The sequence below is a fragment of the Triticum urartu genome, chromosome 2 (genome assembly GCF_003073215.2).
Source record: "Triticum urartu cultivar G1812 chromosome 2, Tu2.1, whole genome shotgun sequence".
Classification (NCBI taxonomy): domain Eukaryota; kingdom Viridiplantae; phylum Streptophyta; class Magnoliopsida; order Poales; family Poaceae; genus Triticum; species Triticum urartu.
In genome coordinates this window covers 641308451-641380539 of record NC_053023.1, presented here as the reverse complement: position 1 = coordinate 641380539, position 72089 = coordinate 641308451, and positions in this window count along the sequence as shown.

Genomic DNA, 72089 nt, shown 5'->3' with positions numbered 1-72089 from the left:
GCGGCAAGTTTTATATCTTCAAGCTGGCTAAATATAAGTTGAATATTTGAAGACCAATATTTTTGTCAAGTCAGAGCATTGAAAGCCGACTCAAGTGGATTATCTCTTACAATATTTCTCAACAAGAGACCAATGTCAGCAAATTGACTCTGAAGCTGGCATGTTGACCCGGATTTTTCAAAGAAAGTATCTGGATTTTTTGCATTGGCAAAATTTGAACATATCTGCTAAAGAGATTTGCTATGAGATTATGGATACATATCAAGAACGAGATGACAAAGACTTAAGGATGATCAAGTGCCGGCTTATAAAGAATATTTAACCCGGAGCACAACCTCTCAAAGTCGTTCTTGAGTTGTTTTGCAGGATCAAGTTTAACATGGATAAATCCAAATTAAACTGGGGCTAATGTCGGGGATATACCCCGCGGTATGACCCGGCCGGAAGTATGACCCGGCCGGACTTGGCGCTTCACCGATGACCCGCTGGAGGACTGGCGATTCACGGGTCTGGCGGCTCACGGATGGCCCTAACGGCGGGTTAGATAGAAGAATAGGCCCAAGGCCTAGAAGGCTGGCTCATATTATGGTGGGCCGGCTTAAGAGGAAAGGGATGACGAATATTTCCTTTACGAGGAAGCAAGACCCGGACTTGTAATCAACTTGTAAGAGAAGATAGATTAGTCCTAGTCCTACTAGGACTCCACATGTAACCCACCCCTCTAACTTATATAAGGAGGGGTAGGGCTCCCCAAAGGGGGGAGAAAAAACAATCTCTAGGGCTAGACACAAAGAGCCGGCTTACTGGCGACTCTCTTGTGATCATAATGAGACCTAGCCTCAAACAGCATGTAGGGTTATTACTGGACGATGTTTCCCGGGGCCCGAAGCTGTCTAAATCCTCATCTTGTGTGATGATCCGCCTTGCGTCTCTCGATTCCGACCAACCCCTTCAAGCTACCGCATAGATGCGTTGGCCTCGCGACTAAGTCCTCACACTAAGGACATCTGCCGTGACAATTCCACGACACCATCCGTTCCATATTTCCATAGTTAAGTATCCTATCTTATGATTTCGACGCAGGAACTACGTCAGGCCGTAAAGGAGATAAACAACCCTCCTCCACAACCCGAGGATCCAGAATGGTCCCTCGACCCGGCCTCCCAAGAGGATCCGGACATATCTGTGGAGCTGATCGATGGGGTATTTTACCAATTGAGCAATGACAACGCCTTGGTTGCCATTATGGCCGATTATCCTGGACTACTCCCAGCCTCACAGGTAACTGAGACCGAAGTCCCAATACTTCAAAAATGATCCGTCCGTGCTTATTTTGATCACCTTATACCAATGGTGTTTTGCAGGGGAGTATCTCGAGGCGGAATGCCGAGCCTGCGGCGACTAGCCAACAAGGGACCGCGAGGGCAGGCAGGCTAAAAAGACACGCAGTCCGGATTGAGACACCGGCGCAGTAGTAAGGCGCGCTGTCTTATTCCAAGGTATTATTCTTACGAGGCATACTAACGCCCGTGCTCTTTTTAGGAAAAAGAGCGCTCGCCGGACTATATCCGGAGAGGTTGCCAATCGCGCATCCACCAGCCAGGCTCCAAAGTCAGGTCCAGAAGCAGAGGCGAACACGAGGCGTGCGTCGGACGCTCCTCCAACAAAACATGCGGACAGACTGTCCGCCACCAATTCCGAGGTGGAGAGTGCCATAAACCACAGGCGCCGCCAGACAGTTCATTGCGGCGCTTGTTTCTCCCAAGAGGCATTGGATGCCTTCAACTCGGGAGATGCGTACCTCCGTGCCGCTCAAAATGGTCTAACGAGGGCCATGGAGCAGTATGTAAAAGACATACGGGTGAGAAAATTTGATGATTATATATACATCAGTAGCCCCCGAGACTTGAAATAGTTAGAATAACTGATTTAAGGATCATTTGTTATGCAGGTTCTTACAGAAAAGAATACCCAACTGTCCCGGGAGATGGAAGAGTGCAAAGCCCAACTTCAGGCCACACTAGCCGCAACAGGGGAGCCCAAGAAGACCCCCTCTGGTATTATATGCCTCAATTGATAAGTATCATGTAGAGTGCGGCGTGTATGCAAGTCTGACAATAAAATTGCAGATGGCGCCGGATTAGATCCGGATAAGCAGCAACTCCTACGCCAGCTAAAGGCTGGTGAGAGCGTGCTTACAAAGGTGAGGCAGGAGAAGAATGATCTCCAAGATGCCAACAACCAGCTGGGCGTGGAACTAAAGGATGTTCGCGCCCAACTGTCGGACTCCGTTAAGGAGAATCGGCGGCTTCGACGCGGCATATTTAGTAAGTGCTTGAACGAACTTTGAAAAAGAGTTTGGCGAGGAAGTCGACTAACACAGTTATGTCTGTAGGTATGCTAACATGTCGTCCTGCAGAGGAAATGCCCGGTTCTACAGGTGACCTTCTTCCCGAGCTCTCCCAACTGCACGAACGAGTTCGGCAGGTGATGCAAGGCGTCGCCCAGGCCTTGTGGCCATCCGTCTGCATGCCCGAAGGCCTTGGAGAGCTTGCAGAGAAGCTGAAGGGAGCACGGCGGCTCTTCCGATTATGGAAGATATCGGCCTGCCATCAAGGCGCCAGGGAGGCCTGGGCCATGGTGAAGACGCGGTACACGAAGGCTGACCCAAACCACATGGCCGAGGTCGGACCTATGGGGCCTGATGGGAAGGAGATCCCTGTGAGCTTAGTGTACGGCCAAGTAGAATTGCCGCAAAATATTCCCAATAGGACTGTAAACTAGACAGCCTGTTGGATGGTATTGAAGAGGAATTTACCCAGTCAAATTGACTATGTAATTTAAGATGACATGTAAAATGCCTTCTAGCCGGATTGTAGATCGTTTGTCATGGCGGACCTTTTCGCTTCAGCCTTGGGACCCGATAGTCCGGATTGTGTCCGAATACCCTCTCGGTTATGTAAGAACCGGGGCATGCATGGAGACCAGGCGTAGGGGTCATTAGTGCTTGAACAGACAAGTGCCCAACTAGTTATGTTATATTACATGGTTAGTAAGAAACATCTTCCAGGGAGAATAGTTCCGTTAGGGGTTCCTTTCCCTGAGAGGCATGCCCTAAAGTGCATGTCCGGACTGCGAAAAAAGCAGAAAAACATCTGGGGGTGGATAAATAAACAAGTGAGAAATCATCTTTAGTTCACTAACCGGATACTCCCTCACTACTAGGAAAAGGGCTATAGATAGGATTGATACTAATGGCGCACCATGGAAGCAGTGCGCCACTACTATATACTAATGGCGCACCGGTTGGTGATGCGCCATTAGTGTGGAAGACACTAATGGCGCACCAGAAACAGGGTGAGCCACTAGTATTAATTTTTTTTCCATTTTTCCATACAAACTAATGGCGCATCAGGTCGAAGTGCGCCATTACTTGTTCTAACTAGTAATGGCGCACCAGGCAGACAGTGCGCCATTACTGTAAAAAAAATTATTCTTTTTTTTGCAAAACTACTAATGGCGCACCGTTTCACAGTGCGCCATTACTAGTTTAAACTAGTAATGGTGCACTATTACCCGGTGCGCCATTAGTATATATATTTATTTTTTTACCTTTTTGCAAAACTACTAATGGCGCACCACCTGCAGGTGCGCCATTAGTAACCAGGGTTACTAATGGCGCATTTGCTGGTGGTGCGCCATTAGTAACCTAGGACCCCGACAAGATATTTTGGACAGCCCCACACCTACCCACTCACTTTCCCCACTTCATTCCCTCCACCTCCTTCTCCAAGATTTTGGCTACCTCCTCCTCCTCACCTCATTTCCACCATAGATTCATCAAAATTAAGTGGTGAAATTACCTTTTTTTTTGAAAGGTAAGTAAGGGGAAAGCTATCTTCATGATGTAGATCTACTTTTTTTCTCCCTAGCTCGCTCCAACAACGTGCACATGCACTTTTTGTGGCCTAGCTAGATCTATGTATGTTTGTGGTGTTGCATGTGTTTGTGGTGTTGCATATATGTTTGTGTTTGAAGATACCGGTATTTGAAATGCGATAGTTGCCAATATTTTGCCGGAATGTTTTGATTCATTTCCGTTTCGGCGAGAATTTTGGCACTATGCATTCTTTTTGGTCCTATTTTTAGGGAAGGTCATGCCAATTTTTTTCTTGGTTCTAAAATATCGTTTTGCTCTACCCCGCAAGCGACCATGGTCTGCTAGATGACAGAAGGCATCGTGAATAGGTTTTTGAGCTCCGTGAAGGCCGAGATGCTTCAAAAGAACGAGACGGAGATAAGATGTCCGTGTCGAAGATGCAAGCTGAAGAGCCTTATTGCGGACCCGGATTCCGGGCAGGTGCGGGACCACCTGCTCTTGCGTGGTTTCATGGATGGCTATCGGTGGCAAGGTGATGAAGATGACTATGAAGTCGTCCATGGGGGCCGGGCAAGAAATGAGGAAGGGCAACAAGACAAGTACCACCGCGGCGAGGGCGCGCGAGAGGACGAAGAATCTCCAGGACATGATCACGACGGTGATGCTGTACACAGTCATCATGTAGAAGATGTCGTACATGATGATGAGGAAGATCAAGACGAAGGGCATGATCATGAAGATGAAGATGCCGGAGTAGACGACGATGGAGGCTGGGTGCAGGACCCTCATATTCAAGAGCTGCTTCTCAAGCAGACGGATAACGCAAGAGCTGCCGCCCGAGAGAAAGCCAAGATGGATCAACTGGAGATAGACGCGGTTACTCCATTGTATGAAGGATGCAGGCCCGAGGATACCCGACTGAAAGTAACGCTCATGGCTCTAGAGATGAAGGTAAAGCACAAAATGACCGACGCATGCTTCGACGAGAACATGTCATTCTGGCACGAACGTCTTCCCAAGGGGAACAAGTGCCCGACCAGTTTCGAGTAGGCGAAGAAAATCGTGTGTCCTCTGGATTTACCGCACGTGAAATACCATGCGTGCATGAACAATTGTATCATTTATCGGGATGAGCACGCGGAGTCTACCATATGTCCGGTGTGCGGCGTCACTCGATACAAGTAGAGGAAGAAAGCTCCTCGAAAAACGGTGTGGTACTTTCCGATCACTCCTCGTCTGCAGCGGTATTTCGCGGACCCTAAGGTAGCAAACCTCCTGCGTTGGCACGCGAATAGGGAGGAGAAGAAGCGGGAAGATGACGGAAATGATCCGGAGATAAATAAAAAAGACAAGATGCTGAGTAACCCTAAGGATGCGAGCCAGTGGCAAGCGTTGAACTTCGAATACCCAGAATTCATACTGATGGCGCACCACACAAGACACTAATGTGGTGCTGTTGTCTATATTCTGTCCAATAATATATTTTGTAACCTGTGCAAAAATCAGAAAAGCAAAAAAAAATAAAACCTAATATTCATACTAATGGCGCACCACACAAGACACTAATGGCGCACTGTGATCATCACACTAATGGCGCATTAACTGCTGGTGCGCCATTATAATGCCAAAGCACATGGGTACATATGGCCCCATGGGAGGCATTCTAATGGCGCACTGCAGGCTATACTAATGGCGCACTACGTGGTGCGCCATTAGAATACCAGATACTAATGGCGCACCAGTGGTGCGCCATTAGAATTTAATTCTAATGGCGTGATGCCAGGGGCGCACCGGTAGTGCGCCATTAGAAGGCAAATTCGGTGCGCCACTAGCATGCCTTTTCCCAGTAGTGCCTTAAGAACGCTAGCTTTCTGCTTCACCCTGTCTAAGGTACACATCCGGCTGACCCGGCAGTAACAATCGCAGAGGTGCTCCCCTTATGCCCTAGCCGAATTAACGGGAACGTAGGGCATAAATACAAGAGCCAGGCAACCCAGCTTGGCCAAAAATTAAGTCATATCGATGCATATAATGGTGAATAAGAGGTACATGCGGAAGTATGACACATGTGTTGGGCATGAAGCCCGTATAAATAAGCTTCTGTTAAAGAAGCCCCCAGGTATAAGGAACGCGGATAGCGCATCCGTTGTGTGCAAACAAGACACACATGGGCCCCTAAAGGCTGTGAGAAAAAAGAAAGGGAGAAAAATCTAGGACAGATAGTGTATAAAAAATGGACGGAGGAAGGAGACGAACTCAGAGTCCGGCGCTAGGCGTAGAATCTTTGGAGTCGGGCTACGTTCCATGGGTTCGGCTCAAGTCGATTATCCGATGCATCCCGCAGATGGTATGGTCCACCAGTCAAGACTTGGTCAATAATGAAGGGACCTTCCCATTTGGGCTTCAGTTTGTCCTTTTTCTTATCTAGCAGGCGTAGAAGTAACTCTCCAACATTGTAAGTTTTGGCCCGTACTTCTCTGCTCTGGTATCTTCGAGCCTGCTGTTGATAGAATGCGGAACAGGCTTTTGCCACGTCACGCTCCTCCTCCAAGGCGTCCAAACTGTCCTGCCGATCGAGCTCAGCTTCTCTTTCTTCATACATGCGCATTCGAGGTGAGTCATGAATTATGTCGCAGGGTAGAACCGCCTCTGTGCCGTATACCATGAAGAATGGTGTGTATCCGGTGGTGCGATTCGGCGTGGTCCGCAGCCCCCAGAGTACGGAGTCGAGCTCCTCTACCCAGTGCGTGTTAGATTCCTTGAGGGACCGCACTAATCTGGGTTTGATGCCGCTCATGATAAGACCATTTGCTCGCTCGACCTGACCGTTAGTTTGAGGGTGATAGACTGAAGCGTAATCGAGCTTGATGCCCATATTTTTGCACCAGAGTTTTACCTCATCGGCCGTAAAGTTCATGCCGTTATCAGTGATGATGCTGTGGGGGATGCCGTAACGGTGTACGACCCGGGATATGAAGTCTATCACCGGTCCGGATTCGGCCGTCTTAATAGGCTTGGCTTCTATCCATTTGGTGAACTTGTCCACCATGACCAGCAAGTATTTTTTCTTATGGGTTCCTCCTTTAAGGGGTCCAACCATGTCAAGCCCCCAGACCGCGAAGGGCCAGGTGATGGGGATAGTATGGAGGGCGGTGGGTGGCATATGGCTTTCGTTTGCAAAAAGCTGGCAACCAACGCATCGTTGGACTAAGTCCTGAGCGTCCGCCCGGGCCGTCGGCCAATAAAAGCCTGTACGGAAGGCCTTGCTTACAAGGGCCTGAGCTGTAGCATGGTGACCACCGAGTCTGGCATGAATTTCAGCCAGAAGATTCCGCCCTTCCTCTTTGGAGATGCACCTTTGAAGGACTCCGGTGGTGCTTTTCTTATAAAGCTCTCCCTCATGGACTTTATAGGCTTTAGATCGCCGCACTATGCAGCGTGCCTCGTTTTGGTCCTCGGGAAGTTCCTGCCTAGTAAGGTAGGCTAGGAATGGTTCTGTCCATGGGGCGATGATGGCCATTATTTCGTGGGCTGAAGATGTTATTTCGTTGGCAGATCCTCCAATTATGTCAGAGTGTTCGGTGTCGTGTAGTGCGGTTGGGTCCGGGCTGTTACTGCCGAGTTCCCCTTCCCATACTACGGATGGCTTGAACAGCCTCTCCAAGAAGATGTTGGGGGGGGGGACTGCATCTCGTTTTGTGACAATGCGTGCCAAGACATCTGCCGCCTGGTTGTTTTCCCGGGCTGTATGATGAAATTCGAGCGCCTCGAACCCAGCTGACATTTTTAGGACGGTGTTGCGGTAAGCAGCCATTTTGGATCCTTGGCATGAAAGTCTCCATTTATTTGGGATATCGCGAGGTTCGAATCCCCGCGCACCTCTAGGAGTTGAATGCCCATGGATACTGCCATCCGGAGACCATGTAGAAGGGCCTCATATTCGGCTGCGTTTTTGGAGTCCGTATACATTATCTGGAGTACGTATTGAACTGTATCTCCTGTCGGGGATGTCAGAACGACGCCAGCCCCCAGACCAGCCAACATTTTGGAGCTGTCGAAGTGCATGATCCAATTGGAATATGTGCCATACTCTTTAGGGAGTTCGCCTTCCGTCCATTCGGCAACGAAGTTGGCCAAGACTTGTGACTTGATAGCTCGCCGTGGCTTGTAAGTTATGTCGAACAGGAGGAGCTCAATGGCCCATTTGCCAATCCGGCCCGTTGCGTCGCGGTTGTTTATAATATCGTTAAGTGGTACTTCCGAGGCTACCGTGATGGAACACTCTTGAAAGTAGTGTCGTGGCTTCCGAGATTCCATAAATACCGCGTACGCTATCTTTTGATAATGCGGGTACCATGACTTGCATGGAGTAAGGAAAGTGGACACATAGTACACCGGCTTTTGAAGGGGGAATTTGTGTCCGTCCGTTTCTTGTTCGAGGACGAGCACTGCGCTTACAACTTGATGAGTTGCCGCAATGTATAATAGCATAGGTTCGCCAGTGTTTGGCGCGACCAGGACTGGGTTTGTTGCCAATATGGCTTTTATTTCGTCGAGTCCGGCCGTGGCGGCATCTGTCCACTCGAAGTGTTCGGTGCGTCGGAGGAGGCGATAAAGGGGTAATGCCTTTTCTCCCAAGCGGGAGATAAAGCGGCTTAGAGCGGCCACACATCCGGTCAATTTTTGTATTTGTTTGAGGTCCTTTGGGATATCCAATTGTGACAGAGCTCGGATCTTGGCTAGGTTTGCTTCAGTTCCTCTACCGGATACAATGAAGCCCAAGGGCTTTCCGGCTGGTACGCCGAAAACGCATTTTTCCGGGTTGAGCTTGATGTCATATGTTCGAAGGTTATCGAATGTGAGCCTCAAGTCGTCTAATAGAGATTCGACATGCTTGGTTTTGACGACCACGTCATCTACGTATGCCTCCACTGTTTTGCCGATCTGGTTTGCCAGACATGTCTGAATCATGCGCTGATATGTTGCGCCGGCGTTTTTGAGCCCGAAGGGCATTGTGTTCAAGCAGAATGGGCTGTATGGGGTGATGAATGCCGTTGCGGCTTGGTCTGGCTCTGCCATCTTAATTTGATGGTATCCGGAGTACGCATCGAGGAAACACAATGAATCGTGTCCTGTGGTCGCGTCGATAATTTGATAGATACGGGGGAGGGGGAAGGGATCCTTTGGGCAAGCCTTGTTAAGGTCCTTAAAATCGACACACAAGCGCCAGGATTTGTCCTTGTTTGGTACCATCACCAGGTTTGCTAGCCAGTCCGGATGTTTTATATATCTGATGAATCCGCCCTCCAATAGCTTGGCTAGCTCCTCTCCCATGGCTTGTCTCTTAGGTTCGGAGAAACGCTGAAGAGCCTGCTTGACTGGCTTGAATCCTTTTAGGATATTTAGGCTGTGCTCGGCCAGCATGCATGGGATTCCTGGCATGTCTGAAGGGTGCCAGGCAAAAATGTCCCAGTTCTCACGTAGGAACTCTCGTAGTGTGGCGTCTACATCAGGTTTTAATTGTGCCATGATGGAAGCTATTTTTGTAGGGTCCGTTGGATGGACTTGGAATTTGACTATTCCGTCCACCGGTTTAAAGGAGGTGGACTTGGATCTTTTGTCGAGTATCACATCGTCCCTATTCACCATGGAGCGCAGCGCAGTCAGTTCCTCGGCCGCTAGGGCTTCGGATAATGCCTCGAGGGCCAGTGCGGCTGTCTTATTTTCGGCGCGGAGTGCTATGTCCGGATCACTAGCAAGAGTGATGATTCTGTTGGGCCCGGGCATTTTGAGTTTCATGTACCCGCAACGGGGTATAGCTTGGAAGATTGTAAACGCCTCCCGCCCTAATAGAGCGTGGTATCCGCTACTGAACGGGGCCCCTTGGAACGTGACTTCGTCGGACCTGTAATTATTCGGCGTGCCGAACACCACATCTAGTGTGATTTTTCCTGTACAGCGCGCTTCCCGACTGGGGATTATTCCTCTAAAGGTTGTACTGCTTCGCTCAATGTGGTTCCGGTATATTTCCATTTTTCGAAGGGTTTCCTCATAAATGAGGTTCAATCCGCTGCCACCGTCCATGAGTACTTTGGTGAGTCGAAAGCCGTCCACTATTGGACTGAGGACCAATGCGGCTGGTGCTCGGGCTGTTCGGAATTTAGGTTCATCACTGGCATTAAAAGTGATGGCAGTGTTACTCCATGGGTTTATTGTTGCCACGTGGTAGACTTCGGCAAGGCTATGGAGTGTTCGTTTTCGCATATTATTTGATGTGAAAGTCTCAAAGACTGTTAGTACCATACTGGTATCCCTGGGCTCGCGCTCCGTGACTTCTGGTTTAGAAGATCTTCGCCACTTTTGGCCACCTGCCGGAGTATCCAACATGCTCTAAGGCTATGAGTTGGTGTGGCGCCCTCTGTACTGTGAATTTTACAGGGTCCATTGAGCCATCCCTCCAGTATGGTTCCATGCCCTGTAGAGGGTTTTTGCTTTTTGGTGTTTAACCCGGGTGTCTGGCGATAATGCACCCTTTTATTTCGGACTGGGTTTGTATTCGGGGCCGGATTGTCCCAAAAATTTATTTCGGTTTTCCAAGCGCTTTCCATCGCACAGTACTTTCATACTATGGACACCATGTCGGCGAAGCGTGTAATTTCACGGCGACTTATGGCATTGAGGATACCCTTATCTGGGATAGATCGCATATGTTTGGGTGGGTGGGTGGAATTGAATCCGAAACCTCGCCCAATCTGAGACTCGGAGGCCAAGGAGTTCCCGAACTCGAAAGTTTGGATTCTTGGATGTTGTCCAATGAATCTGGCCCGCTGCCTGACTTTAGGTTCAGGTCTTGAGTGACGTCCTCCCCTCCGCGGATATCCGGCTTGGAGGGATCGGGAATCTGGACATAACTAGTCCTTAGGATAGATGAAGGGTCGCCGCATTGTTCCTCCACTACTGCAACGTGATGGGTGACCTGGGGAGAGTTGATCTCTCTCAGATCGGGTTTAGGCCCAATATGATCGTAGTCTGTAGCGACTCCCAGGGCGGCGATGTGATCCAAGAGCTCGTTTAAGGAAGAGAGCTCCATTGGATCTAACTGCTCGGGGAGTTCCGAGTTGGTGTGGAGATTGCTTTCGATGACCCGAGAAGTCATCGTCGGCGCAGCGGCCGAACAGGCGGTCATAAGAAAACCACCTAGTCGGAGAGTTTGGCCGATAGCCAAAGCTCCTTTAGCAACGGTGCCGTCTTTAAAGACAGGATGAGGCATCCTTCCTGACGGCGACGACACAGCGGAACCCTCAATGAAAGCACCAATGTCGGTGTCAAAACCGGCGGATCTCGGGTAGGGGGTCCCGAACTATGCGTCTAGGCGGATGGTAACAGGAGACAAGGGACACGATGTTTTTACCCAGGTTCGGGCCCTCTCGATGGAGGTAAAACCCTACTCCTACTTGATTAATATTGATGATATGGGTAGTACAAGAGTAGATCTACCACGAGATCAGAGAGGCTAAACCCTAGAAGCTAGCCTATGGTATGATTGTTGTTCATCCTACAGAACTAAACCCTCCGGTTTATATAGAAACCGGAGAGGGCTAGGGTTACACCGAGTCGGTTACAATGGGAGGAGATCTACATATCCGTATTGCCAAGCTTGCCTTCCACGCCACGGAAAGTCCCATCCGTACACGGGACGAAGTCTTCAATCTTGTATCTTCATAGTCCAAGAGTCTGGCCAAAGGTTATAGTCCGGCTACCCGGACACCCCCTAATCCAGGACTCCCTCAGCGGCCGTCGGGCTAAACCCTTTCGACCACCCGGTCGACCTCAACGAGCAGCGACTTCCTGACCTGGTCTCCTTCTCCACCTATATCTCCGAGGAGCTGAGCCGTCTCCGCGCGATGGTGGGGGCTGAGCTGGACAAGGAGGGGTTGCGGGCTGCCATCGCCCTTGCCGTGCGAATCCTTTCAGGGCTCCGTCCCCGGAATTCATTTGTGCCATTGGACGCCGTCTTTGATCTGGCTCCCGTCGACCGGGAGCGGGCTCTGCGGGTGGTTGTACCCTGCATCACCAACGTTGTGCGCCTTGAGAAGCAGAGGGACTTCAGTGATATTTAGGCGCCCTCTGCATGGGCATGTCCATGTCTAGGCGCAACATGACCGTTGGATCAAACTCAGATGGTGCAGATCAGTCACTGTAGCACAAAGCATGTGGGTGTGTTTGGTTGCATTCTCATCTCAATATAGTTGTTTCCTCTTCGTGTATTTTTGTTAACCTACTAGTGTGGACTCATGCATCCTTCATGCACTCTGCCAAACACCCAAAAGTGGGTCGAGAAGGGAACTTTTGCTCCCATCCCGTGCACACTTCATACACCCTGCCTAACACTATTCGTGCTTCATATGGTTCATGTTTCATGGAGTACTATAGCACCGTACTCTCCGTGCGCTGTAGACCTACTTCTGTTAACATTGATCTCACCGTTCATTCTCGACCGGACAGTCGAAAAAGCGGTAGTATGTTACATATAGGAGTAGTTGACATGCGCACAACATCATTTGTTATCGTCATATCTTACTACACTAGCAACAAGATTGTGTAGTATTGACGTATGAACCACTGCACATGCCTAGTAGTAGGAGCACTGTGTATGTTCAAGTGGCTGCCGTGTTTCGCACTCCTCCGTTGTAAGAGTGGAAACGCTTGTTGTAATCATTTTTTTCTTGAGAAAAACAGTGGACATGCTCTACCATGCGGATCCTCCTCCAGCCATGCACTAAATTACTCACTTTCACTGACGTGTGGGATAGCCAGCACCTGGGTCTACCAGCCATGCACTAAATTACTCCATAGTAGAGTGACGGTAGACTACCCTGATTGAAGTGCCGCAATAATGCCCAATGAGCCGTCAAATCACAAAACCCCCTCCTTTCCAGCAGTAAGTTGGACGGACGAAGCAACCATCATTTCACGCTTCTCTCTCAGCTTCCTCTCTTGAAGAAAACCCCCACTCGCTTCACTTCTCCCTGATCTCGTTCCTCCTTTCACTCTTCTCTCTCAGCTTCCTCTCTTGGATGGACCCCGGAGCACCGGCCGATGTGATGTCTGTGGCTCTGGCCAAAACCGTCGAGGCTCATGGTACGAAGAAGCGCAAGCACCCCGCCGAGACTACCGCAGACAAGCTCAAAGCCATCGCCTTGTCCAAGCCCCCCTCTCCGGGATCCCTCATTAAGCAAGTCCAGGTAATGTCTCTTGTTGACGATCTTTTTCTCGATCTTGATCGTGTTTTTTCATCTAACACGTAGTACTAGTACTGGTAGTACAACTTTCTGGGTGATCTTGCATGTGATTTTAGTGTGCCAAATGACGGTTCTAAATTCCTCTTTTGACCAAAACATGCGAGAGGTTGACACTGATTTCTTATAGATTACTTTCAACTACTCCCTCTGTCCCAAATTTCTTGTCTTAGATTTGTCTAGATACGGATGTATATAATACTAAAATGTGACTTGATACATCCGTATCTAGACAAATCTAAGACAATAATTTTGGGACGGAGGGAGTACTTTATGAACATCAATGCTACCTTTGAAGAGGGTATATTTGCCTCAGTAACTTGTGTTATGGATATTGCAAGTAATCCCTCTGCTCTCGTGCCTTTGAAGACATGTTCTAGACTTCTAGTGTCTTTGTTCACTCATTTGTGTGCGTATATGTAGTCATATATGGAGTATAATATCGAAAATTATCTTATATTTCTGAACGGAGGTAGTAATAAAATATTGTTTCTGTTTGAATTAGAACCAGGTCCGCGGTGGAGATGAAGTTCTCAAAGTCATGCCGTGTGAATTGGAAGACCTGATGATGAGTTGTACTGCTGAACTATCTAGCTGTTGTGCCCTTGTCGCCACGTGTCCTGAACTATTTTTTTTCCTGTAGGTTTGTTGTCAGGCGTGTTCTCGAGGCTGTACTTGACCACAAAAATTTCCTGGCTGTGCCTTCCATTATGAAGGGTGTGGTTCTTGTAAAGCTTCCCAACAAATCTGATGCGGCCTGTCTTCATCATCATGTTTATGAGTGGAAAGACCACTCTGTTAGGTTTTCCAAGGTGGACAAGATGGTGATGGTGCATGTAGACATCTCTCACGAAGTCCATGGCCTAGTCAGTTATGCGGGGTTCATCCCGTAGGTCGGTGGCGATAAATAGTCTGCAGAGTTTAGTTAGTGCAACTTTGCTTGTCTGTAGTAAGTACTATTGTTTAGTACTTGATTTGTGTTTGTGAACCCTGTATTGTTTATTAGTACTGCCGCTTTTGGTGTGTGGTCAGTCCTGAGAACGGTCTATGTTAATGTCTGTCCACTTAATTCAGTCTGTATATTTTGAAGTATCTAGATCATATTTTTGTGAGGACGGTTTATATATTATGGTTACACTCCAATATCTGTATACATTGCTGGGTTTTTCGCACCCACCAGGATTTCCAGTCCCATGGATGTTCGGTCCATACAATTTGTCACGACCTTTGGATTGTCCTGCTTGTGGGAGTAGGCGGGGCCCCTGCATGCCACCCGTAGTTGGACGATCAATCTTCTGTTTAGTAATTAAACATAGTGATTTCCTAGTAAGGATTCACTCGTGTCACATCAAGTAAATCTTATTGATTTACTGTCTTAATCTTATTGATTTAATGTCATGTTTTATTTCTTTTCCTGCAATTTTACGATGCAGGTTTTGCCATGTGACATTCATCACAGAATAAACCGTTTGGTTTGCTCTACGATGACTATTTTTGCAGGTTTCACTTCTTATGTCGTGTTAGTAACGAAGGCACTGTCCATCACTTATATTACTGGAAAAAATTGGATCAGTCTGTTGTCTGAGTACAAGCTGAATCCCTATGATGAACTGCAGTTTGGTTTAACAAAAATGCCACAATTAGTCCTTCTCGCGTTTATAGAAATGAAGAAAAAAACTGGATCATGGTCACGGATCCTAGTCAAGTTAGAAAGCTGATCATAGCAGACCAGACACGATCGCCGCTGTCTCGCACATCGGTACAACCTTCAGCAACGGATCGAGCACAGGCAGTTGCTCTAGCACTGACAGCGGCAGCAGCTCAGTCTGATCTAGTTGAGGATTAGGCACCGACCGCGTCAGCGGATCAGTCTGATCTACCAGAGGATCGGGCATCGACATCGGCACCTGCTCCGACACCGGCACCAGCTCTACAACGAGCACCATCTCCGGCAGCAGCAGCGGCTTCGGCACCTGTACCAACACTTGCACTTGCATCTGCTCCGGCCCGTGCAGTTGCACCGGCAACAGACTGGGCTGCAGTTCGTACTTCATATACCAAAGTCCTTACAAAAACCGACATGTCCACCTTCTTGGTAAGCATTGGCCGCCCAAGTGCTTCGTTCTTTTTTCTTTCCATGTTGTTTCACATGATTCACTGTGTTGATCTAACTGTTTGGGTATGTCTTCTTGTTTGCAAATAGAGAATTCCTAGAGCAACGAGGGAGTCGTTCAACAATCCGGGCGACCGCGGCCAAGTTTCTCTTACCATGCACAGCCTTGGTGTGAATGAACCTGCTCAATATACCGTAAGTACAAAGGATGGTCGCATGATGATTGATGCTAAAGGATGGTCAGGGCTCAAATCTAAATCATATCTTGCAGTAGGGGATGATGTCAAAATTGAACTTTCTCGGCAAGGAGAGCTGGTCCAAATCAACTTTGAAATTCTTCAGTAGCAGCACGCAACTGCCGAACTGATCTATCCTGCGAGAGATTTTGATGTAATAATCTGGCTTGGTGAAACAAGTGTCTTGTGTGTATAAGTAGTACGACAATATTATTTATCACATGGTATATCGTTGATAGAATTGCAACTCTGATTGCTGGTTAGGAACTGTCGTTCGATTCCATTCCAATAGCTGCCGTGCTTTATTCAAATTTGTGTTCTCGCCTTGCGACAGCATCTAAAACCAGCACCGTACCGATGGCTTGCAATATGAAAAGCGCTGAGGTAGAACACATGGGCCCCCAAACATGCAGGGTGGGCCTACGGCCCAAATTCGAGAACCATGGGCCTGTTTGAGTATTATATTCTCAGTTGAACCCCCATAAAAAAGCTGAACCCCCGTAATGCCCATGCGTTGCAGAGGGAGTCTATTTCTCGGCAAGGTGAGCCTGTCTGTGATATAAAAGATTTGTATATTTCTTTACAGAGGGAGTATCTCTCTGTCAAAAAATATATTTATGTGTAACTAGTTAATCCTGTCTTTCTACTTCCTTCCGTTGCTATGTGGGGCAACCGGCAATGGGGTCCACGTGCCATATGCACAAATTAGAGTGCACAACTTCATGGTAGACACACCCCGGTCGTAGCGCCGCAGTAATGCCCAATGAGCCGTCAAATCACAACCCCCCCCTTTCCAGCTTTAGCAGTAAGCTGGACGGACGAAGCGACAATATTTCACTGGGCGTGAATCCCCTTCTCCCTCGTCTGCTTGTCCAGAGAAAACCCTCTCTCGGTGATTGCATAGGGTTTTCTCATGGAGAACCATGTACGAATTCTTCATCCATCCCCGATAAATCCAAGTCCCTTGGTCGTAGGTAATCCTAGGATGGCAGCCGCCGCCATTGATGCATTTTTCTTCCTACTGAATCTAGTTTGTTTCATTTGCAGTGCCCAAAGTGCGAGTACCCTACAGGTTTCTGCACCCTCGGCGAGACGCCACACTTGTTCCTTCTCATCCTAACACAGGACTTTGAAACGTGCACAGTATGTTCCTAGAATCCTCTTTTCTATCCGGGAGAGTGGGGGTTTTTTGAACATGCTGTCGACTAATTTGGAATTTTGGATTGCTATATTTGGATAAAAGGTACTACTAGTACCATGATGAACACTGAGGTGAAGGAGGAAGTTATTTCTAGATTTGGATAGGGAATAGATTGTGTTCTCATATTATTTTTCCTGCAGTGTATTATTTGCTCTACCAGAACACATGTACTCAAGATGCTCGGCCTTGCCATAACTGAATACACTAGTTTAATGGTCACAGTGAAGACAAGCCATGGATATAAGTTTCGAGTTGGGTTCATGAACCAAGAAGATCGCTGCTTTTTTTATGGCCGAACTTGGATAAACTTTCTCAAGTGTTACGGACTGAAAGTTGGCGCACGAATGTTGATGGAAATAGCAGAACCTGGTCTCATCTTCACTGTGATCTTCCACCCCGACGTCGTTCCAATTGTTCATCCATGTTAGTTTTGTATCTGGTTCTTGCTTGTTGCCTCGATTACTTCTTAATCCACCTATTCTGTCTAACTAATCACAATTTAACTTTAGAAGTAGCAACGAATCTCTCACGAAGATGCTACTTCTAACTAATATTTTCTTATAATTGGTGGGACATGTAGGTTTTTTTAGAGTTAACCAGGCTGCTCGTTGGTTATTCTGTAATAACTCGGCTATTACTAATGGCACTGAAGTTGACTGGGTCGACATCCACAAGTTCCTACACTTTATTGATCATCTTGAGGTCCTTGTGGGGCGTTTCAATGGTGGAAGGCCACATGGGATATGTGTGCCACTGCTGCACTCGTTGAACAGGTCCAACTGTGTCGAGAAACTTATGGTACGAGCTGTTTTCTGTTATATATGTTGTTCATAAACTATTGCTTATACACTGTTTTACAGCTGTGATCTTCTTGAAACAGAAACTGCCCAGTTCTATTGTTCCTATACAGATGCCTGACCATGGTCGGGTCAGACTTGCGCTTGGTCACAACATGATGTTTATGTCGACCTACTCAATTCCCCTTGGAGGTGAAAAGATACTTATTCATGGGTGGTCTCAAATAATGATGGCCCGTCCATCTTGGAGAATAGGACAGAAGATTATGTTCATGCTTTTCGATGGCTCTAAAGCGAATATCCTGTTTATTGACCACATTGCGAGATGAAGCCGCTTTCAGAAGGTTGTGGATGCGCGGGGTGGTGCCTGGGCCTTGTCCTGGGGCTTAGCGGCCTCACCCTTGGTTAACTGTAGGCAAAGTAGCACTGTTCGAGGCATGCTTTGTATGGTTGAACCTGTACAAGTACTCATACAGCTTTCAGCTTTGGTTGTTAAGTGCCCCTGCTGGTTTTAGTTAAGGTTGTTAAGTACTCCTGCTGCTTTTACAGTCTATCGTGTTTCTTCAGTCCTGTCTTCCTCCAGCCGCCAAAACCAAACCAGCGCCGGCGGGTCCGCCTGCTTCCGACTCCCATGGCTGGCTGCGCCTCAGCGCACGCATCGCCGCCCCACCGTCTCCTAAATCGTTAACGCCGACATCCTCCGCACGCTTTGGTGCGCTCGCCTCGGCACCGCCCTCTCGCGTTGTCAACATGGTCACCAAACAACAGGAATCAGTAGAAGTACATGGAGAGGATGACAGTAGGGGCCCACCACGTCAGTGTATGGAAAAATAAAATGCTTCCTCCTAGTGTTTTCCTGACAACTGGGACCCACGACATTGTGAGCGTATATAGTCAATACACAAGAGAACAACACAAGATCGGCTGACACCTAGGACGTAGCTGCTCGAGCAGTATTTTTTTTGTTATTGTTGAGACGGAGCAGGGTTTGAACTGGGCTATGGCCCGTCTAGCCCAGGCTTATATTTTATGTTCACCATGTGACCAGCCCAGCTATTTTTTCTTTGGGAAAATGAGCCCAGTTTATTTTTTTTGAACAATACCCAATCCAGGCCTACTTATTTGTCTACGCCCTGATGGGCTGCAACTCTTTCAAGACGCTTGCAAATCTTGAAAGTAATATGAAATGGGTTGTAAATATAAAAACAGATGACAAATTGGCAATTACTTTATAATTTCTGAATTTTTTCACATTTTCAGGTTCCTATTTCACTGGGCATTAACCTAATTTAAATATATCTTCAAAGTACTTTAAATCTAGCTCGACATTTCGGTATTAAAAATAGTTTGGAACCCACAGAAATATGCGAAATTGGCCCTGGCCAACCAAAAAAATGACTGCAATGAATTGCATAAGAAGTTGCCATGAGCTATATATAAATTATTAAAAAAAGAGTGAGTGGTCTGACTTCTGGGCCTGTTTAGTTGACGCGTATGGAAGATTTTTTAGTTATTATATACGTCAACAAATGATTCTAGCAGACGTAACCGTTGGATGTCAATCCAATGGCCGTCGTGTTTCTTCAATCTCTGATCTTCTTGCTCCACCCGCCAAAGCAGCGCCGGCGCGACCGCCTACTCCCGCATCCCGTGGTCGGCTGTGCTGCCGCGCAGGCCTCAGCGCCCCCTACTACTCCCCCCGCTGGCCAGGGCATCCCTCTACTCACCCACACCCCCTGTTATTCTGCGGCGACGGCAGCCTCACACCGCAGCCGAACCGGTGAACCCTCGTACTCCTCTCCGCGCGAGCTTCCACTGTCGCGTCTTCCCTGGCTCCGCGTCGTCCCCTTCCTAGGCCTCGCCGTCGTCCACCGTCGTGGTGCTCTCGGCGTGGCATGGTCAATGTGGTCAATGACCAACTTCCATCGAAAGAGTACTGTATGTGGAGAGGCTGACAGCTGGGTCCACGGCAGCTGCAAGGAAGTGCCTCCTTATTACGCGGAAAATAATTATTCCTCCACCTGAAAGTAGGGACCCACCGGACAGGCCACCAGTATTTCGTGAAAAAAACGTTTCCCCCTGACTGCTGGGACCCACCGGACGGGCCACCGTATTTCGCGAAAAAAATGTTCCCCTCGCTGTCAGCTCGGACCCACCGGAAGTGCCTCCTTATTACGCACAAAAATGAATACCCCCTGCTAGCTGGGACCCACCTTGGTGGGAGGCTGACTTGTGGGCCTACTAAGTTAACTGGGACAGAGGCCTTTGTCAACTTTAGTTAATATACGAACGATTCTAGCTCCAGTGACCGTACGATGTCCATCCAACGGCCGTAGTGCTTCTTCAACCTCTGGTCTTCTTGCTCCAGCTGCCGAAAGCAGCGCCGGTCGTGCCGCATGCTCCTGCCGCCCGTGGCCGGCTGTGATGCCGCGAAGGCCTCACCGCCCCCTACAACTCCCACCACTGGGCAGGGCATCCCTCTACTCACCCACACCCCCTGTTATTCTGCGGCGGCGGTAGCCTCAAACCGTAGCCAAACGAGTGAACCTTGATACTTCTCTACACGTGGGCATCCACTGCCGCATCTTCCCCGGCTCCGTGTTGTCCCCTTCCTAGCCTCGCCGTTGTCCACCGCCCTGGTGCTCTCGGCGCGGCGTGGTCAACATGGTCAAGGAACGACTTCCATCGGACGTGGACTGTACATGGAGAGGCTGACAGGTGGGTCCACGGCCGCAGCAAGGAAGTGCCTCCTTATTACGCGGAAAATAATGATTCCTCCACCGGATAGCAGGGACCCACTAGACGGGCCACCATATTTCGCGAAAAAAATGTTTCCCCCCTGACTGCTGGGACCCACCAGCTATATCTTCGCACGCAAGGAAGTGCGTCTGGGCAAAAAAACGATTCGCCCCCCTGACTGTTGGGACCCACCAGCTACATCTTCGCACGCAAGGAAGTGCATCTGGGCAAAAAATAAAAAATCGATTCGCCCCCATGACTGCTTGGACCCACCATCTACATCTCCGCACGCAAGGAAGTGCCTGACAGTCGGGACCCACCTGGTCGAAGCGTACATAGCGTTGTCATTCTGGTCGTGAACGTGTACATACATATATACTGGTCGATGTAGAGGCGCGCACGTAGCATGTACACGTATGTACGGCGGCCAGTATGCAAGAAAGAAAATACGGCCATGTATGTGTACATACGGGCGGGGTCTCGAACGCCTACTTGTGCATACGTACGGCCAGGGCTCGTGTACATGGCTGGGTCGGAACGGAGAAACAACATCGTCGTCGTGTTCATGGGGAGCCAACCGGCTGGGTCAGAACGGAATGCATCGTTGTGTTCATCGGGAGGGTTTGGACAGAACAGGTGGTGGAAACGAGGCATGTCGTACCGCAGAACGGAGGAAACGGCCTTTTGTTCGACTGGCGACATTCAAAACGGGATCATATTCATCGGGAGGGGTCTGGCGTACCGCAAAACGGAGGAAACGGACCTCCTACGGTCCAAAAGGGGGTCATGTTGATTGGGAGGGGTGTGGCGTACCACAAAATGGACAAAACGGAGTTGTGTTGGAGCGCTGCGGTCGAAACAGGGGTCTTGTTGATCGGGAGGGGTGTGGCGTACCGCAAAAAGGATGAAACAGACTTGTGTTGGAGCGCTACGGTCGAAACAGGGGTCCTGTTCATCGGGAGGGGTGTGGCGTACCGCAAAACGGGACTCCACGGGATACTGGTCATCTCCACCGTCGACCTCCTCCAGCCTCCACGGGCTACCGTCAACCTCCTCCAGCCTCCACGGGCTACCGTCGACCTCCTCCAGCCTCCATGGGCTCTTGTTCATCCAGCCTCCACCGTGCGCTACTCCACCGGCTACTGTTCAACCACCCCTCCACGGGCACCCCTCCACCGTCTACTATTCATCCAGCCCTCCACACCATGGGGTCCTGTTCATCCAGAGGCAACGCCACCACTCACTATTCATCCACCCCCCCCCCAACACTCACTGTTCATCCACACCACGGCCTGGTCAACGTGGTCAATGACCGACATGCATCTGAAGTGGACTGTACGTGGAGAGGCTGACAGCTGGGTCCACTGAAGGAAATATGCCCTAGAGGCAATAATAAAATTATTATTTATTTCCTTATATATCATGATAAAAGTTTATTATTCATGCTAGAATTGTATTAACCGGAAACATAATACATGTGTGAATACATAGACAAACAGAGTGTCACTAGTATGCCTCTACTAGACTAGCTTGTTAATCAAAGATGGTTATGTTTCCTAACCATGGACAAAGAGTTGTCATTTGATTAACAGGATCACATCATTAGATGAATGATCTGATTGACATGACCCATTCCATTAGCTTAGCACCCGATCGTTTAGTATGTTGCTATTGCTTTCTTCATGACTTATACATGTTCCTATGACTATGAGATTATGCAACTCCCATTTTCCGGAGGAACACTTTGTGTGATACCAAACGTCACAACGTAACTGATTGATTATAAAGGAGCTCTACAGGTGTCTCCAAAGGTACATGTTGGGTTGGCGTATTTCGAGATTAGGATTTGTCACTCCGATTGTCGGAGAGGTATCTCTGGGCCCTCTCGGTAATGCACATCACATAAGCCTTGCAAGCATTGCAACTAATGAGTTAGTTGTGAGATGATGTATTATGGAACGAGTAAAGAGACTTGCCGGTAACGAGATTGAACTAGGTATTGGATACCGACGATCGAATCTCGGGCAAGTAACATACCGATGACAAAGGGAACAACGTATGTTGTTATACGGTCTGACCGATAAAAGATCTTCGTAGAATATGTAGGAGCCAATATGAGCATCCAGGTTCCGCTATTGGTTATTGACCAGAGACGTGTCTCGGTCATGTCTACATTGTTCTCGAACCCGTAGGGTCCGCACGCTTAAGGTTACGATGACAGTTATATTATGAGTTTATGCATTTTGATGTACCGAAGGTTGTTTGGGGTCCCGGATGTGATCACGGACATGACGAGGAGTCTCGAAATGGTCGAGACATAAATATTGATATATTGGAAGCCTATGTTTGGATATCGGAAGTGTTCCGGGTGAAATCAGGATTTTACCGGAGTACCGGGAGGTTACCGGAACCCCCCGGGAGGTATATGGGCCTTAGTGGGCCTTAGTGGAAGAGAGGAGAGGTGGACACAGATGGGCCGCGCGCCCCTCCCCCCCTTGGTCCGAATTGGACAAGGAGAGGGGGCCGGCCCCCTTTCCTCCTCTCTCTCCTCTTCCCCCCCTCCACGAATCCTATTCCAACTAGGAAAGGGTGGAGTCCTACTCACAGAGGGAGTAGGACTCCTCCTGGCGCGCCTCTCCTGGCCGGCTGGCCCCCCTCCCTTGAACCTTTATATACGGAGGCAGGGGCACCCCCTAGGGACACAAGTTGATCCACGTGATCATATTCTTAGCCGTGTGCGGTGCCCCCTTCCACCATAGTCCTCGATAATATTGTAGCGGTGCTTAGGCGAAGCCCTGCGACAGTACCACATCAAGATCGTCACCACGCCGTCGTGCTGACGGAACTCTTCCCCGACACTTTGCTGGATCGGAGTCCGAGGATCATCATCGAGCTGAACGTGTGCTAGAATTCGGAGGTGCCATAGTTTCGGTGCTTGATCGGTCGGACCGTGAAGACGTACGACTACATCAACCAAGTTAACGCTTCCGTTGTCGATCTACAAGGGGTACGTAGATCACACTCTCGCCCTCTCGTTGCTATGCATCACCATGATCTTGAGTGTGCGTAGGAAATTTTTTGAAATTACTACGAAACCCAACATCCACGGCCGCACGCAAGGTAATGTGTCCTTATTACGCGCAAAATAATGATTCCTCCACCTCACATCTGGGACCCACCGAAAGGGCCTCTGTATTTCACGAAAAAAAATTACCGCCGCTGACAGCTTGGACCCACCATCTATATCTTCACACGCAAGGAAGTGCCTCCTTATTACGCAAAAAAATGAATACTCCCCCTACTAGCTGGGACCCAGTATAGTGGCAGGCTGACTTGTGGGCCTACTAAGTTGACGGGGACGGAGGGCTTTCTCAACTTAGTCAATACTCCAGTGACCGTACGATGTCCATCCAACGGCCGTAGTGCTTCTTCAACCTCTGCTCTTCGTTCTCCAGCCGCCCAAAGCAGTGCCGGTCGTGCCGCATTATCCTACCTCCCGTTGCCGGCTGTGATACTACGGAGGCCTCACCGCCCCCTACTACTCCCATCGCTAGCCAGGCCATCCCTCTACTCACCCACACCCCTTGTTATTCTGCGGCGACGGCAGCCTCACACCGCAGCCGAACCAGTGAACCCTCGTACTCCTCTTCGCGTGGGCATCCACTGCTGCGTCTTCCCCGGCTCCACGTCGTCCCCTTCCTAGGCCACGCCGTCGTCCACCACCGTGGTGATCTCGGCGCGGCGTGGTCAATGTGGTCAACGATCGACTTCCATCGGAAGAGTACTGTGCGTGGAGAGGCTGACAGCTGGGTCCACGGCGGCCGCAAGGAAGTGCCTCCTTATTACACACAAAATAATTATTCCTCCACCTGACAGCGGGGACCCAACGGACGGGCCACCATATTTCGCGAAAAAAATGTTTCCCCCTGACTGCTGGGACCCACCAGCTACACCTTCGCATGCAAGCAAGTGCGTCCGAAAAAAAACTGATTCGCCCCCTAACTGCTGGGACCCACCAGCTACATCTTCGCACGCAAGGAAGTGCCTCCGGGCAAAAAATAAAAAATCGATTCACCCCCCTGACTGCTGGGACCCACCAGCTACATCTTCACACACAAGGAAGTGCCTGACAGTCGGGACCCACCTGGTCGAAGTGTAAGTAGCGTTGTCATTCTGGTCGCGAACGTGTACGTACATATATACTGGTCGATGTAGAGGCGTGCACGTGTCGTAGTAGAGGCGCGTACGTGTCGTAGTAGAGGCGCGCACGTAGCATGTACACGTACGTACAGCGGCCAGTGTGCAAGAAAGAAGATACGGCCACGTATGTGTACATACGGGCGGGGCCTCGAACGCCTACTCGCGCATACGTACGGCCATGGCTCGTGTAAATTGGCTGGGTCGGAACGGAGAAACAGCGTCGTCGTCGTGTTCATGGGGAGCCAACTGGCTGGGTCGGAACGGAATGCGTCGTCGTGTTCATCGGGAGGGCTTGGATGGAATGGGCGATGGAAACGAGGCCTGGCATACCGCAGAACAGAGGAAACGGCCTTGTGTTCGACCGGCCACGTTCAAAACGGAATCCTGTTCATCGGGAGGGGTCAGGCGTACCGCAAAATGGAGGAAACGGACCTCCTACGATCGAAACGGGGGTCCTGTTGATCGGGATGGGTGTGGCGTACCGCAAAATGGACGAAACGGACTTGTGTTGGAGCGCTACGGTCGAAACGGGGGTCCTGTTCATCGGGAGGGGTGTGGCGTACGGCAAAATGGGACTCCACGGGATACTGTTCATCTCCACCGTCGACCTCCTCCAACCTCCACCGGTTACCGTTGACCTCCTCCATCCTCCACGGGTTCCTGTTCATCCAACTTCCACCACGCGCTACTCCACCGGCTACTGTTCAACCACCCCTCCACGGGCACCCCTCCACCGTCTACTGTTCATCCAGCCCTCCACGGGGTCGTCCTGTTCATCTAGAGGCAACACCACGGGGTCCTGTTCATCCACCCCCACCGCTCACTGTTCATCCACCCCCCCGCAACACTCACTGTTCATCCAATCGACCGGCTTCAGTTAGCAGCAGTAGCGAAGGAACCGCTCGGTCGGATTCAGTTAACAGCCATCGATCGATCGCTCGGGTTCAGTAACGCGTAGCCTACAATGCAATCGCTCGGGTTTAGTTAGAGCCCAACGCCTCGCTCGAGTTTAGTTAGAGCCAACGGCTCGCACACACGCGTGTACGTGTACGAGAGAAACGCGCATCGCTCGGCCCCCGACCACCCACCGTAACCGGGAACTCCCCGAAATTTTCCTCGCCCTCGCTTCTACCACGGTTTTTGCCGTCATGGATGGCCCAAAGAATGTCATGCAGCTGCATCTCTGGCCCGCCCAGGACAAAAAGCCCATTTTCTGTCATGATTTTTTGTCATAGAAGTATGAGCCCATCGGGTTTTGTCACAATTATCGTCATAGAAGTGTCATAAGTATGACAGAAAAAAAATTCGTTCGGCCCAAAATGTCATGGATGTGTCTTTTTTTTGTAGTGCTACTAATGTAAAAACTCAACTTTTCAGAAAGCTATGGAAAAAATTGTGGAACCACCACCTTGTGAAGGTGGCGAGGCAACTATAACCGCAATGTCAGCTCTTGTTGCAGTGGGTGAGTACCTGTCCACTAACAGTGCCAAAAGCACGTTCCTGCGTAATACTGGGTTGGTTGTTAAGGCAATCTCGTCCAAACTGCCTCGGATCAAGATATGCAAGCTCAAAACAATGTTATATCTGTGCTCCAGACACAAGTCCATTCCCTAATAGAGACCCTTTGTGAAACAAGGACAGACATTGTTCGATGTCGTCAAGATATGCATGGTTTTGAAACCAGACTATCAGACATTTGCTTTGTTGTTCAGGAGCCTAGGAGAAATGAAGGCAAACGTTATGGTGCTTCATCTAACAATACAACATGAAAACATGACAGTCAGGTCAAATGAACTGAGCTTCTGAACTTCTTGTGGTGCATTTATTTGCCAGACTGTTAACTTTTATTCCAACCTTCCTTTTGTTTTATAGTTGTAATTTGTTTTGTTGCGATACAAGATTTCTTCTTAACATGCAGCCACCGGCTAAAGAAAACAGCAAGCAAATTTTGTATAGTGTAGGGTGTTTCCCTATATTTGCACTGGTGGCGATCTTTGATGCCGAATGGATGTAATCTGTGCAATCGCCTTAATAGCCTAGCGTTAGTGTCGGGCTTATTTATTTCCTAGTCTTCTTTTTCCCTGTTTTTTTAGTGGCAGCAACAACCATGGACCATATACGGACTATGGTAACCTTGACGTGCTACGAGCCATAGGATCCATGGGTCTCCTACAGGCCATCGATAAATGGGCCTCCAACAGGGTTGTAGAATCGGTGGGCCTTGGGCCGTCGGATAAATGGGTCTACATGGGCCATAAACGGGCATAATTGGTATCAGCCCAGCATGGTAATGGGACAGAATATAGGATAGGCTGGAAATGGTGCAACGGGTTAACAGGCCAGAAACGGGCTGAATCTTGCCACGGGCCGAATTTTCCCATTATGGGAATAGGCCAGTAACGGGCCGGAAGTAATCGAGTGCCGGAAAGGAGCCCAAGAACGTATGGGCTATCTATAGGCTGAAAGCTAACACGTGCTGGAAATGGCCCATGTGAATCATGGGCCGTTAACGGGTACAAAGAAATTTACTGTTCATTATGGGCTAGAGTCACCGTGGGCCTCTAAAGGGCTAAAGGATACGAAGGCCTCATATGGGCTGAAAGACGTCGTGGGCCATACATGGGCCGAAAGTGAAATGGGCTGGTGTTATATTCGACGGCCCACATGACGTTGTTGGGCCGATTTCGGTTAAGCCCTAATGGGCCGTGAGTTACCGGGCCGTAAAATGAGCTATTTGCGAAGAGACCGTTAACAGGCTTTTCATGGGCCAGCCCACTAACTTTTGACCAAATCAAACGGGACGGCCTTTGTAAGCTAAATGGGCCAGTGGTGGGCCGTCGCATGTATCAACATATCATAGGCGCCTATCTGACCCACTGATGAGCTGACACGTGTTTCCTCCAGCCAATCAAAATTTTACACGTGGAAATTTCCCATTGGTCCGGGCTGGTAACGGGTTATCGAATCCAAAACCGGACCCGATAGCTTAACGGCGTCCCGTTACGGTGGATGCCATGTGTCGGTCACCCTTGATGAAAGCACTTCTGTGATGCGCAATTTATCATCATGGAAGTGGACGCTTCCGTGATGGTAATTTTGGTAATGTCATGGAACACTTCTATGACATGTATGACTATCTTGATTCTGTCATAAAATCGACATGGATGTACATGCATGACAAAAAACACGACCTACTGTGACAAACACGTATCATCACGGAAGTGTATTTTTTTGTAGTGATACCTTGTGTGATAAACATGGTGTACATATGGAGCATGGTTTAGATCATGGGTATCTAGTTAGTACATCAAATGTACTATTATTTGGAATCAACATTAAGTGTGTTCAAAAATTTGAATTCGAGTTCATATCTATCTCTATAATAATCATGTGCTGTGTTGTTAAGATAATACACGACTGATGGTTTAAGTTGGCTACAATCATGATTGTAGATTCTTATTCAAATAGAGAAACGAATTCGAATCCAGTTCGAATTGCAGTGGTAGTATAGACATTTGGAATGCACTAAAATGTTGGTATGAGTAGGTTACATGCATTATACAGACAACAAAGTTTTTTAATTGGACATAACATGGATTCATACGTAGCTTTGAATAGCATTTGTACGGTAAAACGGGACAGGACTCTCTCTTTGTGTGGTGTGAATAGATTTATTTTTTTCGTTTTTTTCGTTGTGGGAAGTGTGAATTGATTTGGTACGTACAATATTACACGTTAGGCTTGTCCCTAAAATTCAACCCGTGCCTTGTTATATCCCGAAAATTCAGATATCGTGCTCCCAAAATGCGTGCCTTGCTATCCTGAAACTACAATGCGCGCGAAAACTCCCTCCAGCTCCCAAATCCCGACACGCGAAACCCCCTTCTAACCCTGAGCCGAAAGGGCCGCTAGTTCAAATCGGTGGGGGTACTTTTGTAACACACCCTACATTTTGGACAAGTGCGTCCCTAAGTCATGGTTCCCCCATCCCATCGCCTCCTTTTCGCCATTCGAAATCCCAGCCGCCATAACCTCTCTGCTCCAGCTGTGAAACCCCATTTTCCTTCATCCGCCACCTCACTGCTGCCCAGTCGGAGCCTCTTCCCCGACGATGTCGTCCACCACAACGGCTCGATGTCCCTCATCCACCTCCCCGGATGAGGATCCATCGTCCTGCCGGTTCAGCCGCCCCGTCCTCCACCTCCAAAGGAGCTGCTCCGACGATCGCCTCATCTATCGCGGCTGCTCCATCCCCACAGAGCCGCCTTAACCAACTCCACTGGAACCGCAAGATCCCCACCAACTCCTCAGATGAAGCCGAGGCCTACTCGGCACCACCAAAGAAGTTGTACACTCATCGCATCGCACCTTCTCCTTAACTTGACCTCCCGGCGCCGACGGTGCTCCATCCTGCACCCCCATGGCGTGGCTACCTCGAAGCCGGCACCGCAGGCGACATCTTCACGGCGGTTCTCCCCTAGCATGAGGCCCCTTCGACGGTGGCGTCCATACCAGCCGGATCTGCTGCTGCTGCTCTGGCTCTCGCTCGCTCGCAATGCTGCTACTGCTCCGGCTCTCACTTGCTCGCTCGCGCTGCTGTTGCTGCTCCGGTGCTAGTTCGCTCGCTCACGCTACTGCTGCTGCTCCGGCACTCGCTCGCTCGCTCGTGCTGCTGCTGCCCCGGCGCTCGCCCGCTCGCTCGCGCTGCTGCTCTACTCTCCCCCTCGCTCGTGCTTCTGCTCTGCTCTTGCTCTCGCTGCTGATGCTGGTACATGGGCTGCTGCAGCTATATGAGTTGCTACTCTGGCTCTAGTTCGTGCTGCTCCTCCAGGCGCTGCTGCTCCGGCTGCTATCTGCTATTGTGTTCCCCGTCGATCGCCTGCTGATTTAGATCACTATTTCTCCACTACTAGTGCTCGAGCAGCCTAAACTACATGTGAAGTGCCTCTCTGCTACCAGTGCGTTCAGTTTCGACAGTAACATTCAGATTCCAAAGTAAATTTCAGTTTCGACAGTAAAGTCTAGAGTCAACAGTTTTTACCTCATCTGTTGTAGTCAGGTGTTTTTTGGTGATGTAAATTTTACATCTATCACTTTTTTGTAATGTATTTTACATCATCTATTGGAGATGATATTAGAATCCCACTTGAGATTAATGATGCATGTCTTTTACTACTTCAGCCTCGACGTCTCACGGCTCACCACAGCTGCTCCAACGACAGAACCATCCATCACAATAGAGCAGTGCTCTGGACGCCGTCTACAGATTCCTCAGATCTTCCTCCACACCTCTAACAACCACCTCTGCCTCAACTTCTTCGGTGAGCAACCCAATGATGCCGAGGTCAACACGACTACGGAAAATAGGTTGTGCACTCGTCGCATCACTTATTACTCTACATTCATGTCCATCCATTAGGGCTATTTTGGTTCAAAGGAAAAACTGAAGGAAAAACATAGCAATAGGAAATTTTTCTATGGCACTTTACTATTGAATTATTCATGAATTTTTTTGAAAGGAATGGAGCAAAACATCCACCTGGACCTAATTTCCAAAATCATATGCATCAAAACAAGACCAAGTGCATTAGTGGCATAATAACATTCTAACTATACACGCTTTCATATGGTTTCACTTTAATTTGGCCATGTTTATTTGCATTCCTCTGCTCTTCCAATTCTTGTGAACCAAACACACAAGTTGATAGAAATCCAGTGTTTATAAATGCTATATTTCCCACGTGCATTCCTATCCTATTCCGGTGTTTTTCCTATCCCTGCGTTTTTAGAATCCTGCAAGCCAAAGGAGCCCTTACAGAATTACTTCAGTTACACGTAGGTGTTGAAGAAAACTTTGTGTGGTTTGTCCTGCTCCTAACACGACGTCGTCCACCTCACCTGAGCTGCTCCATCGACAAAAGCATCCACCAAACCAAAGATCATGACTCCTCACCATCTTTCGCCGCCTTAGATCTCCTTCCCTGCTGCCGGCACCCACCGCAACGGCATCACCATTATCGACTCAGCAGATGAACCTGAGGAGTACACGGGTCCACAAGAGAGGTCTCACTCTTTTGTTTCTGCTTATATTATGCATTGCTTAATATTACCTGCTACTTTATCATCCTGTTCACCTCTTACACTCCAAGTCAGGTCCAAATTAATGTTCAAACTTGATTTTTAAAATTAGTTGTATGGCACAAATCGAGGAAACAATGAATATTATCTCTGCCTATTATTTGGCACATATTGAGGCAGCAATGAATAGTATATTTGCCTATGTTGTTCATCTTGGGTGGTAAAAAATAGTAAAGCAATCGTCATCTGTCTTTCTATCGAATTAAAGCTATCATCAGCCTGCTATCAATATTTTTGTATCCATCTACTGGTTGTTACCTTCACTCTAGATTTTTGCATGCTCTCCTTACATAATCTCACTATTTTTTTCGTATGCATGTCAAATATTTTACACAGTCATGCTGAACATGTAGAGAAAAAGAGAAGAGTTTTGCGCGGCAATACAATGTCATGCAGGCATCGCTCCATGCTGGGTTCAATGGCAAACCCTCCCCCTCCCTAGATTGTAATCCAGAGGAAGATATCTGTTCTGAGGCGGATTCAGACGTAGCTGACCACTCCTATTTACCCCCAAGGTGTCTCCTCTAACTTGGCATGATGATGTTAGTCATATCATGCATATGTTGCCTTGCAGTGCCTACTTTCGACATCATATATGTCATCTTCTTAGTTTACACATGTTCTGTAATGCCACCTATTTAGTTTTATATCATATATGGGAATTATGCAGTCTCATCTCTTTTAGCCAGCCATAATATATGTGAAATATGCAATGCCATCCTGTTTAACCAGGCATCATATATTTGAATGATATCTTGCCCATCCTTTTCTTCATTACATTTCCATTTGTCGACAAAGTTTGTACATTAAACTACTCTTGCTGTGAATCAGCCATTTGAGTGGGTGATGAAAAATCTGGAGTGAAAACAAGGTCTTCAGAGCAAACAGTGCTACCTGTGGAAGCAGATCTCTTGCTGGTTCCCGATAGCTCCTCAGAGATGGATTCAAAGACAGATGACCAGTCCTATTCCTGCACCGAGGTGTATGCTCTAACTTGGCATGGTTATGCTGCTCATATCATGGATATGGTGTCTTGCATTGCATAGTTTAGACATCATATACACAATATTCAACACCATGTTTTTAGTTCAGACATCATATATGTGAATGCCCTCTGCTTAGCATATAAATCACATATGTGAATTAAATCATGCAATCCTGATTACTTAGATAACATGTATGTGAATTATGTCATGCAAACCTGTTTACTAAAGACGTCATATAACTATCTCATGCCATCCTGTTTAGTTAGTCAACATATCTTTGAATTATGTCATGCTATGCTATCCAGTTTAGATAGACATCATATATGTGAAATTATGTCATGCTATCCTTTTTAGTTAAACAATATACATGTCAACTATTTCATGCCCTCTTTTTTCCACACTATCTATAACATATGTGTCTCATACAATGTTTGTACATTCAGCTATGTTTCCTGTTTATCAGCCATTTCAATTGGAGAGAGTGATGGCAGTATCTAGCAGAGTAAAAACACGGTCTACAAATAAAACAGTGCTACCTCTTGGTGGAGATAGCACCCCGGTTGTACATGCACAAGAACCAGCCCTACCACGCATAACCCACACTCTCACAGATTGTACCCCTACTGCGATGGACAGAGAACCAGCTTCACCCAATCTAACCCCAACCCCAGCAGATAGTAACCCAGTTCCTGTTGATACAACACCACCTCCACCACAGAGCTCCCAAACAAGAGCAGTTAGTAAGGCAGCTCCCGTGCCCAAAGCGCCAGTACTACCACGGCGAACCCCAACTCCACCAGTTAGTACACCTATTCCTTTGGAGGAAGCACAACCAGCCATTCGTAGTTTAGCATCTATCGCATTTGTTGTTGTTAAATCCTATGTGCATATCTTCCCATCATGGAAATATTATACTAAAGATGAAGGAAAATGCTAGTTGCAAGTGTTTGTCCAGGAGGTATGTGTAAGTAATGTTATTCATGGCAATTACTTTGCTTTGCCCCATGCATTCTACCTCCATGATGGTTATAATATAGCAAATTTTCCCATTTTTCTCTATAGAGAAGGACCGATTTGCAAACAGAGGATGAGGTAACCTGTGCTAATACCTCTGCTATCTTCAAGAATGCTTGGTGGTAGTATCAGAATTACCTGAAGAAAATGTCCTTCAGTGGCAAAGAAACTCATCAAATTCCCTTACGTTCTGCTGAGACACAGTTACTGGACGATGAGTTGGAATGCCTTGTTCTGTACTGGTCCCGAACCAAGAATATAGTAAGTTCTATGAGCTCATTTTTTATTTTTAAGTACTATATGCCTGCGCCTTACTGTACTTTGTTCATGTAGAACAAGTTCTTAAACCTGAAGAACAACTGTTCTCATTTAAGACTCCATTGCTATCCTACATACTGCTTTGCTCTTGTATCACTGTGTTTACTCATACAAACTTATTTTTAAATTGAAGTATCCAATCGAAACTCCAATGGCACAACAGGTATGTTTATGCATGTTTCTTTAACAGGTTTGCTTTTATAAATATATCTGTTGATTGCAATTTCAATTGTGTATACAGTTGACTTCTCATATCATGCACATTACTCGCATCACAACAGAGCCAATAGTGTTATTGTACATGTAGACCCGTGGTACCCATCTGAAATCTTGTTGTACTGTGTAGTTTCCCACCTTTGTATTCTTTTAGTGCTGCTTTGTCTTGAACTGATATGATTTGAACCGTGTCTCTATTTTGATTTGGCAAGACAATGGAGTGATCATAGGACATAGATATATGTTTGTTTGATGCTTTTATTATGTACTACTTGGCAATAGAAGACTTGATAGTTCAATCATGTCCACCTTACTAATGAACCGGTTCACCGAAATGAGTTTCATATACTAGTACATGCTAAACCTATTATGTGTCTGCTTGTTTCTCCTTTTAGAATGCTGACAGAATATTGGGGAAGAGTGCCTTATTAAGCAATGGTAAAGGAAGTAATGCAGATAAGGTTCAAGATAGTGAGACATCCTTGTGGGTCTCCAACAAAGCTGATAAAACAGCTAAGTAAAACTATATTGACGACAGTGAGACACCCCCAAAGTCCTATCTTGGTTTAGTGTTCGAGTTACTGGCCACTACTACTGGCATAAGCTATTCAAACTCACTATCTGAATTAGTTTGGTTTCTTGAGTCTCAACTACAAGTTGAAAGACATCGATCAACGGTGCTGTGACAAGAAGCCGAAGGATCGCGGAAGTCCCTGGAGCATTCAGATGCATACTTTTTGGTGGAACAACAAGCGTTGGAGGATTTTAGCGCCAAACAGGACAAAGCTAAGCTTATTGCCAGCATGGTGGATACCCAGGATAACATTTCCTGAGCTCTTCTAAAGTTGTTTCAGCTATGGACTTGTTTTGCTGCCACGTTTATTTGCACTTCTGGGCAATTTAGATGGCCAGTGTATGTAATATGCTGCTTTGTTCCCTATATTTGCAATGGTGGCGAACTTTGATGCCCAGTGGATGTAATATGTGTAATAGCCGTAATAGCCTAGTGTTAGTTGCTAGCTTATTTATTTCCTTATTGTCTTGTTTAGTTGTTTTCTTGTAGTCACTGTAGTTCTTTTTCCGCATTTTTCTGGTGGCCTATTTTTATAACTAGGCCACAATAACCATGGCAACACACGGACTGTTGTAACCATGGTCCTGCTACCTTTTGTAGTGACCATGGCCCTCCACGGGCTGTACGATCCATGGGCCATCTATGGGCTAGACGATCAATGGACCTTCTATGGGCTGTAGGGTCCATGGGCCTTCTGCAGGCCGTAGGATCCATGGGCCTTCTACGGGTCGTCTAACATATGGGCCTTGTACGGTTCGTATCATCGTTTCGTCAAACATGGGCCGTACTATTCGTGGACCAATAATGGTCCGCAAAATGGGCCGTCAATGGGCTAGTGTGGAAATCGTACGTTTTATGGAATGACCATAACGGGCCGTTACTAGGCCGTATTTGATGACGCTATCAAAATGGCCCAACGGATTAACGGGCCACAAACGGGCCGACTATAACCACAGGCTGAATTTGGCCCACAAGCAGAAAAGTCCAGTAACGGGTCGTAAGTAACTGAATGCTGGAAATGAGGCCAAGAATAAATGGGCCCTCAGAAGGCTAAAAGGTAACACAGGCTGGAAATGGCCCACTGGAATAATGGGCCGTTAATGGGTATAAAGCGATACATTTTTCATTACGGGCCGGTTTCACCATGGGCCGTTAATGGGCCAAGAGTTACAAAGGGACTCATATGGGCTGAAAGACATCATGGGCCATACATGGGCCGGAAGTTACAACAGGCTGGAATCATATTGGACGGCCCAGATGATGCTACTGGGCCAAATTCCGGTAGGCCGTAACGTACCGTGAGTTAGCGGGCTATAAACGGGCTATATGCGAACATGTCGTTAACTAGCTTTCCATGGGTCGGCCCGCTACCTTTTGACCAAGTCAAACGGGCCGGCCTTTTCACCGGAATGGGCCTCTGTTGGGCCGTGCCACGTGTCAATGTATCATAGGCGCCTTAGGTCCAATGAGTGGATGACATCTGTCCCAACGGTGAGCGGACAGGTGGTTCCACCGGCCAATGATAAATTTACACATGAAAAATCCCCATTGGTCGTGGCTGGTAGCGGGTTATCGGATCCAAAACCGGACCTGATAGCTTAACGGCGACATGTTACGGTGGATGCCACATGTCGGTCACACTTGACGAAAGCACTTCCGTGACGTGCAATTTATCTCATGGAAGTGGACACTTCCATGATGATAATTTTGGTAATGTCATGGAACACTTCTGTGACAACACAGGTATGACTATCTTGATTCTATCAAAAAATCATCATGGATGTACATGCATGACAGAAAACACGACCTACTATGACAAACACGTATCATCACGGAAGTGTATTTTTTTTGTAGTGAATAGATCGACCAGAAAGAATAACTTTGAGGTGGTTTCATACCCTACAATAATCTCTTCATTTGTTCTCCGCTATTAGTGACTTTGGAGTGACTCTTTGTTGCACTCTAAGGGATTGTTATATGATATAATTATGTTACCATTGTTGAGAGGACTTGAACTAGTGAAAGTATGAACCCTAGGCCTTGTTTCGAAGCATTGCAATACCGTTTTCACTCACTTTTACTACTTGCTACCTTGCTGTTTTTATATTTTCAGGTTACAAAAACCTATATCTACTATCCATATTGCACTTGTATCACAATCTCTTTGCTGAACAAGTGCACCTATACAATTTACCATTGTATTGGGTGTGTTGGGGACACAAGAGACTCTTTGTTATTTGGTTGCAGGGTTGTTTGAGAGAGACTATCTTCATCCTACGCCCCCCACAGATTGATAAACATTAGGTCATCCACTTGAGGGAAATTTGCTACTATCCTACAAAACTCCGTGCTCGAAGGCCCAAAACGAGTCTACAAGAAGAAGGTTGCGTATTAGCCATCAGTTCCCCAATAGTCCGATGAGTGTTGAGGCACGCGGCGGGTATTGTTATTTTTTAACCTTCACAGATGATTTAAGTATGTATGGGTATATCTACTTGATGAAACACAAGTCTGAAACATTACAAAAGTTCAAAGAATTTCAGAGTGGAGTGGAGAATCATCATAACAATAAACTAAAGTTTCTACGATCTGATCACGGAGGGAAATATTTGAGTGACGAGTTTGGCCTTCATTTGAAACAATGTGGAATTGTTTCACAACTCACACCACCTAGAACACCACAGCGTAATGTGTCCAAACATCGTAACCATACTTTATTAGATATGCTGTCTATGATGTTTATTACCGATTTACCTTTGTCGTTTTAGGGTTATGCATTAGAGACAGCCGCATTCACGTTAAATAGTGCACCATCTAAATCCGTTGAGACGACATCGTATGAACTATGGTTTGGCAAGAAACCTAAGGTGTCTTTTCTTAAAGTTTGGGGATGTGACACTTATGTCAAAAGGCTTCAGCGTGATAAGATCGAACCCAAATTGGAGAAGTGCGTCTTCATAGGATACCCTAAAGACATAGATCCGAAGGCAGGATCTTTGTTGCTAAGAATAGATCATTTCTAGAGAAGGAGTTTCTCTCGAAAGAAGTGAGTGGGAGGAAAGTAGAACTTGATGAGGTAATTGTACCTTCTCTCGAATTGGAAAGTAGCACATTTGAGAAAACCGTTCCCGTGATGTCTACACCAACTAGAGAGGAAGCTAATGATAATGATCATGAAACTTCAGATCAAGTTACTACTGAACCTTGTAGGTCGACCAGAACATGTACCGCACCAGAGTGGTACGGTAATCCTGTCCTGGAAGTCATGTTGTTAGATAATGGCGAACCTACGAACTATGAAGAAGCTATGATGAGCCCAGATTCCAAAAAATGGCTTGAGGCCATGAAATCTGAGATAGGATCCATGTATGAGAACAAAGTATGGACTTTGGTGGACTTGCCTGATGATCGGAAAGCCATTGAGAATACATGGATCTTCAAGAAGAAGACAGACACTAATGGTAATATCATTGTCTATAAAGCTCGACTTGTCGCAAAAGGTTTTCATCAAGTTCGAGGGGTTTACTATGATGAGACTATCTCACCCATAGTGATGCTTACGTCTGTCCGAATCATGTTAGCAATTGCCGCATGAAGGGGTGCCCCCTCACAAAAGGGGGCCGCAGTGACCAGGCCCGCAGAATTGGCTTCTTATTTTTAATGGAATGAAATAAATATTCGCGCTTTCTGACACAGAATCCCCTAGAAGGGTTAGAGCTCGCCATTTCTTCCGTTATCTCAAAAATAAATAAATGATTGGCGGTAATGAGAAAAATAAATGCAATAGCTAAATGATGGTGAGCCATATCGGTCATCCACAAACTTTGTGTTTGTGGATGGAATCCCCTGGCTCCGTATTTCAAACTCTACTCTTTTTGGCTCCGTATTTCAAACTCGAATTGGATTTTGTGTCGGCTGGCCACTGCTCTTGTTTTTCCTTCCGCCCTGCTTAGGAGAACTTTGTCTAGTATGAAATCTGGCAAATGGATGTCAAAACTACATTACTTAACGGGTTTCTTAAAGAAGAGTTGTATATGATGCAACCAGAAGGTTTTGTCGATCCTAAAGGAGCTAACAAAGTGTGCAAGCTCCAATGATCCATTTATGGACCAGTGCAAGCATCTCGGAGTTTGAATATACGTTTTGATGATGTGATCAAAGCATATGATTTTATACAGACTTACGGAGAAGCCTGTATTTACAAGAAAGTGAGTGGGAGCTCTATAGCATTTCTGATATTATATGTGGATGACATATTATCGATTGGAAATGATATAGAATTTATGGATAGCATAAAAAGGATACTTGAATAAGATTTTTTTCAATGAAAGACCTCGGTGAAGCTGCTTATATATTGGGCATCAAGATCTATAGGGATAGATCAAGACACTTAATAGGACTTTCACAAAGCTCATACCTAGACAAAGTTCTGAAGAAGTTCAAAATGAACCAGTCAAAGAAAGGGTTCTTGCCTACGTTGAAAGGTGTGAAATAGAGTCAGACTCAAAGTCCGACCACGATAGAAGATAGAGATAAAATGAAAGTCGTTCCCTAGGCCTCAACCATAGGTTTTATTATGTATGCCATGCTATGTACCGGACCTGATGTCTGCCTTGCCATAAGTTTGGCAGGGAGGGAGCAAAGTAATCTAGGAGTGGATCATGGACAACGGTCAAGAATATCCTGAAGTACTTGAAAATGACCAAGGATATGTTTCTCGTTTATGGAGGTGAAGAAGAGCTCATCGTAAAGGGTTACTTTGATGCTAGCTTCGACACAGATCCGGATGACTCTAAGTCACAAACCAGAAATGTATTTATATTAAATGGTGGAGCTATCAGTTGGTGTAGTTCCAAGCAGAGCCTCATGGCGGGATCTACGTGTGAAGCGGAGTACATAGCTACTTCAGAAGCAGCACATGAAGGAGTTCATATCCAATATAGGTGTAATACCCAGTGCATCGGGACCAATGACAATATTTTGTGACAACACTGGAGCAATTGCCTTAGCAAAGGAATTTAGGTTTCACAAGAGAACCAAACACATCAAGATACGCATCAACTCCATTCATGAAAAGGTCAAGGTGGAGACATAGAAATTTGCAATGTACATATCAATCTAAATGTGGCAGACCCGCTGACTAAACCTCTTCCGCAGGCAAAACATGATCAACACCAAGACTCCATGGGTGTTAGGGTCATTACTATGTAATCTAGATTATTGACTCTAGTGCAAGTGGGAGACTGTTGGAAATATGCCCTAGAGGCAGTAATAAAGTGATTATTATTATATTTCCTTAATCATGATAAATTTTATTATTCATGCTAGAATTATATTGACCGGAAACTTAAATACATGTGTGGATACATAAACAAATACTGTGTCCCTACTGAGCCTCTACTAGACTAGCTAGTTGATCAAAAGGTGGTTAAGGTTTCCTAACCATAGACATGTGATGTCACTTGACACCGGGATCACATCATTAGGAGAGTGATGTGATGGACAAGACCCATCCATTAGCTTAGCATATGATCCCCGGGTACCGAGCTCGAATTCGCCCTATAGTGAGTCGTATTACAATTCACTGGCCGTCGTTTTACAACGTCGTGACTGGGAAAACCCTGGCGTTACCCAACTTAATCATAACTGGGTCATCATAAAGATGCTCTATAGGTATCTCCGAAGGTGTCTGTTGAGTTGGCACGGATCAAAATTGGGATTTGTCACTCCGTGTATCGGAGAGCTATCTCTGGGACCTCTCGGTAATACCGCTTCACAAGAAGCTTGCAAGCAATGTGACTAAGGAGTTAGTTACAAGATGATGTATTACGGAACACGTAAAGAGACTTGCCGGTAATGAGTGATACGTCCCCAACGTATCTATAATTTTTTATTGGTCCATGCTATTATATTATTTTTTTGGATGTTTTATATGCATTATTGTGCTATTTTATATTATTTTTGCGACTAACCTATTAACCTAGAGCCCAGTGCCAGTTTCTGTTTTTTTGCCTATTTTAGAGTTTCATAGAAAAGGAATACCAAACGGAGTCCAACCAAAATAAAACTTTCGCGATGATCTTTCTTGGACCAGAAGCAACTAGGAGACTTGGAGATGAGAAGTCAGAGGAGCCACGAGGCGGCCACAAGGGTGGAGGGCGCGCCCAGAGGGTAGGGCATGCCCCTGCCTTGTGGGCCCCTCGTGGGTCTCCTGACGTAATTCTTTCACCCATATATACTCTTATACCCCAAAACCATCAGGGGATCCACAAAAACACTTCTCCACTGTCGCAACCTTTTGTACTCATGAGATCCCATCTAGGGGCCTTTTTCGGTGTCCTGCCGGAGGCGGATTCGATCACGGAGGGCTTCTACATCAACACCATTGCCCTTCTGATGAAGCGTGAGTAGTTTACCACAGACCTACAGGTCCATAGCTAGTAGCTAGATGGCTTCTTCTCTCTCTTTGATTCTCAATACGATGTTCTCCTTGATGTTCTTGGAGATCTATTCGATGTAATACTCTTTTTGAAGTGTGTTTGCCGAGATCCGATGAATTGTGGATTTATGATCAGATTATCTATGAATATTATTTGAGTCTCTTCTTAATTCTTATATGCATGATTTGATATCTTTTCAAGTCTCTTCAAATTATCGGTTTAGTATGGCCTACTAGATTGGTTTTTCTTGCAATGGGAGAAGTGCCAAGCTTTGGGTTCAATCTTGCGGTGTCCTTTCCTAGTGACAGTAGGGGCAGCAAGGCACGTATTGTATTGTTGTTATAGAGGATAAAAAGATGGGGTTTTCATCATATTGATTGAGTTAATTCCTCTACATCATGTCATCTTACTTAATGTGTTACTCTGTTCTTTATGAACTTCATACTCTAGATTTATGCCGGATAGCAGTTGATGTGTGGAGTAATAGTAATAGATGCAGAATCGTTTCGGTCTACTTGACATGGACGTGATGCCTATGTTCATGATCATTGCCTTAGACATCGTCATAATTATGCGCTCTTCTATCAATTGCTTGGCAGTAATTTGTTCACCCACCGTAATATTTGCTATCTTGAGAGAAGCCACTAGTGAAACCTATGGCCCCCGGGTCTCTTTTCCATCATATTAAGTGTCTTTTCCATCATATTAGTTTCTGATCTACTATTTTTTAATCTTTTACTTTCCGATCTATAAACCAAAACTACCAAAAATATTTACTTTACCGTTTATCTATCTCTATCAGATCTCACTTTTGCAAATAACTGTGAAGGGATTGACAACCCCTTTATCGCGGTGGGTGCATGTTTGTTTGATTGTTTGTGCAGGTATTCGGTGACTTGTGTGTTGTCTCCTACTGGATTGATACCTTGGTTCTCAAACTGAGGGAAATACTTACTCTACTTTGCTGCATCACCCTTTCCTCTTCAAGGAGAAAACCAAAGCAAGCTCAAGAGGTAGCAGGAAGAATTTCTGGCGCTGTGGCCTGGGAGATCTACGCCAAGTCAAGCCATAGCAAGTACCCATCATAAACTTTCATCTCTTGCATTACATGTTTTGCCATTCGCCTCTCATTTTCCTCTCCCCACTTCTAAAACGATTTTCAAAAATATTTCCCTTTTCTTCGCCCCTCTTCCTTTTTTCTTCTTCGCTTGCTTTTTGTGTGCTCGTGTGTTGGATTGCTTGCTTTGTCATGATGGCTCAAGATAATACCAAATTGTGTGACTTTTTCAACACCAACAATAATGATTTATTAGTACTCCGATTGCTCCGCTACTAATGCGGAATCTTGTGAAATTAATACCGCTTTACTGAATCTTGTTATGAAACATCAATTTTCTGGCCTTCCTAGTGAAGATGCCGCATCCCATCTAAATAATTTCGTTGAGTTGTGTGATATGCAAAAGAAGGAAGATGTGGATAATGATATTGTTAAATTGAAGCAATTTCCGTTTTCACTTAGAGATCATGCTAAAACTTGGTTTTCATCTTTGCCTAAAATAGTATTGATTCGTGGAACAAGTGTAAAGATGCTTTCATCTCTAAGTATTTTCCTCCCGCTAAGATCATCTCCCTTAGGAACGATATTATGAATTTTAAGCAACTTGATCATGAGCATGTTGCGCAATCTTGGGAGAGGATGAAATTGATGATAAGAATTGCCCTACTCATGGGTTGAACTTGTGGATGATTATACAAAAATTTTATGCTGGATTGAATTTTGCTTCTAGAAATCTTTTAGATTCGGGGCGGGAGGCACATTTATGGAAATTAATTTAGGAGAAGCTACTAAACTCCTAGATAATATTATGGTTAATTATTCTCAATGGCACACTTAGATCAGAGGCAGGATTATAACATTGCTAGGCTTAGATCAGAGGCAGGATTATAACATTGCTAGGCTAGCTATCTAGGGTTAGCCAAATCAATCTCGAGGTAGATCAACTCTTGTAACCCCTATACGGTCGAATATAATCAAGCAGGAGAAGGGTTTTACCTCCATCAAGAGGGCTCGAACCTGTGTAAACACTGTGTCCCTTCTCCATAGTTACTATTGATCCTCGGACACATAGCTTGGGCCCCCCTACCCGAGATCTGCCGGTTTTGACACCGACGTTGGTGCTTTCATTGAGAGCTCCGTTGTATCGTCGACAGAAGGATCAATGGATCACCTCTTCATCAACGATGATGCTGCATCCAGGAAGATCTTTCTTCCTGGACAATTTTTTGTGTTCGATGGCTTTGTGCTTCGGGCGAACTCGATCGGCCGCCTCGAGCAGGTCGATAGTTATGCCCCCGGCCACCAGATCAGGTTTGGAAACCTGAATTATGTTGCTAACATCCAAGGAGACCTAGTCTTCGATGGGTTTGCGTCCTCGACCACCACTCTGTGTCCCCGCCAAGAAGACTCTTTAGATCCCCTGCCAGATCTCATCTAGGGGTCAACACCAACACCCACCTCGGCCTTAGATCCGGGGCAGGTCTCATTGTCCGAAGACGGGAACATAAGCCCCACCGGGCTTCTTTCCCTCAGGGAGCTTCCTACCGAAGACCCAGATGCAATCTTAGACTTGGCTCTGGGCAACCATCCTGAACTGCCGAGGTCTGCACTTAGCGGGTCTGATCAGGCGCCCCGTGCCGAATTCAGCACGACAGATCCGCAGTTCCCGGTCCCGCTTCCGCTCCTAGATGAAGCATTGGGTTTGATGCAGTCTCTCGCCATCACGGAAGCTTTACCTCCGAACTGTACCCAGCTCGGTCTGGGGGCTGAGAGTGGGGAATTTTGCGCCCCACCCACCACCCACTTAGTAGACACTATCGAGGACTTAACTGACATGTTGTACTATGCATCCGAAGACATCGACGACATGGACGATGATGCCGACGACGAACCAAGCCAAGTCCCACCCGTTACGGGGTGTTGGACGGCCACCTCAACCTACGATGTGTACATGGTGGACACTCCGAAGAAGGACGAGGATAACTCAAGACCAGATGAGGACAAACCCATCGATAAACCTCAAAAACGCTGACGTCAACGGCACCGCTCACGATCGCATCGGGCAAAGGATAGCAATACCGGCACTGGAGAAAATGAGACTCTGGATGATGCCGAAGATCCCGAATACCCTGTCGAGCCCACATCTGAACAGGATGAAAGGGAAGAGGGTGAATATAGCCCCGGACACGCTGACAATGAAGATGTGGAGGACATCAACAATATGCCAGAATCCAAAGAGGAGGTCAGCCTCGGTGAGGAAGACTTCATTGTCCCAGAAGAACCCCTTGACCAAGAACGCTTTAAGCGGCAACTCATTGCTACAGTCCAGAGCCTGAAGAAGAAGCAGCAGCAGCTCAAAGAAGAACAAGACACACTAAATGAAAGGTGGACTAAGGTCCTGGCTGCTGAGGAATACGGCCAAGAGCGACCTGTAAAAAGTTACTGTAGGCGCAAGCTACTGTTCGATGATGAGGTCCTTGAGCCAATACCGTTGAAAGAAAATCAGGCAGATCAACCAGACCGACCACCACGTGGATGGGACAAAACGACATATCAAGCCGAATACCAACCCGCACCCCCTCGCTGAAGAGGTAGGGAGACGGCAGCTGCGGGATACACATACGACTTGCAACATGACCTAGGCAATAAAGCTGGTCAGACTAGATCAATTTACGGATCAAGGGGCCGTGCCCCGGTGCGAGACAATGGCTATGAAGCCCGGCGTGATGACCGTTACTATGTTCGGGATCAGTACCGAACTCAGATGTTAGCCAATCTCCATCGTGACATTGCGCGATACAGAGGGGCCGCACACCCCCTATGCTTCACCGATGAGGTTATGGAACATCAATTTCTAGAAGGGTTTAAACTTGTAAACATCGAACAATATGATGGAACGACGGATCCGGCCATCTGGATCGAAGACTTCCTTCTCCACATTGATATGGATCGAGGAGATGATCTCCACGCCATTAAATATCTTCCTCGAAATCTTAAAGGACCAGCATGGCACGGGCTAAATAGCGTCCTAGAAAACTCCATTGGAACCTGGGAAGACATGGAAGATGCTTTTAGGGCTAACTTTCAGGGCACTTATGTCTGGCCACCAGATGCTAACGACTTGAGTCACATAATTCTGCAGCTAGGCCAATCAGCTCACAAGCTTTGGAATTGGTTCTTAACTAAAAAGAACCAGATCGTAGACTGTCCAGATGCCGAAGCCTTAGCGGCCTTTAAGCACAGCGTCCATGATGAATGGCTCGCCTGATACCTTGGGCAGGAAAAGCCGAAGACCATGGCAGCCTCAACGGCACTCATGACCCACTTTTGCGTGGGCGAAGACTGCTGGTTGGCCCGTAGAATCAATAGCTTAGGCATCCCTGGCACCTGCGAAGTGCGGGAAGGCAATGGTAAACCTCGCCGAAATAAAAACAAACATCGGAACAACAACAACGACGATGCAGATGACACGGCAGTCAATGCCGGATTCACCGGTCCTATGTCCGGTCAGCGGAAGAAACCTTTCAAAGGCAACAAAGAGGGGCCATCCAACTTAGACAAAATCTTTGAGAGGCCCTGTCAGATTCATGGCACACTCGATAAACCTGCAAATCATACCAACATGAACTGTTGGGTTTTCAAACAGACCGGTAAGTTAAATACCGAACACAAGGGAAAAGGGCCTCCAAACAAAGACGATGACGAGCCTCGTCAGCTGAACACTGGGGGTCAGAAGAAATTTCCCCCTGGGGTGAGGACAGTGAACATGATGTGTGTCACTCATATCCCCAAAAGGGAGCGCAAACGCGCATTATGGGACGTCTATGCCGTAGAGCCTGTCACTCCTAAATTTAACCCACAGTCAGCCTGTCCGATCACCTTCGATCACAGGGACCACCCAACCAGTATCCATCATGGGGGTTCGGCCAACCTTGTTCTTGAGCCAATCATAGATGCATACCACTTTACTAGAGTCCTTATGGACGGAGGAAGCAGTCTCAACTTGATCTATCAAGATACTGTCCGAAAAATGGGGATCGACCCATCATGGATCAAGCCTAGTAACACTACCTTTAAAGGTGTGATACCAGCCGTGGAGGCCCGTTGTACGGGCTCAATCACACTGGAGGTAGTATTCGGCTCCCCAGATAACTTTCATTGTCAGGACCCCGATTCCAAGTCACATCGATCTAGCTGGTAACACCTCATATCACTTTGCGGCCTCACGCACAGTATTCCCACGGGTGTAGCCTTACCATGGCCTGGGACCGTTTGCGCCTTTTGGCTCACGTATATGATAGTGTCGCTAGCATCCATATGACAGAGAACCCGGGCCAACATGACTAGTCATGAACCCAAAGTGGCACTAACTTACGGGGACAGGCATACATGAATCAACATCGAGCATGTCGGTCAGCAGCGTGCGAATCCGGGCTGTAGCACTGGGCTAACAGGACTCCCGTGAACCGGGCTGTAGCAGGCTAGACAGGACTCCGGATGTCACCGCATGACATTTCCCCGAAGGGACAGACACAGGAACGAAGTGAATCACATGCCGGCCAGTCAAGTGTTCCGGAGCAGTAGTGCTGGGCTAGCAGGACTCCGGTGAACCGTGCTGTAGCGGACTACTATGGCTCATGGAAGCAAAAGACTACATTTCCCCATAAGAGAGGCTACCAAGGATAAACAACTAGGTTGTCAGATCCCACACATACCAAGCATTTCAATCATACACACAATATGCTCGATATATGTAAATACAACATGGCATCACAACAAGACTCTACGACTCAAAGTATTTATTCATTAGGCTCCGAGGAGCGAGATATTACAAACATGGGTCTCATGACCCATCATTTAGAGCATACAAGTCAAAGCACATGCGGAAGCTTAACATGTCTGAGTATAGACATGTACAAATGAAAAAGGCTGAGAAGCCTGACTATCTACCAGATCCTGCTGAGGGCACAAGATTGTAGCTGAGGTATCAAGCTAAACATCGAAGTCCACGCGGAACTGCTAGCGAGACTGACATCTCTCTGCAAAAACATAAAATAGGAAAACGTGAGTACAAATGTACCCAGCAAGACTTACATCAGAACTAGCTACATATGCATCGGTATCAATGAAGGGGTGGTGGAGTTTGACTGTAGCAAGCCAGCTTTGACTCGGTGGCTATCCTAAACTATGACTGCAAGTAACTCTTTTGAGGTGGCGCACACGAGTCCACATATTCACCATATCAATACACCACTATGGATCCGCTCCCGTCTCCCTACGTGAAGGCCATCCATAGCACTCACACTTATCTTGCGAGTTTTAGAGTATCCACTTTCACTTGTCTATGAACTGTTATAAGCAACCCAGAAGTCCTTTACTGCAGACACAGCTATTCGAATAGATGATGTTAACCCTGCAGGGGTGTACTTCTACACACACGCTCTCACCACTTATCGCCGTTTACACGACATGTACTCGGCAACCTTCAAGACGAAGCCCAGCGAGGGTGTCGGCCACGGCCTACCTAAACACTCAAGTCTCTAGTCCAGGTTTATCGCCTATTCAGGTTCCATCCACAGGGAGTGCGGCCGAGGTTTCCACATACGGGCCCGAACGATGTGAGCAGGGTTCCCGAGACACCAAACGGGCGCCCGGTACACCGTGCCACGTGCCTACCACATCACAGCCCACCCCTCAGGTCAGCGCTGCCCACGGCCTCCAGCATACTACAAACACCAGAAACTACTTGCAACTCCTGGACAGAGGACAAGGGTGATCAAGAAGCCAAGAGGGTCCATTGGTTTCGGGCCCAATGCGTGGTAGTAACTGTTTCATGGATCACAAACACAGAACACAGTTCCTGAGGACGGCTTCAATGAGACAACCCACCATGTACTCCTACATGGCCTCGCACCGCTACCTTTACCAAATCGTGTTCACACACTTAGCTCACACACAGTAGGACATGTTCATCACCATTCCAATTCATCCCCGATGAATCAGACCTGACTCAACTCTAAGCAGTAACAGGCATGACAAACAAGCATGAATGAGTAGGCACATCAGGGCTCAAACAACTCCTACTCATGCTAGTGGGTTTCATCTATTTACTGTGGCAATGACAGGTCATGCAGAGGAAAGGGGTTCAACTACCGCAGCAAGTAACAGTTGAATCGATGTTGTCCTAATGCAGTAAAAGAGAGCAGGAGTGAGAGAGTGGGATTGTATCGGAATGAACAAGGTGGTTTTGCTTGCCTGCCACTTCTGAAGATAGTATAACTCTTCATCGATGTCATCGATCTCATCGTCGAAATACGTCTATCAAGAGGGGACAACCACCGGCAATAGAGAGGAAACACAATCAATGCAATGCAACAATATGATGCATGAATGTGCCATGGTAATATGAGTGTGTTGGGCTAATGCAACTACAACCAGGGTGGTTTGAGCTTATTTCAATCAAAGATTCAAACACTAACTCAAGTTATGAATTCAAAAGAGTGCATTATCATGTTTGATCTAAACAGCAGGGTTAAGTTGCTTTAACATGCATTAAAATGGTACAGATGGATAGATTGGATTTTTCTGATCATTTTTCATATATAACTTATTTCATTCTGAGCTACGGTTGAATTTCTTTGATTTTTTTGAAGTTTGAACTATTTTCTGGAATTTCCTGTATAAGAATAATTCCAGTGATTGAATTAATGCGTTAGCATTGCGTCAGGGTGACGTCAGCGGTCAATGGAGCTGGTCCAGGTCAAACTCACCAGTGGGTCCCGTGTGTCAGTATTAATTAAACTAACTAAAATTAGTTAGCACTAATCCTAGGTTAATTAGCAGAGCGGACCCCTCTTGTCATAGACTTAGGGGGAGTCAACCGGGGCCCACCCAGTCAAAGTCAACGGGTCAAACCCGCCGTCGTTTAGCCGCCGGCGAGGCTAGACGCGGCGGTGGAAGTGCATCTTCGTGTTCCGGCGACCAAATGGACGGCGGAGAGCATCTACGCATAGCTGGGAGCAAACCGCATCGTTTGGTGGTGGTGGTTGGGCTCCGGGTTGCCGGAAACATCGCCGGCAACAACCTTGGCGGTCACCGGAGTCGGTGAGCTCGGTCTCGTCGCTAGGAGGCACGGCGAGGCACGTGGAGTGGTGCATTGGGCTCCTGGGGGTGCAGTAGGGCTAGTGGACAAGGTGGCGCGGCCGTTGAGTGGCCGGAGTCTCGTCGGCGACGAGCTCCGCGGCGACGCGTGCGGGTGAGCTACATGTTATCGCTATGGGGCTCGAGAGGGAGAACGGAGAGGATAGAGAGATGGCCAGGCTCACGGTGGTTGCGACGGAGCTGACGGCGAGGTCGGGGACGGCCTGCTGCGACGGTGACGGAGAAGGGGATCTCCGGTGGTGGTCGACGAAGACGGGGTCGGTGGAGGCAGTGCAGAGCGTGCGAGCACTCGGGGCTTAGCCTGCTCGACGTAGTCGACAACGGCGGAGTGAACGGACATGGTGGCGCGGCACGGGGACGACGGCGGATGCGTTTATCACGGTGGCGCGGGTGCGGCAGCGTCGGCCATGGTGCGGGAGAGCAAGGGAGAGGAGCTGGGGAGGAAGAGGCGTGTCTGCGAGCTCGGGGGAGAAGTGGGTGACCGACCCAGGGCAGCAGACCGGCGAGTGGAGGAAGCAGGGCGGCAGGCGGCTGCGTGGCGCGCGCTGGTGCCGGCGTCGAGCACCTGGCTGCCTGCCTGGCCGAGCCAAGCAGCTTGCTGGAGCGGTGGCTGGGCTGGGCCGGTAGGTGGGCCTGCTGGGTGGCGCCAGGTAGGCCTCTGCTCTTTGCTTTTGTTTCTGTTTTCTATTTTTATTCCTCTGTTTTGAATTAGTAAAAATGCTAATTCATTTTTAAAACTCCTAAGACAAATTGTGGACACTAGTTGGTTTATTCCAATAGCCCACAAATTATTCCAGAATATTTGGAGCATTCTAAAATATATATAGAATTCAAATTCCCCAATTCAAATACATTATGATTTAATTCAACAAGCCAGGAATGACCTATAGATATGTTCATCATTTTTGGCAGGGGTGTTCACCTTTATCAGAAATCATGAACATTTCCAAAGGGCATTCTGGGTCATTGAAAAATATTTTATTTGAACCTATTTGAGTTTCATTTGGTGCTAGGGTTTACCAATCCCCATTTCAAAATTAATAGAAATTGAAAATGATGCATGGATGCAATGCCACTAATTACAAGAAGATTTCTAAGGCTGTGACATTCATAGTGAATAGTTAATCTTCGACATCGTCCCTTTCCGCAATAGCTATGCACTGCTCGGATGAACTGCTTTTGCCCGCTTCAATGCAGTCCTGCATTATGCTTACTTGAAGCTCAAAATGCATGGACCTCGTGGTGTTATTACAGTCAATGGTAATATGGAGCACTGACTCATACTGAAGAGCACACCGCGGCCCTCGCAGCTGAAGTGTACAACAGCCTTATCAAGCTTAACAATTCGCCGGCCAATAAAGTCAATGACGTATCCAAATGGGTCTGGTCCGTGCATAATAGCAATAAGTCAACGGATCCGGACCTTGATTAGTAGTTTGGCCTCCACCGATTGCCCCACCAGGTCGCGGCTTATGTACCGCACGTACATAATTACGCACTAAAAATACCTTGGGCGGCACTGGAGGCACACTGCTGAATAGGTCCATTACATGGCTTGACCATAATTGGACCGCATATATCCTTTTTCTTTTAACGCAGGTTCATCAAGAGCCCTACTTGCAGGATGCTTATTGCAGGAGACCCTTTTAAGGCCGGCGCGTTTCGAACCATCAAATACTCCTCTCAAAGGACTCGCTACTAAGGAGAAAAGGCGCAGACGTGCCGCGGGGCATCATTGGAGTTTCTTTTCTGAATTATGGTTTTTTGGCCCTGTGGTAGACTTTCCCTTATGTAAAATCTTTTCCTTTTTTCTGTGGGCATGTAATATGACCCTATTATTGAATGACATTGCCTGTCATTGACATATCAATAAAGATATAAAGGGCACAAATTCTTATCACCTTCTTGGTTGGGGTTTTGAATTTTTTGTTGTCATCTGCGCTCCCCCTTACGTTCGACTCGCATACGTGGCTTGACACGGTCTTCATACCAGGGGTTTTCTTCGGCCCCGCAAATTTCTTAAGTCCGAACACCTATAGGGAACTCTTCGGCGTCCCAGATATGGTATGCATCCGCTCCGAATCATGTCTTTGGTCTATAGTTGGGTTGCCTGGCTCCTATGTTTGCCACCTTACGTTCCACAAGTTCGGCTAAGGTAGTAAAGGGAGAACTATTGCGATTGTATTTCCGGTTTGTCCAGTTAAGTACCTCAGTAGAGAAAGCCGAAAACCGATTGTCATGGTATGCGACAGCGGGTTAGCCATCCGGTGAGTTAGTGTTATACTACGAATCGCTCACGATTTACGCTGTGTTATATGAGGGGCTGGGTTTTTTTGACCAGTCGCGTTGCAAAGGCGCCGCACTTGGGACTGCGGATCATGCAATGAGGGGCTAGTACTTAGCGCCACCAATGGACTCTTATGGCTAAGTGAAAGTACTAAAGCTGCATAGTCTGATTGCCTAGTTCATTGTGCAAGGCGCCTCCTACATCGCACCACGACGTTGGATTAAGTGCTGTCATGCGTTCCCGAACACCCCCGTAATATTTACGTGGGGGCTGAAGCGGACGACTGGTAAACTTTTCAGACATATAAACGGCCAAAATAGGAGGATAAACTACTCATAAAATGCATAATCATAAATATCATACACAATGAGTTCATTACACGACTCTTATAAACCAGACCCAACTACTCAAAGTTGACATCCTTCGAACACTGCCCCTCCACAATGCGGGCTCCCTCGAGGACCTCGTCAAATTACTCTCCGGCCGCCGGTGCTCTTTCCCTTTATGCGGCCCTGCGGTAGCAATTTCGGTGACCTTCATCTTTGCCCACTGCACCTTGACACGGGCAAAGTCCATCCGGGCACCTTCAATGCAAGACGACCGCTTGAGGGCATCAATCTGGGGAAGCGCCTCCACAAGCCTCTACACGAGTCCGAAGTGACTATGAGGGATAGGATCGGCCGGCCACAAGCAGATTATAACATCCTTCATGGCCAGTCCGGCCACCCTGTGCATCTCGGACAACTGCTTCAGCTGGTCGCTCAGGGCCACGGGAAGTTCCGACACAAGGTACTGCGACCAGAATAACTTCTTCGTCGAGCTCCCCTCTTCGGCTCGAAAGAATGCGGCGGCATCCGCAATACTCCTCGGCAGATCAGCAAAGGCGCCTGGAGAACTCTAGACTCTGGTCAATAAAATATACCTCTTACTACTATATCTACTCTGCATGATAAAGGCCTTACCAGCCACAATCTGCTTTGTTTCTTGTATCTCCTGGCGAGCGCCCTGGGCATCAACCCGGGCCTCCTTCAGACTCTCAAGAGCTTTGGTGAGTTCGGAGGCTTGCTCCAAACTCTTCTGCTCCAAGGACTCGCACCTTGCGATGGCGTCCTTGAGCTCCTACTCTATTTCCTCCACCCGCGCCTCGTGTTTTCGGCGGGTGGTTTGCTCTTCCTCTAGAGCCTTGGCCGCCCTGTCTGTGGCCACCTTGCTCGCCTCTGCCCCCTTCTTGGCTTTGGCAACTGCGCTCTCGAGGGACTCGACCTCTGCTGTGCCAACTGCGAGTATATTCATAACATTCTTAGTCAGTTTCAAACTGACTACACATGAATATAATTTCCGGATATACTGAAATACCACACACCTTGGGTTTCGTCGAACCGCTTGTTGGTCCGGTCGAGTTCCTCATCGGATAGCCGGAGCTTCTGATTGAGCTCGGCAATTTCTGCGGCCTGGGCAGTAGCCACCAACTTCGAAGCCTGTCAAATACAAAAAAAAGTGCATGATATACTTGTTAATGATCCTTTGGTCAGATTGTTCTAATCTGGACAGAGTCTCAGGGGCTACTGTCTACACATGGGCATCGCCGCACACATATATATACAGAATACTCATGAAGAATATTAAGCCGCTTATCTTGAAGCCTATCAGTAGGCTGTGGAAGGCTTCGGTCAGTCCCCTTTTCGTGGACTGAACCTTCTCCATAGCCGCACACATAAGGGTGTGGTGTTCCTCTATGATGGAGGCACGTTCCAATGCATCCCGCCAGGTGTCAGCGGCCTCCGGATTGACAGAGGTCGCTGATGGAGCTCCTGCTCCTCCCCCCCTCTTTCGAAGGGGGTGTTGGTCCGAACCTGGAGCCGAACTAGGCTCCGGAATGGTGTTCGGTGGAGGCCTGGACTGTTGAAGCCCCCACCCTCGGCGGTCATGGGGGTCGCCATGCCCTGCTGTGCAACATCTAGGTGTTGTCATTAGGCGCCTTCTGAATGGTCTCGTCCGCCCCTCCCCGGCCAGGAGATGGTCTTTGGGATGACACCTCGGTGTCCTCCGTGGCAAGGGGTGAAAGGGCGCGCGATGGTCTGTCACTCTCCACCTCCCCAGGGGTTAGAGAGTTCCCCGTCGAAGAAGAGGGGATCGGGATCTCGCGTGAAGGGCTAAAAAGCATAAAAGAAGTTGAGTATGACGAAGGCAGACCAAAGCGATAAATGAATGTGTAAGTTTCTAATACTTACGTTTCGGCTAGGGGCTTCTCCCTTTGGACCCACCCGGGCTGTGTTTGGACTCTGTGTCTGAACTATTCGAGAGGATCACTCGCTCTTTCTTCGGCGTCGCCCCCTCCAGGCTCTCGGAGGATGTCCTTTTCCCCCTCCTTGTCTTGAGGGGGGAGTCGCTCTCCTCTTCCTCATCATCCTCCTCCCCCTCTTCTTCATCCTCGTCCTCCTCATGGGAGGAGACGGGCTCGGCCTCTCCGGGCATAGCTTGCGGTGGGGTCCGTTCTTGGGCCCCTTGCTTTTCTTCTTGGCCTTCTTTTCCGGCGGCTGAAACGGCACCGGAACCAGCATCTTCTCCATCTGAGGAGTGACTGTGTTTTAGGGTAGTGGAGCAGGACACTTAATCCGCTCTGACTTCTTGGTCCAGCCCTCTAAAAAAATGAGTCGATGAGTTTGGCATAGATATAATATATACATATATTAGGCATGTCTTCGAAGGTATTGAATACTTACTGGAGAGGCCGGATACGCGACGTTGAGGCTGATGTCTTCGGTCTCCATAGGCCCCAGCTGCTCTTCTGCGCCTTGAAGAGAAGTTTCCACATTCCCTCGTGCGTGGTGCTGACGAAGTACTATAGTGTCCGCGGATCCTCCATCTTGAATTCCCTCATGGGGGAAGCCCGGTGCTGGCAGGGGAGAATGCGGCGGAAGAGCATGATCTGAACCCCGTTCGTTAGACCAACGTTCTTCCCCAACACATTGGTAATGCACGTCTGGGACCCCCAGTCGAGGCCCTTCACGTTCCAGGAGGTGAGCCTCATGGGGGTCCGGATGTGAACTCCGAAATGGCCGCCCAATTAGTGCAGCGCGGCTCGGTGATATAGAACCACTCCTGTTGCCAGATCTTCATGGTCTCCATGAAGGCCCCCTTTGGCCAAGTGGTATTCGACAGCTTGCTAATGATAGCTCTACCGCAGTCTGCATGTTGCCCGTCGACCTCCTTTGGCTTCATGTTTAAGACCTTGAGCCAGTGGCCGAAGTGTGGGCGGACACGGAGGAGACCGTCACACACGACTATGAATGCCGATATGTGGAGGAATGATTTCGGGGCTAGATTGTGGAAATCTAGCCCATAGTAGTACATTAGTCCGCGGACGAACTGGTGGAGTGGAAAACCTAACCCTCTAAGGAAGTGGGGAAGAAAGATAGCCCATTTGCCAGGCTCCGGAGTAGGAATGACTTGACCTTCAGGGGGGAGCCGGTTCTTGATATCGGCGGCGAGGTACACCGCACTCCGGAGATTTGTTATCTCCTCTTCCGTCATGGAGGAGGTCTCCCACTTGCCTTTGGAGCCAGCTCCGGCCATGGTCGGAGTAGGTGGTGGTGGTGGTGAGAAAGACGGAGACTTTGCGGGCGCAGAGAGCTTGGGAGATTAGAAGGCTGAGGAGATGTGAAGGCATGGGGAGGAAAGTGGGGGTCCCTTGCCCTCTTATAGGAAGTGAAAATACCAACCACCCCCACTCGTGCCTTGAATCTCACCTATTCCCGATGAAGGCATGCGCTGCAAACGGTTGGATTACCCAAATATCATTGATATGCAATCTCATATTAAGTGGGCATGATCTTTGTTTTGATAGGACATGCCAATGAGGTGTGGCCTCGAAACACGGAATGCGGGGCATGAAAACGGTTCAAAATCACAAAGGGTCATGTCGGACGCTTCTTCAAAAGAGTTGTCAGTAAAAGACACTATTCTTATTTTTTTTATATATCCTGCCTTCGCGGCTAAGGGTTGTGTTTATTGCGAAAAGCCGAATACAATTCTTTTACAGAGGAAAGCCGATGAGTATTCTTTAAGGAACAGCTTTGCAATGCCGAAGACAATATGAGCGTCGAATATATCATCATTGTATACTGGTTTGGGGGCTATTGTGGGATTCCTGGACTAGGGGGTCCTCGGGCGTCCAGTCTATTGATGTGGACCGGAGTGATGGGCTGTCAAGATACAAGACAGAAGATTATCTCTCGTGTCCGGTAGGGACTCTCACATGCATGGATGGCAAGTATAGTTTTCCGGATATATTGTTCCTTTCTGTAAAACCAACTTTGTACAACCCTAAGCCTCTCCGGTGTCTATATAAACCGGAGGGCTAGATCGGAGGCAGGATCATAACATTGCTTGGCTAGCTATCTAGGGTAGATCAACTCTTGTAGCTCCTATACCCTTGAATATAATCAAGCAGGAGTAGGGTTTTACCTCCATCAAGAGGGCCCGACCCTGGGTAAACACTTTGTCCCTTCTCCATTGTTACTATTGATCCTCAGACGCGCAGCTTGGGCGCCCTACCCGAGATCTGCCGGTTTTGACACCGACACTAGTAAGAGTGCTTCTTTTGATCCTAATGATATGCCTCTGTCCACTTTGATTGAGAATAGTAATGAATCCATGGATGTGAATTTTGTTGGTAGGAACAATTTTGGTAATAACGCGTATGGAGGTAATTCTAATCCTAGGCTGTTTCCTAGCAATTCCTCTAATAATTATGGTAATTCCTACAACAATTCTTATGGAAATTTTAATAAGATGCCCTCTGATTTTGATATTAGTGTTAAAGAATTTATGAGTTTGCAAAAGAATTTTAATGCTTTGATTGAAGAAAAATTTCTCAAGATCGATGATTTGGCTAGGAACGTGGATATAATTTCTCTTGATGTTGATTCTTTGAAAAAAGATCTATTCCACCTAGGCATGGTATCAATGAGTCTCTCAAAGCCATGAGAATTTCCATTGATGAGTGCAAAGAAAGAACCGCTAAGATGCGTCCTAAACAGGATCGGATTATAAAAGCGTGTTCTTCTAGTTTTCAAGAAAATAATGAGAAGATCTAAAAGTGATTGATGTGACTCCCAATGAATCTTTGTTTTCCAATATAAATCTTGATAAAGATGGGACTGGAGATGAGTCAACTTTAGTTAAAAGGCATCCCAATGATTTGGAGTTTTTAGATCTAGATGCAAAAATTGATAAAAGTGGGATTGGAGTGGTCAAGACTTTAACTAGCAATGAACCCACTCTTTTGGATTTCAAGGAATTTAATTATGATAATTGTTCTTTAATAGATTGTATTTCCTTGTTGGAATCCATGTTGAATTCTCCTCATGCTTATAATCAAAACAAAGCTTTTACTAAACATATCGTTGATGCTATGATGCAATCTTTTGAAGAAAAGCTTGAATTGGAAGTTTCTATCCCTAGAAAACTTTATGATGAATGGGAACCTAATATTAAGATTAATATTAAATATTATGAGTGCCATGCTTCGTGTGATTTGGGTGCTAGCGTTTCCATGATTCCAAAAATTTGTGTGATGTGTTAGGTTTCCATGGATTTGATGATTGTTCTTTAAATTTGCATCTTACGGATTACACTATTAAGAAACCTATGGGAAGGATTAGTGATGTTCTTATTGTTGCAAATAGTAATTATGTGACCGTAGATTTCATTATTCGTGATACAGATTGTAATCCTACATGTCCTATTATTCTTGGTAGACCTTTCCTTAGAACAATTGGTGCAATTATTGATATGAAAGATGGAAATATTAGATTCCAATTTCCGTTAAGGAAAGCATGGAACGCTTTACTAGAAAGAAAACTAAATTTCCATATGAATCTATTATGAGAGCCACTTATGGATTGCATACCAAAGAGGACAATACCTACATCTATTTGTGTTTTATGCCTAGCTAAGGGCGTTAAATAATAGCGCTTGTTGGGAGGCAACCCAATTTTATTTTTCTTCTTTACTTTTTGTTCCTGTTTAGTAATAAATAATTCATCTAGCCTCTCGTTAGATGTGGTTTTGTGTTTTAATTAGTGTCTGTGGCAAGTTAAACCTTTAGGATAGCTTACGGTGATATTTGTCTTGATCCTGCTGAAAAAAAAAGAAACTTTTGCACTCAGTAAATAACTTCCAGGATTTTATTGAAACGTGCTTTTGATCTGACTCTTTTTTCTCTGGATTGTTGCACAAATTTCTCAGGTTGTCCTAATTTTTCAAAAAAATTGGATTTACAGAATTATTCGAGAGTTACACTACAGGCTGTTCTGTTTTTGACAGATTCTATTTTCTATGTGTTGTTTGCTTATTTTGATGAATATATGGGTAGTATCGGGGGGTATGAACCGTGGAAAAGTTGGAATACAGTAGATATTACACCAACATAAATAACTAATGAGTTTGCAACAGTACCTTATAGTGGTGATTTATTTTCTTATACTAACAGAGCTTATGAGATTTTCTGTTGAGTTATGTGTTGTGAAGTTTCAAGTTTTGGGTAAGGATTTGATGGACTATGGAATAAGGAGTGGAAAGAGCCTAAGCTTGGGGGTGCCCAAGGCACCCCAAGGTAGTATTCAAGGACAACCAAGATCCTAAGCTTGGGGATGCCCCGGAAGGCATCCCCTCTTTCATCTTCATCTGTCGGTAACTTTACTTGAGGCTATGTTTTTATTCACCACATGATATGTGTTTTGCTTGGAGCGTCTTGTATGATTTGAGTCTTTTGTTTTTTGTTTTACACAATCATCCTTGCTGTACACACCTTTTAAGAGAGACACGCATGAATTGTGATTTATTAGAATACTCTATGTGCTTCACATATATATCTTTTGAGCTAGGCAATATTGATCTAGTACTTCACTTATATCTTTTTAGAGCATGGCGGTGGCTTTATTTTGTAGAAATTTATGAACTCTCATGCTTCACTTATATTATTTTGAGAGTCTTTATAACAACATGGTAATTTTCTTTGGTTATAAATTTAGTCCTAATATGATAGGCATCCAAGAGGGATATAATAAAAACTTTCATATAAAGTGCATTGAATACTATGAGAAGTTTGATTCTTTATGATTGTTTTGAGATATGAAGATGGTGATACTAGAGACATGCTAGTGAGTAGTTGTGAATTTGAGAGATACTTTTGTTAAACTTTGTGATTCCCATAGCACGCACGTATGGTGAACCGTTACATGATGAAGTCAAAGCATGATTTATTTTTTGATTGTCTTCCTTTTGAGTGGCGGTCGGGGATGAGCGGTGGTCTTTTCCTACCAATCTATCCCTGTAGGAGCATGCGCATAGTACTTCATTTCGATAACTAATAGATTTTTGCAATAAGTATGTGAGTTCTTTATAATTAATGTTGAGTCCATGGATTATACGCACTCTCACCCTTCCACCATTGCTAGCCTCTCTTATGTCGCACAACTCCTCGCCGGTACCATACACCCACCATATACCTTCCTCAAAACAGCCACCATACCTACCTATTATGGCATTTCCAAAGCCATTCCGAGATATATTGCCATGCAACTTTCCATCGTTCTGTTTATTATTACACACTTCATCATTGTCATATTGCTTTGCATGATCATGTAGTTGACATAGTATTTGTGGCAAAGCCACCATTCATAATTCTTTCATACATGTCACTCTTGAGTCATTGCACATCCCGGTACACCGCCAGAGGCATTAATATAGAGTCATATTTTGTTCTAAGTATCGAGTTGTAATTCTTGAGTTGTAAGTAAATAAGATATTCATTATTAGAGCATTGTCCCATGTGAGGAAAGGATGATGGAGGCTATGATTCCCCCACAAGTTGGGATGAGACTCCGGAGGAAAAAATAAATAAAAAAGGCCAAATAAAAAAAGGAGAAAGGCCAAAATAAAAAAATGAGAGAAAAAGAGAGAAGGGGCAATGCTACTATCCTTTTACCACACTTGTGCTTTAAAGTAGCACCATGATCTTCATGATAGAGAGTCTCCTATGATATAACTTTGATATACTAGTGGGAATTTTTCATTATAGAACTTGGCTTGTATATTCCAATGATGGGATTCCTCAAATTTCCCTAGGTCTTCGTGAGGAAGCAAGTCGGATGCACACCCACTTAGTTTCTTTTTGAGCTTTCATACACTTATAGCTCTAGTGCATCCGTTGCATGGCAATCCCTACTCACTCACATTGATATCTATTGATGGGCATCTCCATAGCCCGTTGATACGCCTAGTTGATGTGATACTATCTCCCTCTTTTTGTCTTCTTCACAACCACCATATTCTCTTCCACCATAGTGCCATATCCATGGCTCACGCTCATGTTTTGCGTGAAAGTTGAAAAAGTTTGAGAACATCAAAAGTATGAAACAATTGCTTGGCTTGTCATCGGGGTTGTGCATGTTTTAAATATTTTTTGTGATGAAGATGGAGCATAGCCAGACTATATGATTTTGTAGGGATAGATTTCTTTGGCCATGTTATTTTCAGATGACATGATTGCTTTATTAGTATGCTTGAAGTATTATTGTTTTTATGTCAATATTAAACTTTTGTTTGAATCATACGGATCTGAACATTCATGCCACAGTAAATAAGATTACATTGATAAATATGTTAGGTAGCATTCCACATTAAAAATTTTGTTTTTATCATTTACCTACTCGAGGACGAGCAGGAATTAAGCTTGGGGATGCTTGATACGTCTCCAACGTATCTAGAATTTTTTATTGTTCCATGCTATTATATTATCTGTTTTGGATGTTTTTTGTGCATTATTATGCTATTTTATATTATTTTTGGGACTAACCTATTAACCTAGAGCCCAGTGCCAGTTTCTGTTTTTTGCCTGTTTTAGAGTTTCGCAGAAAAGGAATACCAAGCGGAGTCCAAACGGAATAAAACTTTCGCGATGATCTTCCTTGGACCAGTAGCATACCAGGAGACATGGAGATGAAGTCGGAGGAGCCACGAGGCAGCCACAAGGGTGGAGGGCACGCCCCCTGCCTTGTGGGCCCCTGGTGGGTCTCCTGACCTAATTCTTTCGCCCATATATACTCTTATACCCCAAAACTATCAGGGGGAGCCATGAAAACACTTTTCCACTGCTGCAACCTTCTGTACTCATGAGATCCCATCTAGGGGCCTTTTCCGGCGTCCTATCGAAGGGGGATTCGATCACGGAGGGCTTCTCAATCAACACCATTGCCCTTCTAATAAAGTGTGAGTAGTTTACAACAGACCTACGGGTCCATAGCTAGTAGCTAGATGGCGTCTTCTCTCTCTCTCTGATTCTCAATACCATGTTCTCCTCGATTTTCTTGGAGATTTATATGATGTAGTACTCTTTTCCGGTGTGTTTGCCAAGATCCGATGAATTGTGGATTTACGATCAGATTATCTATGAATATTATTTGAGTGGAGTAATAGTAGTAGATGCAGAATCGTTTTGTTCTACTTGACACGAACATGATGCCTATGTTCATGATCATTGCCTTAGATATCGTCATAATTATGCGCTTTTCTATCAATTGCTCGGCAGTAATTTGTTCACCCACCGTACTATTTGCTATCTTGAGAGAAGCCACTAGTGAAACCCCGGGTCTCTTTTCCATCATATTAAATATCTTTTCCATCATATTAGTTTCCGATCTACTATTTTGCAATCTTTTACTTTCCGTTATATAAACCAAAACTACCAAAAATATTTACTTTTCTGTTTATCTATCTCTATAAGATCTCACTTTTGCAAGTAACCATGAAGGGATTGACAACCCCTTTATCGCGTTGGGCGCAAGTTTGTTTGATTGTTTGTGCAATTATTCGGTGACTTGTGCATTGTCTCCTACTGGATTGATACCTTGCTTCTCAAACTGAGGGAAATACTTACTCTACCTTGCTGCATCACCCTTTCCTCTTCAAGGGAAAAACCAATGCAAGCTCAAGAGGTAGCAACGAGATTGAACTAGGTATGGAGATACGGACGATCTAATCTCGGGCAAGTAACATACCAAAAGATAAACGAAACTACATATGTTGTCATAAAGGTTCAACCGATAGAGATCTTCGTAGAATATGTAGGAACCAATATGGCCATCCAGTACCCGCTATTGGTTATTGACTAGAGAAGCATCTCAGTCATGTCTACATCATTCTCAAACCCGTAGGTTCCGCACGGTTAACGTTCGTTGACGATATAACATTTTATGAGTTATGTAACATAGTGACCGAATGTTGTTCGGAGTCTCGGATGAGATCACGGACATGAAGAGGAGCTCCAGGATGGTCTGGAGGTAAATATGGATATATAGGATGATACTATATATTTGGTCTCCGGAAAGGTTTTGGAGTGCACCGATTATTATCGGATCACCGGAAGGGGTTCCGGGAAGGCCACAGGGAGTTATTGGGCTTATTGGGACAACGATGGAAGCACACCCCCCACGTCTAGGCCGCCGGCCCTTAAGGAAGGAAAGGGGGAGGGCTAGCCCCTGCTGCCTTCTCTTCCACATGAGAGAGAGGAAAGGGGGGCTCCCCTCCTGCCTTCTCCGCAAGCGTCAAGGAAGGAAGCGCGGGGGGGGGGGGCAGGGCAGGAGCCCAGGGTGGCCTCCGGCCCTCTTGGGGGTGCCCTAGGCTGCGTCCCCTACTCCCCCACCTATATATATGAGAGGAGGGACAAGGGAAACACTATTGGGGAACGTAGCATGCAATTTCAGAAAAATTCCAACGCTCACGCAAGATCTATCTAGGAGATGCATAGCAACGAGAGGGGGGAGACTGTGTATATGTACCCCAGTAGACCGGAAGCGGAAGCGTTTGACAATGCGGTTGATGTAGTCGGACTTCTTCTCATTCCGACAGATCAAGCACCGAACGTATGACACCTCCGAGCTCTGCACACGTTCGGCTCGATGATGTCCCTCGAACTCTTGATCCAGCAGAGTGTCGAGAAAGTAGATGAGTTCTGTCAGCACAACGGTGTGGTGTTGGTGATGGTGCAGTGATCCGCACAGGGCTTCGCCTAAGCACTACGCGAATATGACCGGAGGCGTAAACTGTGGAGGGGGCGCCGCACAAGGCTAACAGATGTTGTTGTGTGTTCTAGGCGCCCCCTCCCCATGTATATATAGGTGGGAGAGGGAGGGGAGCGGCAGGGGGCGCCCCAAGTAGGAGGAATCCTACTTGGGCACTTCCCCCAATTCGGCCTCCCCGCTTCCTTATTCATCGGAGGGGAAAGGAAGGAGAAGGGAGGAGGGAAGGAAGAGGGAGGCCGAATCCCTCCCCTTCCTTTCTCTCTTCCCCTCTTTCCTTCCCCTAAGATGCGGCCCATATGGGGGGCACAACAGCCCCTGCTGGCTGCCGTGTGTTTCCCCTCTTGGCCCATTAGGCCCATATCTTTGCCGGGGGGGTGCCCGGAACCACATTCGGCGACCCGATATGTACCCGGTACCCTCCAGAACACTTCCTGTGTCTGAGTACCATCGTCCTATATATCAATATTTACCTCTCGACCATTTCGAGACTCCTCATCATATCCGTGATCTCATCCGGGACTCTGAACAACATTCGGTCACCAAATCACATAACTCATATAATACAAAATCGTCATCGAACGTTAAGCGTGCAGATCCTATGGGTTCGAGAACAATGTAGACATAACTAATGGCGGAACCTAGATGCTCATATTGGCTCCTACATATTCTACGAAGATCTTTATCGGTCGAACCATAATGACAACATACGTTATTCCCTTTTTCATCGGTATGTTACTTGCCTGAGATTCGATAGTCGGTATCTTGATACCTAGTTCAATCTCGTTACCGGCAAGTCTCTTTACTCGTTCTGTAATACATCATCCCGCAACTAACTCATTAGTCACTTTGCTTGAAAGGCTTCTTATGATGTGTGTTACCGAGAGGGCCCAGAGATACCTCTCCGATACTCGGAGTGACAAATCCTAATCTTGATCTCTGCCAACCCAACAAACACCTTCAGAGATACCTGTAGAGCATCTTTATAATAACCCAGTTACGTTGTGATGTTTGATAGCACACAAGTTATTCCTCTGGTATCTGGGAGTTGCATAATCTCATAGTCAAAGGAATATGTATATGACATGAATAAAGCAATAGCAATAAATTTGAACGATCATAATGCTAAGCTAACGAATGGGTCTTGTCCATCACATCATTCTCCTAATGATGTGATACCATTTATCAAATGACAACAAATGTCTATGGTTAGGAAACTTAACCATCTTTGATCAACGAGCTAGTCTAGTAGAGGCTTACTAGGGACACGGTATTTTGTTTATGTATCCACACATGTATCAAGTTTCCGATTAATACAATTCTAGCATGAATAATAAACATTTGTCATGAAATAAGGAAATATAAAATAACAACTTTATTATTGCTTCTAGGGCATAATTCCTTCAGTCTCCCACTTGCACTAGAGTCAATAATCTAGTTCACATCGCCATGTGATTCAACACCAATAGTTCACATCGTCATGTGATTAACACCCATAGTTCACATCGCCATGTGACAAACACCCAAAGGATTTTCTAAAGTCAAGAATCTAGTTCACATTGTCATGTGATTAACACCCAAAGAGTACTAAGGTGTGATCATTTTTTCCTTGTGAGAGAGGCTTAGTCAACGGGTCTGTCACATTCAGATCCGTATGTATTTTGCAAATTTCTATGTCTACAATGCTCTGCATAGAGATACTCTGGCTAATTGCTCCCACGTTCAATACGTATCTAGCTTTAGATTAGAGTCATCTAGATCAGTGTCAAAGATTGCATCGACTTAACTCTTTATGACGAACTCTCTATCACCTACATAACCGAGAAATATTTCCTTAGTCATTTTAAGGTAACTAAGGATAATTTTGACTGCTATCTAGTTGTCTACGTTCTGGATACGGGGGTGCCCAGACCTGCCTACCCGCGGCCCACGGTGTGGCTCCATCGACGGCCTGGTACGACCCAGCTCCAGCAACAACAACTCAAGACCCTCACGAGGGGCCAAGCCTCGTAGGGCGGACGACACAAAGACCTCCAAGGGGATCGGCCTCCTCAGGCTGGCTCCCGAGGAGCGGAGATTTCTATGCAAGGTGCATCTCACGAGCCTCAGTTTATGCGAGCCATGACAACCAAGGCCACGCAGGCGCCAGCGGGCGCAATGTACCAGTTTCCTCTTTGGTGCAAAGGAGGCAAGCAGCAGGCGCGGAGTCCCGAGGAATCAACCAAAGGTCACCATTCTAGTGCAACAAGACCAAGACCGCCAGGACGACAGGACGGAGGTCATCGCCGAGCCCACCGCAGCGTCACGAGCAGAGGCTTTTGCAGGCGAAGACCACTTTAGTTAGGATAGGATGTACTTCTTGTGTCCCTTCAAATCTGACCATTGTGGGATCCCTCCCCGCCAACATTTGGGAAGAGGACCAAGGCCACTATAAATAGGACCTAGCCACCACAAGAGAAGAGGGAAGCGGGATCGAATCCATTCCACCCTCACCATCTCACCAGCTCACTTGAGCACAAGAACACCTCACCTCCTAAGGCTATTCAACCACTATACTAGTTCATCCTCAGCCCCTCGAGGCAATCCACTACAAAGCTGGAGTAGGGTATTACACTGCAAGGTGGCCTGAACCAGGATAAACTGTTGTGTATTTCTGTCTTTATTTCCCTTCAAGCTCGACGCGCTAGGTTGTGAGGTTTCGCGAGTAGCAGGCTGGGTAGGTTGAGATCTCTGCACGCACCCCAGAGTTCAAACCTCTCAAGGGTTTGCGGAACCCGAAATCCGACACCAGTGATCTACTCCCGGATCACTATATTACCCCCTTGCCAAACTCATGGCAAGGCACACATTTGGTCTGGTACACAGCATGGCATGCTTTATAGAACCTATGGCTGAGGCATAGGGAATGACTTTCATTCTCTCTCTATTTTTCTGCCTTGGTCGGGCTTTGAGTCTTACTCAACTTCATACCTTACAACTCAGGCAAGAACTCCTTTGACTGATCCATTTTGAACTCCTTCAAAATCTTATCATGGTATGTACTCATTGAAAGTCTTATGAGGCATCTTGATCTATCTCTATAGATCTTGATGCCCAATATGTAAGCAGCTTCACTGAGGTCTTTCATTGAAACAATTCTTATCCAAGTATCCTTTTATGCTATCCAAAAATTCTATATCATTTCCAATCAACAATGTGTCATCCACATATAATATCAGAAATGCTACAGAGCTCCCACTCACTTTCTTGTTAATACAAGCTTCACCGTATGTCTGTATAAAACCATATGCTTTGATCACCTCGTCAAAGCGTATATTCCAACTCCAAGATGCTTGCACCAGTCCATAGATGGATGGCTGGAGCTTGCACACCTTGTTAGCACCTTTAGGATTGACAAAACCTTCTGGTTGCATCATATACAACTCTTCTTAGAGATACCTATTTAAGGAATGCAGTTTTGACATCCATTTGCCAGATTCGGACAGACTTAAGCATCGTTACGGGTGAGAAAATCTCATCGTAGTCAACTCCTTGAACTTGTCGAAATCCTTTCGCGACAAGTCAAGATTTATAGACAGTAACATTACCATCAGTGTCAGTCTTCTTCGTGAAGATCCATTTATTCTCTATGGGTCGCCAATCATCGGGCAAATCCACCAAAGTTCACACTTTGTTCTCATACATGGATCCTATCTCAGATTTCATGGCCTCAAGCCATTATCAGAATCTGGGCTCATCAGAGCTTCTTCATAGTTCGTAGGTTTGTCATGGTCTAGTAACATGACTTCTAGAATAGGATTACTGTACCACTCTGGTGTTGATCGTGTTCTCGTTGACCTACAAGGTTCCGTAGTAACTTGATCTGAAGTTTCATGATCATCATCATTAGCTTCCTCCCTAGTTGGTGTAGGCATCACGAGAACGGATTTCTCGGATGAGCTACTTTCCAAATTGAGAGAAGGTACAATTACCTCACCAAGTTCTACTTTCCTCCCACTCACTTCTTTCGAGAGAAACTCCTCTAGAAAGGTTCCATTCTTGGCAACAAAGATCTTGCCTTCGGATCTGTGGTAGAAGGTGTACCCAATTGTTTCCTTAGGGTATCCTATGAAGACGCACTTCTCCGATTTGGGTTCGAGCTTATCAGGCTGAAGCCTTTTAACATAAGTGTCACAACCCCAAACTTTAAGAAACGACTGCTTAGGTTTATTGCCAAACCACAGTTAATACGGTGTCGTCTCAACGGATTTAGACAGTGCCCTATTTAACGTGAATGCAGTTGTCTCTATTGCATAACCCCAAAACGATATTGGTAAATCAATAAGAGAAATTATAGATTGCACCATATCTAATAAAGTACGGTTACGACGTTCGGACACACCATTACGCTGTGGTGTTCCAGGTGGCGTGAGTTGTGAAACTATTCCACATTGTTTTAAATGAAGGACAAACTCATAACTCGAATATTCGCCTCCGTGATCAGATCGTAGAAACTTTGTTTTCTTGTTACGATGATCTACACTTCACTCTGAATTCTTTGAACTTTTCAAATATTTCAAACTGGTGTTTCATTAAGTAGATATACCCATATCTTCTCAAAGCATTTGTGAAGGTCAGAAAATAATGATACCCATCGCGTGCCTCAACACTCATCAGACCACATACATCGGTATGTATTATTTCCAATAAATCACTGGCTCACTCCATTATTCCGGAGAACGGAGTTTTAGTCATCTTGCCCATGAGGCATGGTTCACAAGTATCAAATGATCCATAATCAAGTGATTCCAAAAAGCCCATCAGCATGGAGTTTCTTCATGCGCTTTACACCAATATGACCTAAACGGCAGTGCCATAAGTATGTTGCACTATCATTATCAACTTTGCATCTTTTGGCATCATTATTATGAATATATGTATCACTATGATCGAGATTTAATAAACCATTAACATTGGGTGTATGACCATAAAAGGTTTTGTTCATGTAAATAGAATAACAATTGTTCTCTGTCTTAAATGAATAACCGTATTGCAATAATCATGATCCTATCTTGTTCATGCTCAACGCAAACACCAAATAACATTTATTTAGGTTCAACACTAATCCCAAAAGTATAGGGAGTGTGCAATGATGATCATATCAATCTTGGAACCACTTCCAACACACATCATCACTTCACCCTCAACTAGTTTCCATTTATTCTGCAACTCCTATTTTGAGTTACTAATCTTAGCAACCGAATAGGTATCAAATACCCAGGGGATACTACGAGCACTAGTAAGGTACACATCAATAATATGTATATCAAATATACATTTGTTCACTTTGCCATCCTTCTTATCCGCCAAATATTTGGGGTAGTTCCGCTTCTAGTGACCATTTCCTTTGTAGTAGAAGCACTTAGTTTCAGGCTTAGGTCCAGCTTTGGGCTTCTTCACGGGAGTGACAACTTGATTGCCATTCTTCTTGAAGTTCCCTTTCTTTCCCTTGCCCTTTTTCTTGAAACTAGTGGTCTTGTTAACCATCAACACTTGATGCTCTTTCTTGATTTCTACCTTTGCCGATTTCAGCATCGCAAAAATCTCGGGAGTCATTTTCGTCATCCCCTGCATATTATAGTTCTTCACGAAGTTCTAATAGCTTGGTGATAGTGACTAGAGAACTTTGTCAATGACTATCTTATCTAGAATATTAACTCCCACTTGATTCAGGTGATTGTCGTACCCAGACATTCTGAGCACATGCTCACCAGCTGAGCTATTCTCCTCTATCTTGTAGGCAAAGTACTTGTCAGAGGTCTCATACCTCTCGACATGGGCATGAGTCTGAAATACCAATTTCAGCTCTTGGAACATCTCATATGCTCCATGGCGTTCAAAACGTTTTTGAAGTCCCGATTCTAAGCCGTAAAGCATGGTGTACTAAACTATCAAGTAGTCATCATATCGAGCTTGCCAAAACATTCATAATGTCTGCATCTACTCCTGCAATAGGTTTGTCACCTAGCGGTGCATCAAGGACATAATTCTTCTGTGCAGCAATGAGGATAATCCTAAGATCATGGACCCAGTCCGCATCATTGCTACTATCATCTTTCAACTTAGTTTTCTCTAGGAACATATCAAAAAACATAGGGGAGCTAGAACGCGAGCTATTGATCTACAACATAATTTGCAAATACTATCAGGACTAAGTTCATGATAAATTAAAGTTCAATTAATCATATTACTTAAGAACTTCCGCTTAGATAGACATCCCTCATGTCATCTAAATGATACGTGATCCAAATCAACTAAACCATGTCTGATCATCACGTGAGATGGAGTATTCATCAATGGTGAACATCTCTATGTTTTATCATATCTACTATATGATTCACGTTCGACCTTTCGGTCTCAAGTGTTCCGAGGCCATGTCTGTACATGCTAGGCTCGTCAAGTTTAACCCGAGTATTCTGCATGTGCAAAACTGTCTTGCACCCATTGTATGTGAACATAGATCCTATCACACCCGATCATCACGTGTGTCTCGGCACGAAGAACTGTCACAACGGTGCATACTCAGGGAGAACACTTATACCTTGAAATTTAGTTAAGGGATCATCTTATAAAGCTACCGCCGTACTAAGCAAAATAAGATGCATAAAAGATAAACATCACATGCAATCAGAATATGTGACATGATATGGCCATCATCATCTTGTGCTTTTGATCTCCATCTCCAAAGCATCATCATGATCTCCATCGTCACCAGCTCAACACCTTGATCTCCATCGTAGCGTCGTGGTCATCTCGCAACAATTGCTTCTACAACTATCGCTACTGCTTAGTCATAAAGTAAATCAATTACATGGCGTTTGCATTTCATACAATAAAGAGACAAGCATAAGGCTCCTGGAAGTTGCCGATAACTTTTACAAAACCTGATCATCTCATACAACAACGTATATCACATAATGTCTTGACCATATCACATCACAACATGCCCTACAAAAAAAGTTAGATGTCCTCTACTTTGTTGTTGCAAGTTTGACGTGGCTGCTATGGACTTCTAGCAAGAACCGTTCTTACCTACGGCATAAAAACCACAACGGTGATTTATCAAGTTTGCTGTTTTAACCTTCAACAAGGACGGGCCGCTGTCAAATTCGATTCAACTAAAGTAGGAGAAACAGACACCTGCCAGCCACCTTTAAGCAAAACTAGTTGCATGTCTGTCGGTGGAACCGGTCTCATGAACGTGGTCATGTAAGGTTGGTCCGGGCCGCTTCATCCAACAATACCGCCGAATCAAAATAAGACGTTGGTGGTAAGTAGTATGACGATCACCTCCCACAACTCTTTGTGTTCTAATTGTGCATATCATCTATGGATAGACCTGGCTCGGATGCCACTGTTGTGGAACGTAGCATGCAATTTCAAAAAAAAATTCCTACGCTCACGCAAGATCTATCTAGGAGATGCATAGCAACGAGAGGGGGAGAGTGTGGACCGAAAGAGGAAGCGTACAACGCGGTTGATGTAGTCGAACCTCTTCTCGCTTCGACCGATCAAGCACCGAACGTACGACACCTCCTAGTTCTACACATGTTCGGCTCAATGACGTCCCTCAAACTCTTGATCCAGCAGAGTGTCGAGGAAGTAGATGAGTTCCGTCAACATGATGGCGTGGTGACGGTGATGGTGAAGTGATCCGCCCAGGGCTGCGCCTAAGCACTACGAGAATATGACCGGAGGCGTAAAGTATGGAGGGGGGTGCCGCACACGGCTAACAGATGTTGTTGTGTGTTCTAGGCGCCCCCTCCCCATGTATATATAGGTGGGAGAGGAAGGGGAGCAGCAGGGGGCGCCCCAAGTAGGAGGAATCCTACTGTGGCGCCTCCCCCAATTCGGCCTCCCCCCTTCCATATTCACTGGAGGGGAAAGGAAGGAGGAGGGAGGAGGGAAGGAAGAGGGAGGCCGAATCCCTCCCCTTCCTTTATTTCTTCCGCTCTTTCCTTCCCCTCAGGTGCGGCCCATATGGGGGGCGCAAAAGCCCCTACTGGCTGCTGTGTTTCCCCTCTTGGCCCATTAGGCACATATCTTTGCCAAGGGGGGTGCCTGGAACCCCTTCCAGTGACCCGATATGTACCCGGTACCCTCAGGAACACTTCTGGTGTCCCAATACCATCATCCTATATATCAATCTTTACCTCTCGACCATTTCGAGACTCCTCATCATGTTTTTGATCTCGTCCGGGACTCCGAACAACATTTGGTCACCAAATCACCTAACTCATATAATACAAAATTGTCATCACACATTAAACGTGCCGACCCTACGGGTTCGAGAACTATGTAGACATGACCGAGACACCTCTCTGGTCAATAACTAATAGCAGAAGCTGGATTCTCATATTGGCTCCTACATATTCTACGAAGATCTTTATCGGTCGAACCGTAATGACAACATATGTTATTCCCTTTGTCATCGATATGTTACTTGCCCGAGATTCGATCGTCGGTATCTTCATACCTAGTTCAATCTCGTTATCGGAAAGTCTCTTTACTTGTTCCGTAATACATCATCCCTCAACTAACTCATTAGTCACTTTGCTTACAAGGCTTCTTATGATGTGCATTACCGAGAGGGCCCAGAGATACCTCTCCGATACTCAGAGTGACAAATCCTAATCTTGATCTATGCCAACCCGACAAACACCTTTGGAGATACCTCCAGTGCATCTTTATAATCACCCAGTTACGTTGTGACGTTTGATAGCACACAGGGTATTCCTCCAGTATCCGGGAGTTGCATAATCTCATAATCAAAGGAATATGTATATGACATGAAGAAAGCAATAGCAATAAAACTGAATGAATGGGTCTTGTACATAACATCATTCTCCTAATGATGTGATCCCATTTATCAAATGACAACACATGTCTATGGTTAGGAAACTTAACCATCTTCGATCAACGAGCTAGTCTAGTAGAGGCTCACTAGGGACACTGTATTTTGTCTATATATGTATCCACACATGTATCAAGTTTCCGGTTAATACAATTCTAGCATGAATAATAAAAATTAATCTTGAAATAAGGAAATATAAAATAAAAACTTTATTATTGCCTCTAGGGTATATTTCCTTCAAACACACACCATGATCCCCAAGCCGTGTGCGGCGCCCGGTCTCCCTCCAGTTCTAGTTTCTCCTCCGTGCATATCCGTTGTGCTTGGCGAAGCCGTGCGGATAGTTTCACCAGCTCCATCACCGTGCCGTCATGCTGCTGGAACTCATCTACAACTTCGCCTCTCTTGCTGGATCGAGAAGGCGAGGACGCCATTGAGTTGAACGTGTGCTGACATCGGAGGTTCCGTACGTTTAGTACTTGATCGAGACAGATCATAAGGTGTACGACTACATCAACCGCGTTGATAAACGCTTCCTCTTAGCGATCTACAAGGGTATGTAGATGCTCTCCCCCTTTCGTAGCTATGCATCTCCATGGATAGATCTTGCGTGTGCATAGAATTTTTTGCTTTCCATGCAACGTTCCCCAACAAAAGAGACACAAGACAACCAGCAACGCGGTGACCATCGTTGGGCCTCCACCCTCCCCCGCCTTGATGTGCGACTAGCTAGAGCATGGCCTACTTGGAGAACAACAACATCATGGAGGTCGACGATGCCATGAAGGTGATCGTGAGCGCCAAATGTGCACAATACACCCTTATTGCCACTACCATCAAGCTTTGAGGGGCACCTGCGACGTGCTGGGAATGAAAGAATTCACTTGCGCACATGCGGGGTTTAATTCAAGATCAATGCAAACAAGTATTGCAGAGCTTTTGAACAATTAAATCATAGAAATGCAAGTGGCTCTAGAACATGTAAGTTCTTTCTTATTGCAATGTTCACTTGCCCACATGCGGGGTTTGATGTTTGCTACCTATGTTGCGTATCTATTGCATAGATCTTTGGCATTCTTAGGAGGGAGGGTGGAGGGCATTCCATTTGGTTCATTGTTACCAATTGCTCAGCATGTGCCCCAAGTGACAAACTCATGTAGCATCCCTCAAGAACTCAAGTGCTTCCACAGAGAAGCAAAATTTGGATGGTGATGTTTGAAATATTGAATTTGAATTGTCTTTGAATTATATGTGCTGTAATATTTATATTTGAATATTGTGATCCAAGACAAATATGAAGTATATAGATGTTGTAGAAGAAGAGACAAACTAGAAGAACAAATTTGGTTGATGGCTGTCAGATGCATATATGGGGGTGACAATTTTTTTTTTTGAGAATATATGGGGGTGACAGATGAGTAGAACCCTTGGAGATGATCTAAGGTGCACTATCAGC